The sequence below is a fragment of the Hemiscyllium ocellatum genome, chromosome 46 (genome assembly GCF_020745735.1).
Source record: "Hemiscyllium ocellatum isolate sHemOce1 chromosome 46, sHemOce1.pat.X.cur, whole genome shotgun sequence".
Taxonomy (NCBI): Eukaryota; Metazoa; Chordata; class Chondrichthyes; order Orectolobiformes; family Hemiscylliidae; genus Hemiscyllium; species Hemiscyllium ocellatum.
The window spans coordinates 28,306,791-28,378,879 of NC_083446.1; positions in this window are offsets into that span (position 1 = coordinate 28,306,791).

Below are 72,089 nucleotides of genomic sequence, written 5' to 3' on the forward strand. Positions count from 1 at the left end.
GTCAGTAGTGTGGGAGTGCCCGCAATGTCAGAGGGTCACGACTGAGGGATGCTGCACTGTAGAAATGTCAGTACAGAGAGGGTGCCGCAGAGTCAGAGGGTCAGTACTGAGGGAATGCTGTTGCATTAGAGGCTCACGTCTGAGGGAGTGCTGCAGTGTGAAAGGATCAGTGCTGTTGCATTAGAGGCTCACTTCTGAGCGAGTGCTGTACTATCGGAGGTTCAGGACAGAGTGATCACTGCATTGTCACATTGCTGAGAGAGTGCTACACTGTCAGAAGGTCAGTACTGAGGGTGTGCTACACTGTTAGAGGGTCAGTACTGAGGCAGTTCCACACTGTCAGAGGGTCAGTACTGAGGAAATGTTCATTTAGAGTGTCAGTACTAAGTTATCTCCAGGCTGTCAGAGGGTCGGTGCTGAGGGTTGACCGCACTGTTGGTCAGTCAGTATTGAGGGTCTGCTGCATTTCCAGAATATCTGTACTGATGAGCGCTACACTGTCAAAGGTTTAGTACTGAGAGTGGGCTGCACTTGCAGGCGGAAAGTACCAAGGGAGTGCGGCACTGTCAGAGGATCAGTACTGAGAGATCACCGCACTGTCGGAATGTTAATACTGAGGGCCTGCTGCATTTCCAGAGGATCTGTACTGAGAGAGTGCGGCACTGTCAGGGGTGCAGGACCAAGTAAGTGCTGCACTATCAGTGTGTCAGGTCTGAAGGAGTGCTACACTGTCAGAGTGTCAGAACAGAGGGAGTGCACCAATGTCAGTGGAACAGTATGGTGGGAGTGCAGCGTTGTCTGAGGGTCAGGATTGAGGAAGGACTGCAATGTCAGAGGGTCAGTACAGGGGGAGTGTTGCACTGTCAGAGGGTCTGTTTGAGGGAGGGATGCACTGTCAGAGTGTCAGGACGTAGAAAGCACTGCGATGTCAGAGGATCAGTACTAAGGAAGTGTTGCACTGTCAGAGAGTCACTACTGAGAGAGTGGGAATGCCGCACTGTCGGAGGATCAGTACTGTGGAAACTCAGCACTGTCAGAGGGTCACTACTGAGAGAGTGCTGCGCTGTCAGGGGGTTGGTAATGAGGGATTGCCGCAATGTCAGAGGGTCAATATGGGGGCAGTGCTGCGCTGTCAGAAGGTCAGTACTGAGGGAGCACTGCATTGTCACAATGTCAGTACTGATGGAGTGCCACACTATCAGAGGTTCATTACTGAGGGAGCGCTACACTGTCAGCGCATCAGCTTGAGGGACAACTGCATTGTAAGAGAGTCAGATATGAATGAGTGCCACACTATCAGATGCGCGGAATGGCCTAATTTCTGCTCCCATGCCATGTGGCCGAAGAGGAATAGCTGAAATTGTTCAGTGCATTTCTGCCTCCGCGTCCTTCATACCCTGCTCAGCAATGATTCCCGCGTCCAGAATCCAGAGACTGTGTTCAAACAGACCATCATCATTTGGTTATTGAACCTGAAGAGGTAACACCCTCTTTTCCCAGGGATCAAGTTTTCGTTTCGCGTGACTGACCTGACAGCTGAAAGGGATATTTTCATGCTGCAGGGCTGAGGTTTATTCCTCAGCTTCCGTGTGTTCATCCCAAATGAATTCCACTGCCCCACACTCAGCAGAGTCGTTTGTTCCTTACTTCTGAGCTTCCCAATGCTAATCCACATCCAGAATGACATCCGACACACCTCCAAATCGTATGGCAGTCTACATGCCTGGGAGAGAGGAGAGCCAAGAGAGGAAATAAAAATCTGAAAGGAGCTTACAGTGACATTAAGGGTGAATTGATAATGAGAGAAAGAGTAGGTTGTGGAACACAGTGAGAATTTGTGCCTGGATCCAGAGGCTACAGTGAATGGATGCATTTTGTCAGTGCTCATTGGGACAGGGTTGATATGAAATCGTGGGGATGCTCTGTGATACAATTAAATGAATTGGCATATATAGACTGAGATGGTTCTGAGCGGTCTGGCCTTCTTACAACACAATAAATCTCCAAAGACGTTGGAAATGTATCACAGTTTACCGAATGACGTGATAGAGGAAGAATCAGGCACACTTGCAAACATTTTCAAATCCCCTCTGGCCACAGGAGAGGAATCATCAGACTGAACATTTGGTACTGTTTTTCAAGAAGGAGCATGAGATATACCAGATAACTACAGGCCAGTCAGGTTAATAACGTGGGTGGGGCATCTGTTGGAAGCAATTTTGGGATATAGAATTAATCAGCATTTAAAGAGACTGGAGTTCATGAAGAACAGTCAGAATGGTTCTGTTAAGGGGAGGTCAGGTCTGACCAATGGGATTGCACTTTTAAGGAGGTGACCAGGTGTGTAAATAAAAGCAATACTTTCTTGGCATCTGCTTGGACATCAGTAAGACTTTTATCATGACCCACACTGGAAACTGATAGTGAACATAAAAACTCAAGATCCACGGAATTTGGCGAAGAATGTTGAGTGGCAGGAAGCAGACAATGATGGCCCAATTAGAGAATTTCTGTCCGTTCATGTCTCACTGTTGGGGTCTTGCTGATGTGGTCGATGGAATAGATTTAGATTTGGATGGTGGATGGTTAATCATTCGTTTCATGAAAGATATGAAGATTGGTGGGGTGATAAATACTGAAGATGATAGCCTTAGGTTACAGAAGGATGTAGATGGCCTTGTCAGGTGGACCAATCAGTGGCAACGGGTGAGGTGCCCGAAGACTGGAGGGTGATGAATGATGAGCCATTATTGAAGTAAGGCTGCAAGGAACAGCCATTGAACTATGGAGCTGTAAGCCTGATGCAATGGTGGGTAAGCTGTTGGAGGGCATTCTAAGAGACATTGTGGGATATAGGTAAAGTAATGTTTCTTCTGCAATTATAATTGCTTCTGCAAAGTAAATTATCTCACACCAGTATGTAATTTTTTCAGCCAAGAGCTGAGTCAACAAGAATGGACACTATGTGGAGGAAATGCACAACTGTTTTTTTTGTATTAGCTAAAAATGTATGCGAGGAAGAAACGGGACTGCAAAACAATGGTAGAAATACAGGCGACGAGATAAGTTGCTGTGAAGAGACGCAGTTAGGCTAGATACGCCTGTACAAACAATAGGTATAAACATCTGTGTCCCACTTTTACAGAAACACAGGAACAAACCCCAATTAAAAGAGTCTAAGTGATAAGATGCTGTGAGGGGCAGCACAGATGGAGGGAGTAGATAATGGTAAGGCAGGGATATGCCTAACAATGACCTACATAGTTTCCCCGAGTGGATCTGTGATGGTACTGTGGAGGAAAACTATTGAGACCCACCCTGCCTCCGGTTTGGAGAGGGATATATGCAATTGTACAATTGGCAATTCCTTTTACCCTGGCATTTTAGAAGGAAAAGATAGTGGGGAAAAAGGGAAGGTATAAGAGATCACTGTTCGATGAAAAGATTTATCTCGATTCGGTAGGAGTCACTGGGGGAGGAGGTAACTGATGAATTAAAGGCTCGTAACCAGATTGCAGCAGACTTTGAGTCAGATTTTTTTTGGTGGGTAACAATTAATAAAAATATAGATTGGATAAATTGTGTTTTCTTTAATCAACAGCGATTTATAAATTATACAAGTGATGCGGTTAAAGGAATATCAGTTCAGCTTAAAGCGACACGTACGATGGCATGGGAGAACAGAATGGCCCTTGATATGATTTTAGCAGAAGGAAGGGGGTGGTGGTTTCCATTCTTACTTCCCTGATAGTAGTAGTCGGGGTATTGGTGGTCATTGGCTGTTGTATTATACCCATGTATACGAGGGCTCACCCAAAGACTGATTGAGACAGCTTTAATGAAACAGATGCCCCTAAAAGGGAATCAGGCAAAGGAACTTTATCGACTAAATAATGAGGGGATGAGTGAGACCAAGATGGATGAAATCTCCGGTATGATGCTAGCGAATTTCTGGGGCGATGCTTAACAGAAAAATTCAGAAGATAACAATGGTAATTAAAGATAAAGGGGAAATTGTGGGGCGTAGGTAAAGTAGTGTTACTTCTGCCATTACAATTACTGATACAAAGTAAATGAACTGACACCAGTGTTCAACCAAGAGTTGAGTCATCAAGAATGGAAACTATGTGGAGGAAATGCATAATTGTTTGTATTAGCTAAAGTCTATGCAAGAAAGAAACGGGACTGCAAAGCAATAGTAGATATTACAGGCGAATAGATAAGATGCTATGAGGAGGGGCAGTTACGCTAGATACGCCTGTACAAGTAAGTAGGTGTAAACATCTGTTTACAACTTTTACAGACACACAGGAACAAACTCCAATTAATAGGGTCGTAGCGATCTGTATGAGAGGGGCAGCACAGATGGACAGAGTATGTAATGGTAAGGAGAGGATATGCCTAACAATGACCCACAGCAGGATGAGGTCAAATGGTCTTGTGAGGCCCGAAATAAGCATTTTGTCACACACAAAGCCGGATAAGGTAAGAGATAAATACGAGTAATGGGTACCGGTCTTAGGGAAGTGGAAGATATAAACAGGGGAGGAGCAATAAAATTTTTAAAAATCTAGAAACCAAATTACATAAATATCGAGTATTCGTTGAATTCGGTGTGTGAGTCCCTTGCATTGCAGACAGACAGTGGACATCACACCCTCTTGCAAGATTAAAATAAGTGACACTACTGTTTCAGATCTTGTCTCGGACTGAAATTATTGAAGTGTGTGAGCTTAGTTTCTCACAGCTCTTACACAGTTTACGTTTTGCTAACTCGGCTGCACTTCTGTTTCTCGGAAATACCTCAGTGTTTGACCAAGTCCATTTCAATTTCCTTATGTCCCTGGTTAAAACCAATTCTAATCTGTTTGCTAATTCCAAAATAATATCCTTTCTCTGTCTTTTTAACATTCCTTGGCAAAGTAGGGAAGCATCTTCAAACCTCAGAACCTCTTTAGCAATGTTAAGAGCCATTTCCCTCTCTTTTAGTTTAACCAAGCACAAGTAATAAAAATGAAACAAATTACTTCAGCTACGTTTTATTTAAAGATTTACGACACTAATCACCAAGTGCTTAAAGCTGCTGAGAGCGTTGGTACTCCAATCCTCTTCAAACCTGTCCAAATCCCAGACGAGCCTTCATTCTGTTAAAATGCAGAGGTCGAACCACTCCTAAATAAAGCTAAACACACAGGAATGTTCGCCTCACCTTGTCATCTGTTCGAAGAGGGATTAAAATGGAACACCTAATTGCCACCATTTAAAGAAAAGTAGCAATTTTCTAAACGAACAAAACTATTAAGAAACTGAACATTGCTTCCCTTAACTGAGCACAACCCCATTGACATGCTGTTCCAGTAACACACAATAAATACTACATTAATTTAGTCACATGTCTACATAGTCTCTACCTGCTCTGCTGTATTCAATCTCTTACCAACTGATTTCACTGGGTCGTCTTATTCCTTTTTACTAAGGGAAAGTGAGAACTGCAGATGCTGGAGATTTGAGCCAAGAGTGTTGTGCTGATGAAGGGCTTTTGCCTGAAATGTTGAATCTGCTGCTTCTCGGATGCTATCCGAGCTGCTGTGCTTTTCCAGCACCACACGTTCGACTTGTTTCTTTTTACTTCGAATATGTTTTACAGCAAAATGCATCTTTTTGATAGACTGCTTTCTAATTTCTTTGAGCGCAAGATTTTAAATCAGCAGTGAGCTCTTCGACTCTACAGCAATTGCTCTGCTGTTCGGTGGCAGTTGCTCTAAACAGTTTTCAAAATGCCCACACATTTTTATACCCACAACATCGTTCCCTGTCACTGGTCTGAAGTCAACAACACAATGAATTCAAACTCGATTAGGTTTTAGTATCCCGGGCATAGCTTAAACGAATTGGTTAAATTTGAATTGTTGTCAAAACAGCAACCAAAATTCAAGTATCCATTTAACTGCTAATTGTTGCATGTATCCATTTTGTAAGAGCTCATCTCCCAGCACTTTCATTTGGGCAGCTGAGCCTGGATTTTGAGTTTACTTCAATATTCAGAAAACAATGTTCATTTTAAATTGAATATACGTGCTTTGGCTTCGTAACAAATACCATTTAATAACACAAATCATTAACGAAGATTAATATTCGAAGTGCATATTGAATTGTCATTCTTAAATTATTTGCAATTAGCTAAAGCTCATACATTTCAGTGAGAAATTAAATTTGTTAATTATATTTTAATTCATAACAACGCTAAATCTATTTGATTGTTGAATTGTTGGCTCACTGTGAATATGTAATCATTTAGAAGGAAACAACTTTCGAAATGTTAGTGTGAGAATGTATTGATTTGAATTATGTCGTTGAATATTTAATAGTGATTGTACAAGAATGAGACAAATATTCTGTATTCAATATAATATAACATGTAGTTTTCGTTTATTTTTGTATCATAAAGTGTTGTGATGAGTTTATATTTTAGTTCCAAACATATAGTAAGAATGTAGTTGCTCTCAGATATAATTCACTCATTGTTCTGTGAAATAGTCAGAGTTCACATGGTATTGTTGTCACCAATTTACAAAACACAGGAGATATTTATTAATGTTCATATCAGGAAACTCATCACTTGCAATCACGACCTATATGATAAATAGATTTCAAAGTATCTGAATTCAGGCATAGTGCTACTGGAACTCACAGCTGCCTGTAAAACTGAGTGACACACTGGCCTGCTCCTAAGCCTCTCCAGAGACCTTAAAACCTTGGCCAGTGTAGTTATTCAAACATACTTTGACAAAAATCACTTTCAGCCCACCCTGGGCAGGTAAACACTAAACAATAGCCTATCGCCGGACTTAGTGTAGACACAAATGCTGTCCAAATTAGGTACCGATTACTAACCAACAAAAGGTCTTAGAAATGCATCTTCAGTCTCAGCCTGCTCCAGGGAGCGGATGTATGGGCATGTCTTGCCAGAACACACCGCACAAGCCACTTGACAGCATCTGCCCTGTCTCCTAGATTCCAGATACCCTGCACCACATCCAGGATGAAGAAATTCATAATTTGACTGTCTCCTATAGCACACTGTGTCTCACATTGAACACTATAAAGCCATAACCAACATATGTCACCTTCACAAATCATTAGTGACAAAATAAAATCGAACTTCTGTGTAGATATTCAGAGATTAATACAAGGGTCACACAACCTGCTTTTGATTGGCTTTCGATCGAGAGCAGTCTTGCAGATTGCATCTGAGGGAAACAGCAGCAAATGCCAAGCCGAGAACCACTTTAATAACTGAACAGTGTGGATTTTGTCGGATGTAAATCACCGCACACACATTGTACTGACACTCAGTTGAATGTAACAATGGGCACCATAAGTGCAAGTCTCGACCCAACGCCCCTCCCCAGATTCCTCATTTCACTTCCTCCCCCATTCCCCAATTAATGAGAACCCACTACCTTGCAGAAATAGTCTGTGCTTCATCTCAGGTGGTCCACTCCATAATGCCCTGTTCAACCCACTTACGGACTGCTTTCCATTTCAGGGCTACATGTGGAGCTGGCTTCCTGAGCCAGTGTGATTCCCAAAACGCTGGGGATCATGGAAGGGAAAACATAGGAAGGCACTAACCATTTTTCCGTGAGAAACTCCACATGATGAGAGGCAGGTTTCATCTACCAGCAGGAGAGTGATTATTGTTCACAAAGCGTCGGCAAAAGCCAGTAACCTGCAGACTCCAGCAGCATCGTTGGGAACACATGCACTTGTGAAGAGACTTAATCAACGCTGCCCATTTCTGAGATCTGCCCCTCTGCACACTGAGTGGAGAATTAATCACATGGTATGTGGAGGTGATCGCTCAGTTCGGGAAAGTGGCATTTGATGCATCAATTTTAAAAAATGATGATTCAACAAATATTGTTTCTTAGTGTCTTAGATTTACAGTTTTGGGTCGTAGATTGGGAAGCCTGATAACAAACAGTGAAAGATTATAGAACTCCGAAGTACAGAGGAGGTATAGACTTTTCTTTGTGTTATATTCCAGGATGGATGTTCTTTATCTTAGTGCTAGGATTATTACGTCAGACAGATGTGCTAAGGGAATAGATTGACATGGGAAATTGCGACTTTTTTGCCATCAGAGATGTGGTTGAAGGAGGTCAGATTGGCAACTCTATATTCTGTAGCATTGGAACTATAAGCAGGCGAAGCTGTACATTTATTAATTAAGGAATTAATTACTGCTGTTAAGAGGGACAATATCTTGCATGGGCCTTCAACTGAGGCTTCGAGGATTGCGATTAGAATAAAAGATGACATATAATTGCTCGGATCATATTAAAGATTCGCCAGTTAGAAGGAAATACATGAGCCAATGTGTACCAAATCGCTGTATTGTGTAAAAACAATAAGAGGGTAATTATATTTATGCGTTTCAATATGCAACATATCAGTCTTCAGTTTAGAGAGTGACTTATTGGAAGAGTGGACACATCCCCAGATATGAATGAGCTGTATATTAACTGATATGGGAACAGAAGGAGGAAATTACAGGTTCTGACGCTCTTTTATTACTGTGCTTTTGCCACAGAGGATGTGCGATAGAACTGGGTGCAATCAAATGTAGGTTCAACAAGGTGTGCTCGAAACAAACGAGATAATTAAAACCACCAAGTCTCATATCAGTGAGAGGGAAACAACTATAAAAGCTTCAGAAAGCTATTGAGCCTGGATCATTAAGTCTCTTCAAGGGAGAGAGACATATTTTTTAAACAAAGTTTGCGAGGAAAGTGGCGTTGAGGATTATCAGAACAAACATCATTGAACTGAAAGGCAGAGCACACTTGGTGAGCTGCTGGGCCTACTGTTGTTGCTATGCCTTATGGTATTCGGTCTGCTACTTTCCCTGTGTTCGCAGGAACAACAACCTCTCTCTGAGACACAGTTCAGAATTCAGCTGACGAATTCAAGGAATTTATAAATGCTACACATATAGCTAGAAATATGTTTGAAGCAGGAATCCAATCTTTATTTTATAGCTTCCAATGTAACACTCGGCAACACAAATCTAGTTTGCCATGGACCTCTTTGATAGAATGTTCCTTGGAAGAAACCAATTGAACCTTGCTTGCCATCTCTCTGTGGCAGTAATATATTTCCTATGATAAAGAATCAAAATTGCAAATAGTCCTTCATGTTCAATCTGGCCAAGCTCCTAGTCTTCTGAAGCAAGACGACACCCCTCCTGTGCTGAAATCCTCTAACAATAAAGGTTCCCATTCCACTGACATTCCAAGTAGTTTGCTGCGCCTGTATATTAGACGTCGGCAGTGTATAGACAAGGACACCTAGGTTTTATTTAAGACTGTACTTTCCAACATTTTCAGATGTAAGAATTATACTGCACATCAATTTCACCAAAAAAGAAGATAACTTTCTGTTTCCACATGAAGATATTTGCACTGATCTTGCCCATGTGGACGCCGATTCAAACTTCATAAATCTTTACATCTTCCTGACTGCACGCATTCCCACACAAGAATTACGTTTAAGTCCTACATTCTGTTTACTGTCTTTTCACTAATAATTAACCACTAATAATACCAAATTGGATTTGAAATGCAAGAATTGTGAGGATGCAGGAGGTCCACTGTGCATTCACAGGCTCTTCAAATGCACATCATTACCTCCAGCCAATATCCTGCCTTTCCTCTGTATCCTCCATGACTCAAACTGAACACAATCTTTTATTTCCTTCTGTGAAAAGCGATATAACTGTCTTTGTTGGAGAATAATTTCCTCTGAGTAAATATTCTCAACCGAAGAAAGGGCAATGAATGAAGTAAATCACCTCGGCATTCAAGCCGACCCTCACCAGCCGTCGATTGAGTTGACATGTTTCAGTTTATCCTGAAACATTCGTCTTGTTCCCGGTTTTGTTTGGTATTGTTTCGTTCTTTGATTACACCTTAATACCTGAGAAAGTGGCGTTGAGGATTATCAGAACAAACATCATTGAACTGAAAGGCAGAGCACACTTGGTGAGCTGCTGGGCCTACTGTTGTTGCTATGCCTTATGGTATTCGGTCTGCTACTTTCCCTGTGTTCGCAGGAACAACAACCTCTCTCTGAGACACAGTTCAGAATTCAGCTGACGAATTCAAGGAATTTATAAATGCTACACATATAGCTAGAAATATGTTTGAAGCAGGAATCCAATCTTTATTTTATAGCTTCCAATGTAACACTCGGCAACACAAATCTAGTTTGCCATGGACCTCTTTGATAGAATGTTCCTTGGAAGAAACCAATTGAACCTTGCTTGCCATCTCTCTGTGGCAGTAATATATTTCCTATGATAAAGAATCAAAATTGCAAATAGTCCTTCATGTTCAATCTGGCCAAGCTCCTAGTCTTCTGAAGCAAGACGACACCCCTCCTGTGCTGAAATCCTCTAACAATAAAGGTTCCCATTCCACTGACATTCCAAGTAGTTTGCTGCGCCTGTATATTAGACGTCGGCAGTGTATAGACAAGGACACCTAGGTTTTATTTAAGACTGTACTTTCCAACATTTTCAGATGTAAGAATTATACTGCACATCAATTTCACCAAAAAAGAAGATAACTTTCTGTTTCCACATGAAGATATTTGCACTGATCTTGCCCATGTGGACGCCGATTCAAACTTCATAAATCTTTACATCTTCCTGACTGCACGCATTCCCACACAAGAATTACGTTTAAGTCCTACATTCTGTTTACTGTCTTTTCACTAATAATTAACCACTAATAATACCAAATTGGATTTGAAATGCAAGAATTGTGAGGATGCAGGAGGTCCACTGTGCATTCACAGGCTCTTCAAATGCACATCATTACCTCCAGCCAATATCCTGCCTTTCCTCTGTATCCTCCATGACTCAAACTGAACACAATCTTTTATTTCCTTCTGTGAAAAGCGATATAACTGTCTTTGTTGGAGAATAATTTCCTCTGAGTAAATATTCTCAACCGAAGAAAGGGCAATGAATGAAGTAAATCACCTCGGCATTCAAGCCGACCCTCACCAGCCGTCGATTGAGTTGACATGTTTCAGTTTATCCTGAAACATTCGTCTTGTTCCCGGTTTTGTTTGGTATTGTTTCGTTCTTTGATTACACCTTAATACCTGAGAAAGTGGCGTTGAGGATTATCAGAACAAACATCATTGAACTGAAAGGCAGAGCACACTTGGTGAGCTGCTGGGCCTACTGTTGTTGCTATGCCTTATGGTATTCGGTCTGCTACTTTCCCTGTGTTCGCAGGAACAACAACCTCTCTCTGAGACACAGTTCAGAATTCAGCTGACGAATTCAAGGAATTTATAAATGCTACACATATAGCTAGAAATATGTTTGAAGCAGGAATCCAATCTTTATTTTATAGCTTCCAATGTAACACTCGGCAACACAAATCTAGTTTGCCATGGACCTCTTTGATAGAATGTTCCTTGGAAGAAACCAATTGAACCTTGCTTGCCATCTCTCTGTGGCAGTAATATATTTCCTATGATAAAGAATCAAAATTGCAAATAGTCCTTCATGTTCAATCTGGCCAAGCTCCTAGTCTTCTGAAGCAAGACGACACCCCTCCTGTGCTGAAATCCTCTAACAATAAAGGTTCCCATTCCACTGACATTCCAAGTAGTTTGCTGCGCCTGTATATTAGACGTCGGCAGTGTATAGACAAGGACACCTAGGTTTTATTTAAGACTGTACTTTCCAACATTTTCAGATGTAAGAATTATACTGCACATCAATTTCACCAAAAAAGAAGATAACTTTCTGTTTCCACATGAAGATATTTGCACTGATCTTGCCCATGTGGACGCCGATTCAAACTTCATAAATCTTTACATCTTCCTGACTGCACGCATTCCCACACAAGAATTACGTTTAAGTCCTACATTCTGTTTACTGTCTTTTCACTAATAATTAACCACTAATAATACCAAATTGGATTTGAAATGCAAGAATTGTGAGGATGCAGGAGGTCCACTGTGCATTCACAGGCTCTTCAAATGCACATCATTACCTCCAGCCAATATCCTGCCTTTCCTCTGTATCCTCCATGACTCAAACTGAACACAATCTTTTATTTCCTTCTGTGAAAAGCGATATAACTGTCTTTGTTGGAGAATAATTTCCTCTGAGTAAATATTCTCAACCGAAGAAAGGGCAATGAATGAAGTAAATCACCTCGGCATTCAAGCCGACCCTCACCAGCCGTCGATTGAGTTGACATGTTTCAGTTTATCCTGAAACATTCGTCTTGTTCCCGGTTTTGGTTGGTATTGTTTCGTTCTTTGATTACACCTTAATACCTGAGAAAGAAACCCTTTTGTAAAGGAAAGCTTGTGACAGATGTGGGCCAAAGACAGGTAAACAGAGTTATGTAACAAATGTGGAACAGGCGCAAAGGGTTCAACAACCTTCTGTTCCTATGGTCTTGTGTTCCATGTTACAATGGCATGGTGACCGTGCAGCCAATTACAAATTCATTTCAACAGATAAATGATTAATTAAATCACATGGAGTCACTGATTGTAACATAATGTATTGGTATTGCTAAAAAAAATGTATGAACATACCTGGAAATGTTATGCTGTCCATGTATAAGGAAGTGTACATTTGCTGTCCACCTTGGTTGCTATCACGTCCACAACATTCACTGCCTCCACCATCAACTTTTAATGGAAGCAGTGTATCCAACAAGATACATCGTAAATATTTACCAAAGTTCATTCGACAGCACCTTCCAAGCCATGACCATCTGCATTGACAAGGGAAACAAATCCATGGAAACAGCACCGCCTGCAAGTTACACATTAAGTCAACGACTGTCCTGAGACTGAAATACATCTCTATTCCATGCGTTTCACTTGATGGATATCCTGGCTTTCTTTCCCTCACATTATTGTGAGTGTCCCTGCAACAAACTGACTGAAAATGCTCAAATAGGCAGCGCACCACCACCACCTTGTCCAGAACAACAGTACATGGGTAGTAAATGATGGCCCAGACAGCAATGGCTGATACATATCACTGAAAAATGCATTAATGTTTCACAACTTGCAATTTGGGTTTCACTTTCGGAATAAAATTGGTCTATATTCTTTAGTTTCAGGAAATGGGTACGTGATTTGATTGAAATATAAACGATTTTGAATTGCAACGGCTTGATTGGGCAGATGCTGAAAAACTATTTTTGTGGGTCAGCGAGTCCAAACCATGATAACAGGGTCTCGGGATAAAGGACAATTTACTTGGGTCTGAGAGGATGTGAAATCATTTCAATCAAAGAATATAAGAGTGTTTAGCATTCACCATCTTAAGAATTGTGGATGCACTGTGAATGAAAACAGTGAACCAATGAAAACAGAAGGCTGTAGGTGCTGGAAGAGTTTACAGCAATAGGGAGGACTGGAGTAGCTTGAGGTGTTTATAGCGATAGGGAGGTATGTTATTCCGAGAGTGGGTTCCAGTCCTGTGGACCGACGTAAGTGCTGGAGGAATCCTCAGTGACAGAAAGAAGTGAAGATGCTGGAGATCAGTTGGGGTGGAGGGGTGGAAATGTTACAGAGATAGGGAGGTGTGTAGTGACTGGAGGAGATTCCAGAGATGGGGGCGTTGTTATGGCTGGACGAGATTCCAGAGATAGGGAGAGTTGTAGGGGGCTGGAGGATGTTACAAAGCTTGGGAAATGTATAGGGTCCAGTCTTGGTTACAGAGATTGGAAGGTCCATAGGGTCGGTAGGAGCGTGCAGGTGGACAGGTGTGTTTTGGATAGAGTGACGTTTTTGCCATCAGAGATGTGGCTGAAGGAAATCAGAATTGACAACTTAATATTCTGCAGTACAGGACCTATAGGCTGAATATGATTTGGTTTGATTAATTAAGGAGTCAATAACTGCGGTAAAGAGGGATGATACATTGTACAGTCATTGCAGCGCAGGCAGTGGAATGTTCCTCCTGCAGGATGTTTGAGGTAGGGGTGACCACCGATACACCTGCCGACTTCATCTGCAGGAAATGCAGTCAGATTCTGCTCCTCACCGAACGAGTTAGGGAACTGGAACTGGAGTTGGATGAACTGAGGATTATTCGAGAGGCTGAGAGGGTGATTGATAAAAGCTGCAGGGACATAGTTACGCTGGAGAGCAGAGGTAGCTGGGCAACAGTTAGAGGTGGGAAGGGGAAGAAGCAGGCAGTGCAGGGTTCCCCTGTGGTCGTTCCCCTAAACAATAAGTATACAGCTTTGGAAACTGTTGGAGGGGACAGCCTTGCAGGTGTAAGCTGCAGTGACGGGGTCTGTGGCGTGAGGTCTGGCTCTAAGACTCAGAAGGGAAAGGGGGAGAGGAGGAGAGCGCTAGTTATAGGAGACTCTCTAGTTAGAGGGATGGACAGGCGGTTCTGTGGATATGGGCGAGACTCTCGGATGGTTTGTTGCCTCCCGGGTGCCAGGGTCAACGACGTCTCGGACCGTGTCTACAGAATCCTTAAGGGGGAGGGTGTGCAGCCAGAAGTCGTGGTACACATTGGCACAAACAACATAGGTAGGAAGAGGGGTGGGGAGGTCATTCAAGAGCTCAGGGAGTTAGGCTGGAAGCTAAAAGCTAGGACAGATAGAGTCGTCATCTCTGGGTTGTTGACGGTGCCACGTGACAGTGAGGCAAGGAATAGGGAGAGAGTGCAGTTGAACACGTGGCTGCAAGGATGGTGTAGGAGGGAGGGCTTCAGTTATTTGGACAATTGGACTGCATTCTGGGGAAGGTGGGACCTGTACAAACAGGACGGGTTGCACCTGAACCAGAAGGGCACCAATATCCTGGGGGGTAGGTTTGCTAGCACTCGTCGGGGTGGTTTAAACTAATTTGGCATGGGGATGGGATCCGGACTTGTAGTCCAGCAAGTAAGCTAGCTGTTTGTCAGGATGTCCAAGAATGTAGGGAGTCTGTTGAGAAGGGAGCACTGACAGGGAATACTTGCGGACGCAGAGATGGGCTCAAGTGCGTATACTTCAACGCAAGGAGTATCAGAAATAAGGTGGGTGAACTTAAGGCGTGGATCGATAGCTGGGACTACGATGTTGTGGCCATCACGGAAACGTGGATAGATGAGGGACAGGAATGGTTGTTGGAGGTTCCTGGTTACAGATGTTTCAGTAAGATTAGGGAGGCTGGTAAAAAAAGAGGGGGGGTGGCATTGCTAATTAGAAATGGTATAACGGCTGCAGAAAGGAAGTTTGAGGGGGATCTGCCTTTAGAGGTATTATGGGCTGAAGTCAGAAATAGGAAAGGTGCAGTCACCTTGTTGGGTGTTTACTATAGGCCCCCCAATAGCAGCAGAGATGTGGAGAAACAGATTGGGAAACAGATTTTGGAAAGGTGCAGAAGCCACAGGGTCGTAGTCATGGGTGACTTCAACTACCCAAATATTGATTGGAAGCTCTTTAGATCAAGTAGATTTGATGGGGCGGTGTTTGTGCAGTGTGTCCAGGAAGCTTTTCGAACTCAGTATGTTGATTGTCCAACCAGAGGGGAGGCCATATTGGATTTGGTACTCGGTAATGAACCGGGACAAGTGATGGGCTTGTTAGTGGGTGTACATTTTGGTGATGGTGATCACAATTCCGTGACTTTCAACTTGGTTATGGAGAGAGATAGGTGCGCACAACAGGGTAGATTTTACAATTGGGGGAAGGGAAATTACGCTGCTGTAAGACAGGATTTGAGGAGCATAAGTTGGGAGCATAGGCTGTCAGGGAAGAATGTGGTGGAAATGTAGAACTTTTTCAAGGAACAGATACGACGTGTCCTTGATATGTATGTACCTATCAGGCAGGAAAGAAATGGTCGTGTGGGGGAGCCTTAGTTGACGAGGGAGGTTGAATGTCTAGTAAAGTGGAAGAAGGAGGCTTACATAAATTTGAGCAAACAGGGTTCAGACAGAGCAGTGGAGGGAAACAGGATAGCCAGAAGGGACCTGAAGAAAGGGATGAGGAGAGCTAAGAGAGGGCATGAAAAATCCTTGGCAGATAGGATCAAGGATAACCCCTAGGCATTTTATGCGTATGTGAGAAACATGAGAATGACGAGAACGAGGGTAGGTCCGATCAAGGTCAGTAGTGGGAGATTGTGTATTGAGTCGGAAGAGATAGGAGACGTCTTGAATGAGTACTTATCTTCAGTATTTACGAACGAGAGGGACCGTATTGTTGAAGAGGAGAGTGTGAAACGGACTGGTAAGCTAGAAGAGATACTTGTGAGGAAGGAAGATGTGTTGGACATTTTGAACAACTTGAGGATAGACAAGTCCCCCGGGCCTGACGGGATATATCCTAGGATTATGTGGGAAGCAAGAGAGGAAATTGCAGTACCTTTGGCAATGATCTTTTCGTCTTCATTGTCAACGGGTGTGGTACCAGGGGACTGGAGAGTAGCGAATGTTGTGCCCCTGTTCAAAAAAGGGAATAGGGAAAACCCCGGGAATTACAGAGCAGTTAGTCTTACTTCTGTGGTAGGCAAAGTAATGGAAAGCGTACTGAGGGATAGGATTTATGAGTATCTGGAAAGACACTGCTTTATTAGGGACAGCCAGCACGGATTTGTGAAGGGTAGGTCTTGCCTTACCAGTCTTATTGAATTCTTTGAGGAGGTGACCAAGCATGTGGATGAGGGTAGAGCAGTAGATGTAGTGTACATGGATTTTAGTAAGGCATTTGATAAGGTTCCCCATGGTGGGCTTATGCGGAAAGTCAGGAGGCATGGGATAGAGGGAAATTTGGCCAATTGGATAGAAAACTGGCTAACCGGTCGAAGTCAGAGAGTGGTGGTAGATGGTAAATATTCAGCCTGGAGCCCAGTTACAAGTCGAGTTCCGCAGGGATCAGTTCTGGGTCCTCTGCTGTTTGTAATTTTTATTAATGACTTGGATGAGGGAGTCGAAGGGTGGGTCAGTACATTTGCAGATGATACAAAGATTGGTGGAGTTGTGGACAGTGAGGAGGGCTGTTGTCGGCTGCAAAGGGACTTAGATATGATGCAGAGCTGGGCTGAGGAGTGGCAGATGGAGTTCAACCCTGCCAAGTATGAGGTTGTCCATTTTGGAAGAGCAAATACGAATGTGGAATACAGGGTTAACGGTAGGTTTCTTAGTCAGGTGGAGGAACAGAGGGATCTTGGGGTCTATGTACATAGATCTTTGCAAGTTGCCACTCAGGTGGATAGAGCTTGTAAGAAGGCCTATGGTGTATTAGCGTTCATTAGCAGAGGGATTGAATTCAAGAGTCGTGAAGTGATGTTGCAGCTGTACAGGACTTTGGTTAGGCCACATTTGTAGTACTGTGTGCAGTTCTGGTCGCCTCACTTTAAGAAAGATGTGGAAGCTTAGGAGAGGGTGCAGAGAAGATTTACCAGGATGTTGCCTGGAATGGAGAATAGGTCGTACGAGGATATTTTGAGAGTTCTCGGCCTTTTCTCGTTGGAACGGGGAAGGATGAGGGGTGACTTGATAGAGGTTTATAAGATGATCAGAGGAATAGACAGAGTAGACAGTCAGAAACTTTTTCCCCGGGTACAACAGAGTGTTACAAGGGAACATAAGTTTAAGGTGAAGGGTGGAAGGTATAGGGGAGATGTCAGGGGTGGGTTCTTTACCCAGAGAGTGGTGGGGGCATGGAATGCGCTGCCCGTGGGAGTGGTAGAGTCAGAATCATTGGCGACCTTTAAGCGGCAATTGGATAGGTACATGGATGGGTGCTTAATCTAGGATAGATGTTCGGCACAACATAGTAGGCCGAAGGGCCTGTTCTGTGCTGCATTGTTCTATGTTCTATGTTCTATACAGTGGAAGGGCCTTCCAATGAGGCGTCGTGGATGGAGACTGGAGTAAAAGGATGGCAGATACATTGCTAGGGTCATATTAAGACGCCCAGTTAGAAGAAAATACAGGAGCTATTGTGTAACCAATCACTGTCGTGTATAAAACAATACGAGGATATTTCTATTTATGCTTTTCAATATCCAACATTTATTTGGGTAGTCATGTGCTTTTAAGAGGGAACAAATATTTTGAAATTTATGGCTGAGAGCTTCTCATATCGACATGTCGAAGATACAACAAGGGATAATGCTTTGCTGGGCCTTATTTTGGAGAATGAAGCCAGTCATATATTCGAGCCAGGATTGGGAGAGCATGTTAGGACCAATGATCATAACATCATTTATTTTAAGTTCCTTAAGGAAAAGGCAAAAACTAAGACTTCAAAATCTAACGTTTTTGCATTGGGGGAGACAGTGTTTATTAGAAAACAGGATCTGGACAAAGTAGTCTGGGGAAATTTACTTCTGAGTAAAGCTGCCGTCGAATAGCGTGGAATAGGGAGGAGTGTCCATGCTCAAAATGGAGTTAATGAGAGTATGGGCCCAATATGTTATAATCCAAGTTCAAGTTTAGGAAAACAAATCCAGAGACACTACGACGTCTGCAAATATTCAGAGCTGAATAACAAAGTAACGAGTAGCGTAAAGCAGCTATAAAGTGAGCAGATCAATTGACTTCCTATAAGAACGTAGATAGTGCAGCGCTGAAGTTAGGGAAGTCAGAAGAAGGGAACAAAGGAGGTGTGATAAAATATTAACGGGTAAGATTAGTAAGAAGCCCAAGATATTCTATCCACATATCTTGGGAAGAGGATAACAAGGGAAAGAACGGGGAATATAGGGGATCAAGGAGGCAGACTGTGCACACAGCCAGAAAATACGTGAAACAGGTATTTCATATCAGTCTTCACTTGGGCAAAGGAGTTCCTGGATTCAGGGAGAGTGACTGTGTGACCTTTTAACAGATTGATAGCGACCTGGAGGAAGAGCTGAAAGTTTTGGCAGAGTACAGACTGGGCAAATCCCGAGATCTGTATCAGCTGCATCTTAAATTGATGTGAAAGGAGAGGGAGAAAATAACAGGCTCTGAGCTTTATTTATTTATTTTGCTTTTGACTAAAGTAGAGGTGCGATGGAGAGGTAGGTATCTAATTTCGTTTCAACAAACTGCGCTAGAAATAAACAACGGAAGTCAAGACGACCAAGTCTCAATTCAATGAAGGGAACAATTGCAGAAGATTTTGAAAATATCTGCAAGGCTGAGAGATATATTTTCATTTAGTCAGTGAATCATAGGTGACAGAGAAAATTCGGGAAAGTGGAGTTGAGAACTATCAGAACAAACATCATTGAACTGAAAGGCAGAACATACTTGGAGAACTGCTGGGCATGTTGCTGTCCTTATGCCTTTTGGAATCCAGTCTGCTACTATTCCTGTGTTTGTGAGAACAACAACCTGTCTCTCATTGGAGTGAGACACAGTCCAGAATACATCTGAATTTATAAATGGTACACGAATAGCCAGAAATTAGTTAGAAGCAGGAATCTAATCAGTATTCTGTAACTTCCAGTGAAAATAATTTTCATTCCTTGAAACACTGGGGAACACAGGCCATGTTTCTCTAGGACCTCTTTGATAGCATTGCCCTTGGTCTAAGCCTATTGAACCTCCATTTTCCTCTCTCTATGGGAATAAAATATTAACTGAGAGAAAGAACCAAAACTGCACAGAGTCCTCCAGGTGCAGTCTGGCCAAGCTTCAATCCAACTGACGAAAGACGTCTCTCCTCTTGTGCTTCCATCCTCTGACAATAAAGTTTCTTATTCCACTGTCTTTCCAAATAGCCTGCTGACCTGTAAGTTAGACGTCAGCAGCGTATAAACAACGACACTTTGGGTTTTATTTATATTTGTTCTTTTCAACATTTTACAATTTATGAAATATAATGTCTATTAATTTCTCCAATAAAGTGGATAACTTTACGCTTCTGCACCATATGTCATTTGCAATGACGTTGCCCATGTGGAGGGTCGAAAACTTCCATAAATAGAACATAGAACATAGAACATAGAACATAGAAAGATACAGCGCAGTATAGGCCCTTCGGCCCTCGATGTTGCGCCGACCGAATCCTACCTAACCTACACTAGCCCAATAACTTCCAAATGCCTATCCAATGCCCGCTTAAATGACCATAAAGAAGGAGAATTCACCACTGCTACTGGCAGGGCATTCCATGAACTCACAACCCGCTGTGCAAAGAATCTACCCCTAACATCTGTCCTATACCTACCACCCTTTAATTTAAAGCTGTGTCCCCTAGTAACACCTGACTCCATTAGCGGTAAAAGGTTCTCAGTGTCGACCCTATCTAAACCCCTAATCATCTTATACACCTCTATCAAATCTCCCCTAAATCTTCTCTTCTCCAATGAGAACAGCCCCAAGTGCCTCAGCCTTTCCTCATAAGATTTTCCTACCATTCCAGGCAACATCCTGGTAAACCTCCTCTGCACTCGTTCCAATGCCTCCACATCCTTCCTATAGTATGGCGACCAAAACTGCACACAATACTCCAGATGAGGCCGCACCAGAGTCTTATACAGTTGCAACATGGCCTCAGGACTCCGGAACTCAATTCCTCTACCAATAAAGCCCAGTACACCATATGCCTTCCTCACAGCACTATTTACCTGGGTGGCAACTTTCAGAGATCTGTGTACATGGACACCAAGATCCCTCTGCTCATCCACACTACCAAGTAGCCTACCATTAGCCCAGTAATCCATCATCTTATTACTCCTACCAAAGTGAATGACTTCACACTTAGCTACATTGAATTCCATTTGCCACCTTTCTGCCCAGCTCTGCAACTTATCTATATCCCGCTGTAACCTACCACTTCCTTCCTCACTATCCACAACTCCACCGACTTTTGTGTCATCCGCAAACTTGCTTACCCAGCTTTCAAGCCCTTCCTCTAGATCATTTACAAAGATAACAAAAAGCAATGGTCCCAAAACAGATCCTTGTGGTACACCGCTAGTAACTGCACTCCAAGATGAACTTAGTCCATCAACTACTACCCTCTGTCTCCTTCCAGCCAGCCAATTCCTAATCCAAACCTCTAATGTATCCTCAATGCCATACCTCCGTAGTTTTAGCATTAGCCTACCATGGGGAACCTTATCGAACGCCTTACTAAAATCCATATACACAACTTCTACTGCTTTACCCTCGTCCACTTCCTTAGTCACCTTCTCAAAGAACTCAATAAGGTTTGTGAGGCACGACCTGCCCTTCACAAAACCATGCTGGCTATCCTTGATCACGTTATTCCTATCCAGATGTTCATAAATCTTATCCCTTACCATTCTCTCTAAGACTTTGCCCACCACTGAAGTCAGACTCACTGGCCTATAGTTACTAGGGCTATCCCTACTCCCTTTCTTGAACAAGGGGACCACATTCGCTATCCTCCAGTCCTCTGGTACTATTCCCGTTGACAATGACGACATAAAAATCCAGGCCAATGGCTCTGCTATCTCCTCCCTAGCTTCCCATAGGATCCTAGGGTAAATGCCATCAGGCCCAGGAGACTTATCTATTTTCATCCTCTCCAATATTCCCAGAACCTCTTCCCTGCATATTTCCAGGCCATCCATTCTAATCATTTGTGACTCCATATTCACGTCAGCAACAGTGTCCTGTTCCTGAGTGAATACTGATGAAAAGTATTGATTTAGTGTCTCTCCAATCTCCTCCGCCTCCACACACAACTTCCCACTACTATCCTTGACTGGACCGATACCTACCCTAGTCATCCTTTTATTCCTGACATACCTATAGAAAGCCTTTGGGTTTTCCCTAATCCTACCAGCTAAAGACTTTTCATGTCCCCTTCTCGCTTCTCTTAGCTCTCTCTTTAGATTCTTCCTGGCTACCTTATAACTCTATCCCCCCAACTGAACCTTCACGCCTCATCTTTACATATGCCGCCTTCTTCCCTTTCACAAGGGATTCCAATTCCTTACTAAACCACGGCTGCCTCACAAGGCCCTTTACACCATGCCTGACTGGTACATACTTATCGAGGACACTTAGTAGCTGCTCCTTGAACAATCCCCACATCTCATTAGTGTTCTTCTCTTGAAGCCTGTTTTTCCAATCCACACATCCTAAGTCATGCCTCACTGCATCATAATTTCCCTGCCCCCAGCTATAACTCTTGCCCTGCGGCGCACACTTATCCCTCTCCATCACTAAAGTAAAAGTCACCGAGTTGTGGTCACTGTCCCCGAAGTGCTCACCTACCTCCAAGTCTAACACCTCGCCTGGTTCATTACCTAGAACCAAATCCAGTATAGCCTCACCTCTTGTTGGCCTGTCTACATATTGTGTCAGGAAACCCTCCTGCACACATTAGTGGGTGGCACGGTGGCACAGTGGTTAGCACTGCTGCCTCACAGCGCCTGTAGACCCGGGTTCAATTCCCGACTCAGGCGACTGACTGTGTGGAGTTTGCACGTTCTCCCCGTGTCTGCGTGGGTTTCCTCCGGGTGCTCCGGTTTCCTCCCACAGTCACAAAGATGTGCGGGTCAGGTGAATTGGCCATGCTAAATTGCCCGTAGTGTTAGGTAAGGGGTAAATGTAGGGGTATGGGTGGGTTGCGCTTCGGCGGGTCGGTGCGGACTTGTTGGGCCGAAGGGCCTGTTTCCACACTGTAAGTCTAATCTAATGAACTCGAGCTATAGCTCTCCCAGTCAATATCTGGGAAGTTAAAGTCCCCCATAACAACCACCCTGCTACCTTCACTCTTTTCCTGAATCATCCTCGCAATATTATCCTCTACTTCTCTAGGACTATTAGGAGGCCTGTAGAAAACACCTAACAGGGTGACCTCACCTTTCCTATTTCTAACCTCAGCCCAAACTACCTCAGATGGCAAGTCCTCTTCCATCGTCCAATCCACTGCTGTAATACTATCTTTGACAAGTAATGCCACACCTCCCCCTTTTTTACCCCCATGTCTGATCCTACTAAAACATTTAAACCCTGGAACCTGCAACAGCCATTCTTGTCCCTGTTCTACCCACGTCTCTGTAATGGCCACAACATCGAAGTCCCAGGTACCAACCCACGCTGCAAGTTCACCTACCTTATTCCTTATACTTCTGGCATTGAAGTATACACACTTCAATCCACCCTTCTGTTTACAGGCACCCTCCTTCGAGATCGCTGCATTATTCATAACCTCCCTACACTCAAGGTCCTGTACCCTAAAGCTACAGTCAAGGTTCCCATGCCCCGGCGGAGTTAGTTTAAACCCTCCCAAAGAGCACGAGCAAACCTCCCCCCAAGGATACTGGTGCCCCTCAGGTTCAGGTGTAGACCATCCTTTTTATAGAGGTCCCACCTTCCCCAGAAAGAACCCCAGTTGTCCAGAAAACGGAATCCCTCCCTCCTGCACCATCCCTGTAGCCACGCATTCAACTGCTCTCTCTCCCTATTCCTCGACTCTCTATCACGTGGCACGGGTAACAAACCAGAGACTACAACTCTGTTTGTTCTAACTCTGAGCTTCCAACCTAGCTCCCTGAAAGCCTGTCTGACATCCTCACCCCTCTTCCTACCTATATCGTTGGTGCCAACGTGGACCACGATCTGGGGCTGCTCCAGATATTTGCATCTTCCTCATTGCACACATCCCCCCTCAAAAATTAACTGTAAAATCTTCACCCTGTTTCCTGTCTTTTCATGAATAGTTAATCCATCCGAGTACATTCATAATTATAGTTGTGCTCGAGTGAAGGAGGCCCATAGTATCCTCACTGGCCCTTCAAATGAGTGTTATTACCTCCACCAAATTTCCCACTTTTACTATGCAACATCCTTGACGCATGCCAAACACAATCTATATCTTTTATTTCTTACTTTGAAAAGCTGAAGAACTGCCTTTGTTGTAGAAACTATTCGCAATGGAAGCAAAGGCAATGAGTGAAGGACATTACCCATCTTTCAAATTGTCCCTCAACAGCCTCCTGCAGTCAACATGAGTTGACACGATTCAGGTTATCCACTCAACACTCATCTTGCTACCGGTTTTCGTTGGTATTGTTTCGTTCTTTGTTTACACCTGAACAACTGAGATAGAAACCCTTTTGCGAAGGAAGGATCATGACAGATTTGGGTCAAAGACAGGTAAAAGGAGTCATGTAACAAATCAGTTATAGTCTCCTTAAATTGTGGAACAGGTGCAAAGGGTTCAACAACCCCATCCTGTCCTGCTCATATTGTGTTCCACGTGGCAATGGCACGGCGATCATGCAGTCCATTACAAGCTCATTTCAGCAGCTCATTGTTCAATTAAATCACATGGAGTCACTGATTGTAACAAATTGAAGTCGTATTGCCAAAAGGTAGCTAAGACCACATCTAGAACAGCTATACTGCCCGTGTAAGGGAAATGGTACATGTGCACTCCAGCTCGATTGCCACAACATCCACAACATTCAACCCTCAATGGAAGCAGTGTGTTCCAGCTACAAGATGCATTGCAGACATTTATTGAAGTCCATTCGACAACACCTTTCAAGCCTTGATCATCTGAACTAGCAAGGGCAACAGATCTACGGAAACACTAACCCTGCAAGTTGCACATAAAGTCAATGACCATCTTGACTGGGAAATATATCTCAGTCTCGCGGGTGTCACTTGATGAATATCCTGCCTTTCATTCCCTAACATTATTGTGGGTGACCCTGCTGCATGGGCAGCACACAGCCACCTTGTCCAAACAACAGTGTATGGGCAATAAATGATGGCCCACCCAGCAATGTCTGATACATATCAATGAATAATCACAAATGTTTCACTCTTTGCCATCTGAGTGTCCCTTGCTGCATTGGTGAATAGATTTAATCGATATTCTTGAGTCTCGGGAAACGGAGAAGTTGATTTGTTTGAGGTGCAAATCCTTCTGAGTGGAAAGAGTTTGATTGGGCCGATGCTGAAAAATTATTTCTGTGGGTCTGGGATTCCAAAATATGATGAAAGGATCTCAGGATAAGGAGCAACTTACCTGGGACTAAAATAACGTGAAATTATATTCCACCATGGGTCTCAGAGTATTTAGTATTCGCCATTTCAAAGATTGCGGATGCATGTCAATGTATACATTGAAAAGCTCACAGAGATATGGAGGAGCTTCAGGTTAGATAAAATTACGGTGATATGGAGCTATAGGTTCAGGAGGGTGTTTCAGATGTGCGGAAGCTGCAATATAAAAGAAAGATTACTGACATACGGACGGGTGTATGTGCCAGAAGAATTTACAAATTAGAGAAGGCTGTAGGGGCTTCAAGTGTTTCCAAAGGCAGGGAGGAATGGAGGAGCTTGTGAAGTTTATAGCAAGAGGGTATATGTAATTGCTAGAGTGGGTCCAGAGATATGGAAGGAAATACATGATGAAGTAAGACACAATGATAGGAAGGACTGAAGACACTGCAGGAGTTTACGGAGATCAGTAGGGGTGGAAGGCTGGAAAATATATGTGTTGGTGGAGGTTATGCAGATAAGAATAGGTTTAGATGTTGGAGGATATCAGTGATATAGGGAGGTATGGAGAGGCTGGAGGAGGTGACAGAGGGCAGAGAGACCATCGATGATATATGAAATTCATAGAGGTGAGGAGGGGTAGGGCGGTTGGAGGAGTTTACATAGATAGAGGAGGATGAAGTGAGTGGAGGAGGTACAGAGATAAAGAGGGCTGTAGTAACTGGGTGTGGTTACTGAAATGGGGAAGATGTAAGTGTTTATAGAACATGGAACAATGCAGCGCAGAACATGCCCTTTTGCCCTCGATGTTGCACTGACCTTTGTACTTATCTAAGCCAATCCCCTGACACTACCCCATCATCATCCATGTGCTTATCCAAGAATTGAATAAAGCCTGCTAACGTGGCTGAGTTTGGTGCATTGGCAGGCAAGGCATTCCATGCTCGTCCAACTCTCTGAGTAAAGAACCTGTTCCTGACATCAGTCTTAAACCTGTCACCCCACAATTTGTAGTTATGCCCCTTCGCACAAGCTGATGTCATCATCTGAGGAAAAGGGCTTTAACTGTCTACTCTATCTCATCTTCTGATCATCTTGTTTGTGTCTATGAAATCCCCTCTTAGCCTTTTGCTGTCCAATGGGAACAGACCCAAGTTTCTCAGCCTTTCCTCATAAGACCTTCCCTCCAGACCAGGCAACATCCTGGTAAATCTGCACTGCACCTTTTTCAATGCTTTCATAGCCTTCCTGTCATGGGGCGAACAGAGCTGCACACCATATTACAAGTGTGGCCACACTAGCATTTTGCATACTAGCAGCATGACATTACGGCTTCAGAAGTCAATATCTCTACCAATAATACCTAACACACTGTATGACTTCCGAAGAGCACTATCAACCTGGTTTATAACTTTCAGGGATCTATGTACATGGAAACCAAGATCCATCTGCACATCCACATTACCAAGAATATTTCCATTGGCCAAGTATTCTGCCTTCCTGGTATTCTTCTGAAAATGAATCACCTCATATTTAGCTGCATTGGAACTCCATTTGCCACATTTCAGCCCAATTCTGCTGTTTGACCAAGTGCCCCTTCAACCCGCAAAATATTTCCGCACTGTTCACTACCCCTCCGACTTTAGTGTCATCTGTAGACTTACTAACCTATCCACCTATGCCTGCATCTAAGTCGTTTATAAAAAAGACAAACAGTCGTGGTCCCAAAATAGATCCTTGAGGCGCACCATGGTAACCGGACTCCGTGCTGATTACTTTCCATTAACCACCACTCGCTGCCTTTTAGAGAAAGCCAGTTTCAATCCAAACTGCTAAATCACCCTCAATCCCATGCCTCTGTATTTTCTACAACAGCCTACCATGTGGAAACTTATCAAAGGTTTTACTGAAGTCCATGTACACCACGTTAACTGCCTTACCCTCTTGCACATGCTTGGTCACCTTCTCAATCACCTTAATGAGGTTTGAGAGTCATGACCATGTTGACTATTTGCAATCAAATTGTTGCTTGCTCGATGATTATAAATCCTATCTCTTATAATCCTTTCCAAATATTTTCTACATACACATAAGGCTCACTGGTCTCTAATGGCCTGGGTCATCTGTAATGCCCTTCTTGACCAACGGCAAACATTTGCAATCCTCCAGTCCTCTGGTACTAAACTTGTAGACAATGAAGACTCAAATATCAAAGCCAAAGGCTCCAAAAACTCTTCCCTAACGCCCCAGAGAATGCTCGAATAAATCTCATCAGTTTCAGGGGACGTTTTCATTTTCATTCTTTCTCGATTTGATAACACTTCTTACTTACCAAGGTCGATATTTGCTGGTCAAGTATCTCGCATCTCATTCTTCTCTATAATATTCTCCTTTCCCACAGCGAAAACCAATGAGAAATGTTCGTTTAGCACCTCTCTCATCTCTACAGAATCCATACTCAACTTCCCAATCCGCTTTGACTGGCTCTATTCCTACCCTAGTCATTATTTTCTTCCTAACTTACCTATACAAAACTTTAGGATTCTCCTTTATTCGACGTGCTAAAGACTACTCATGTCCTCTCTTTGCTCTTCTTAATTCTTTCTTTAAATCCTTCCTAGATAATCTGTAATTCTCCATCGTCTCGTCTTCACATAAGCCTCCTTCTTCTTCTTAACAACAGATGTAATTTATGTAGTAAACCACGGTTCCTTTACATTATCACTTCCACTCTGCCTGATAGGGGCATGCTATTCAAGGACATGTGATGTCTGTTCTTTCAACCAGCTTCACAGTTCGATTATCCCCATTCCCTGTATTTTGCTACCCCGTTATATGCATCATAAGTCCTGCCTAATCATGTTGCAATTGCCCTTCCCTCATTGATAACTCTTGGTCTGTGGCATATACCTATCGCATTCCATCACTAAACTAAACGCGTTGATGGAGGTTATATACATAATAAAAGAAAGAGATACGAGAGAATGCCAGAAGTATGGCATGGTATGGAGATTTTGGAGGAGGTTACAGAAATTATGAGAGTCTATTGGTTGGATGAGGTTTAAAAAGGTCGGGAGTGGGGCGTGAAGGAGTTGAAAAGTATTAGAGAGATGGAGATTGGTGTTGGATTTGAAGGAGGTTAGAGAGATAGGGGTGTGCGTCGGCTTTGGAGGTGATTAGAGAGATAGGGAGGGATCTGGGTTTAGAGTAGGTTGGAGCAATAGGGAGGGGTGAAGGAGGTGGAGAGTATTGGAGAGGTAGGGGGTATATAATGTTTGGAGTAGGTCAGAGAGATAGGAAGGGTATAGGGTTTGGACTAGTTTAGAGACGTAAGGAGGGATGTCGGCTTTGGAGAAGGTTAGAGAGACAGGGATGGGTGTAGGATTTGGAGGATATCAGAGCGATAGGCAGGGATGCATGGTTTGGAGGATGCTACGGAGTTGGGAGGGACCTCTCATTTGCGGAGGTAAGAGAGCTAGGGAGTGGAATAGTGTTTGGACGAGTTTAGAGAGAAAAGGAAGGATTTAGGTTTGGAGAAGATTGCAGAGATAGGAATGGTTATGGTGGCTGGAGTAGATGAGAGAGATAGGGAGGAGTGTTGGGTTTGGAGGAAGTTACAGAAGTAAGCAGGTGTGGAATTTGGAGGAGTTTAGAGATGGGGATACAGAAGGAGGTTACAGAAATAGGAGGGGTATGGGATGGAATAGGCTAGAGACACTGGGAGGGTTGTAAGGTTTGAAGGTGTTTAGTGAGATAGTGAGGGGTTTAGGATTTGGAAGACGTTACAGATATGGGAAGGGGTATAGAGTTTGGAGGAGTTTAAAGAGATAGGAAGGAGGAAAATTCTGCAGATACTTACAGTGATAGATTGGTTAATGAATGGACAGACCAGGGACAGAGAGTAATTGAAGGAGTGTGACCTTGGAGTGTCCAATCAGGAGAGCCAAAGTGTCAGTGTCACACACAGGAGAAGTCCATCTGTTGACAGTAATAAAAATAAAAGTCACCGTAGACCCTGCAAACTCCTCTTTCCGAATGCATTGCAGCTTATGCCAGAATTGAGAGGGATGTCCACCAGACTGCTAAAGCAACAAAGTGACATAACAAAACCTCATGCGGTCAGATCAAACACTGACACAGAAACCTCCTGCTGATTCCCCTCCCTCAGCCTCACGGTGTCAGATCAAACACTGACACGGAAAACTCCTGCTGACTCCGCTCCCTGAGCTTTACGGTGTCACATCAAACACTGACATTGAAACATCCTGCTGAGAACCCTCCTCAGCCTCACGGTGTCAGATCAAACACTGACACAGAAACCTCCTACTGACTCCGCTCCCCGAGCTTCACGGTGTCAGATCAAACACTGACATGGAAACATCCTGCTGACTCTCCTGTCTGAGCTGATGGATCAGTGTCCCTCTACATTGAACAATAAATGGAAGAAACACAGAGTGTGACAGAACTGGAGAACGTACTGTGTAGGCCATTTCAAAACCAACTCCAAGAGAGCCTCAGCAGGAGCATTGCTGATCGAGTGGGTCGGTTCCAAAAGAACATAACTGCTTCTCTGCGCCTGCACTCGATCGGCGGGAACGTCTGACAGGGAGAAACATCCTTGACCTCATCCTCACCAACCTACCTGCTACAGACACATTGTTCGATGACCGTATTTGGAATGGTGACTACCGCACACAGTATTTCTGGAGACCTGTGTGCGTGTGACACCATCACTATGCTAACTAAGGCATATTTCCAATAGATTTTAGAATTTTGCACTGGTCTGTGTGAGGTGGTTCGGGAGTGGGATCAAGCAGCACTTCCTCAGCACTAACCTGCTCGCTAAATCTCTGTTTGGGCTCTCATCCCTTGAGCTCATTGAAGCAGAATTGCACTCCAGTATAATTTTTACTATCTCTGCCTGACTTATGCTCCACTTTATCCTGACAATCAAGCCAGGGATACAGCCTTGCTCAATGGAATACAGAATGGGCTGCCTATACTAGCATCAAATGCACCTCTGAATGAGATGAAGTTACTAAATTGGTCCACTTACTCACCACATAGTATAAATAGTAAATGATACATAGATCTAACCAATGAATCAGACCTATTCTCTGCAATCCGGGTGAGTGGCGATGGAGAATCACACAACTCACTGGAAGAGGGGAATCCACAAATATCACCTTCCTCAATGATTGAAGAGCCCAGCACAATAATAGAAAAGCTAAGGCTGAAACTTTCAATACAATGTTCAGATAGAAATATCGATGGGATGATCTATTTTAGTCTCCTCCAGATGACAGTCTTCAGCTAATCCGATTGTGTGGTATTTACAATCAGCTGGAAGGATTAGAGAATGCAAAGTCTGTGGGCCCTGATAACATTCCATTCAGGCTGTTTCTGCTAGGATACAGCACTGGCATCGACCTGACAATGTGTGAACTTGTCAGGGTACGTCCTGTATACACAGAGACAAAACATCAGACAATGAACGACTGCCCCATTGCTCTCATCCGTGTCATTAATAAAGGGATGGCAGATGTCACCTAGAGGGATCAAGCAGCATTTCCTCAGCACTAACCTGCTCGCTAAAGCTCAGTTTGGGCTGTCATCCCTTGAGCTCATTGAAGGCTTGGTTTAACGATGTACAACAAGAGAACACAGCTGAATTCTAGAGGTGAGGTGACAGTTACTGCACTTTTAACATGATCATAACTGCATTTGACCAAATGTCGTATTCAGGATTAATGGCAAACAGGGATCGTCTGCACTGGCAGAAGTTACACCTGGTACAAAGGACGGTGGCTGGAGAGCAACCATCTCAGCTCCGCCGCAGTTCCCCAGTGGCGGGGTTTCTGGGTTAGCCTGTAGATCTGAAATGGAAAGGAAAGGCACCATACTCCTACAACATTATAGGGCTGATCTCTCATTAGGCAGAGACAGTTGGTGCTAGTTTAATTGGACAGTCATCGTGCCTCAAGTAAGGGAAAGATTGAGTAGGACAGTCCTTTCGTCACCGCAGTCAATGTAGGAATTTAACCGACACTCTTAGCATTAATCTGCATTACTAACCTGCCGTCCAAGTGATTGAGCTAACCAAGTCCTCACGCAGCTTCCTGTGGTAGATATTGTAATATTATTCCCTTCAGGTATGTTGCTAAACATCTGTGGAGCAGGTGGAACGAGAAGAAAGCTTCCCAGCTTAGAGAGACGGACAGCATCAGTGAGCTGTAAGAGTGTTCTCTGCCCTAGGCCCAATAATTTGCAGCTGCTTCATAAATGACTGTAAAATCACAACTAGGGATGTATGCCAATGGTTGGACAGTGTTTAACACCATTCGTGATTTACTCAGATACTGAAGCAGTCCTTATCCAAATGTACCAGGACCTGGAAATATGCAGGTGTGTGCTTAACAGTGCCAATACCATTTCCATTACACATGTGGCAGACAGCAATTACTTCTAACAAAGGAAAATTTAACCACATTCTCTAACGTTCAATGCCACCACCATAACCGAACACAGGCCAAGCAATATGGCGGGGATTACCGTTAACCTGAACTGGACTGACCATATAATTTCATTACCCATTCCTGTGAAGAGCTTATGCTAAAACATTGACTTCTCCTGTACCTCAGATGTTGCCTGATCTGTTTTGCTTTTTCACCGCCACCTTTTGACGCATATAAATTCATTGGCTACGAGAATGTGTCAGGGGCTAGAAATTCTGCAGTAATTATTCCCTTCAATATTTCTGAAAACCTGTCCGCTATTGCGAAGACACATGTTGAATGTGTGTGTGATTAAATACTTCCATTTGCCTGTGTGAGTGCAGCTTCACCCCTCATCCACTGACGCTCAGTAGCAGCAATACCTGCCATCTACTCGGTGCTCTGCAGAAATTTACCAAGGCTCCTTACAACGTACCTCTGAACCCCCGACCATCAAGAAGGACAAGGGAAGCAGACACACGCGAGCCCCACAATGTTCCCGTTCGGTTCCAAGCTATCTACCATCCTGATTGGGAAGTATATTGCTGTTCCTTCAGTGTCACAGTTTCAAGTTCCCTATCTGTCAATAAATGCCGTCTCAATGACATTTTATGACTAAATTAACATAAAAAAATTTTCTAGACCTGTTCAATGCTGGACAACGTGTTTTGGGTTTTGTGAGCTCAGACTTGTTGGTCCAGGCAGTACCTTGCTTGTTGTGAACAGCTGAAGGGATATGCTGTTTGAAACAATCTGTCCGTCTCTCAGAGGCTTGGCCTACATACCAAGCATCACAGACACTGACATTTTCATTCCACATTACTGAGCTCTGAGACAAACAGAAGCAACTGAAAACGTACTCATATCTGACTGGAACATTAGATTAGATTAGTTGCAGTGTGGAAACAGGCCCTTCGGCCCAACAAGTCCACACCGACCTGCCGAGGCGCAACCCACCCATTCCCCTACATTTACCCCTTTACCTAACACTACGGACAATTTAGCATGGCCAATCCACCTGACCTGCACATCTTTGTACTGTGGGAGGAAACCGGAGCACCCGGAGGAAACCCAGGCAGACACGGGGAGAATGTGCAAACTCCACACAGACAGTCGCCTGTTTAAACACGTTTAAACATGTTTAAACATACAGTGGCATTGTTGCCACGAATATTATTATGAGTGAATATTTGCAGGGAGAAAGAGGGGACTGCACATGCTAGAGACCAGAGTCAACAAGTGTGGTTCTGAAAAAAAAACTCAGACGTTCAGGCAGCATCTGATGAGCGGGAGAATCGACTATTAGTTAACAGTATTAATAAAAAGGAAAATAAGTGTATATTTTCAAAGTCCTTGTACTTAATAATAGTTTGGTCTTGGGTGTGGCAATGAGACTCATCATTTCAATGCTCCTTACTGTGAGTTTTACACTGTTTTCACCATATTGTTGTTATAAGAGTGAACGGGATAAGTGGTTGGATTTTGTGTTTATTGGATAATCAAAAAGTTGGTATAAAGAAAGGATATCGGACCTTCAATAAAGAGACTTTACTTAATGGCTGTTAGCGGTTAGAACAATGCTGCAAACATTTAAACAGAGATTTCCAGCTCAAGAAACACACAAGTTTGTTGGGCTGGGATCACGCTGGTCATCAATGGAGCTGCACAATTCTGTTTGGATACTGACATTGTGGGGCTAACATACACTGGATATGGTTTATGAGGGATTGAATGCACGATGCCATGTACTGCCGGAACCCTTCACCCAGGATTGGGTCCAAGGTTCAGAATTACAGAGTTTAGGTGGCCAGATGAAGGGGTCAGGCCCGAAACGTCGAATTTCCTGTTCCTTGGATGCTGCCTGACCTGCTGTGCTTTAACCAGCAACACATTTTCAGCTCTGATCTCCAGCATCTGCAGACCTGACCTTTTACTCGAAGGGTTTAGGTGGCACACAAGAAGAGAGATACTTGCAAGATATGGCTGTTTACAGGTCGTTGTTATAAATATTGAACTGCGTCTCTACCAGCGCCACGTGCTAGTCCATTGACCAGGCTGCCCCACACACATCTCCCCGTTGTTCAGGTATGTCTCTAACTAGTCTATTGTGAGGGATTGTGTGAGTAACTGCCCAGCTCCAGTTTGGAAGCTCTCTGGACAGATTTTGGAGATGGTCGGTGTGTTGGAGGGCGTGGTGAGGCCCAATAACACTGTGTCTGAATTCAGGCTTTTCCTCAAAGTCATTTTCAACAGCTTTGCAGCCTGTGAGATGGTGTGTTCACTGATCTGAACATGAATCGGCTGTTTACGACAGTTACTGAATTGTGGAACAGTTAGATGTGCGCTCTGGTAATTCAATTATTGTTCACTTCAATTATTTTCAACTGAAAACCAATTATGTTTGGTTCATTTTAAAATAAGTAAGAAATAAAGTGATATTACCTCTTCATTACAGAAAATGTGAAAGAAACCTGTTGTATATTTCCCATAGACTAATCAAACAACAGTCAGATATTGTCTGTTATTCAGGATTCTGTGAACAGGACTATGACCCAGGTAACATCACCACCCTCTCTGGTGGTTTTGTCCCACTGATAGAACACAGCCAGGCAGAGGCGGACAGCTCCTTGTTATATAGTCAATATAGGGTAGCACGGTGGCTCAGCGGTTAGCACTGCTGCCTTATAGCACCAGGGTCCCAGGTTTGATTCCAGCCTCGGGTAACTGCCTGTTTGGAGTGTGCACATTCTCTGTGTGTCTGCGTGGGTTTCCTCCCACAGTCCAAAGATGTGCAGCTCAAGGGAATTACTGTCCGACATACCGCCCAATGTACTGTAACCAGCAGACCCTAAAATACTTCACACTGTACAGTAACCATCACCCCCTGACATACCTCCCACTGTACAGTAACCATCACGGCCTGACGTACCTACCACTGTACAGTAACCATCACTGCCCGACATACATTCCACAGTACAGTAACCGTCACACACCGACATACATCCCACAGTACAGTAACCAACATGGCTCGACGTAGCTGCCATTGTACAGTAACCATCATGGCCCAACATGCCTTCCACTGTACAGTAACCATCATGTCCCAACATACCTCCCATGTTACAGTGACCATCACGGCCCTGACATACCTCCCACTGTCCAGTTACCGTCATGGACCGAGATAACCCCCACTGTGCAGTAACCATCACGGCCCGAAATAGCTGCCACTGTACAATAGACAATAGAAAATAGACAATAGGAGCAGGAGTAGGCCATTCCACCATTCGAGCCTGCACTGCCATTCAATATGATCAAGGCTGACCATTCCTAATCAGTATTCGCTTCCTTCCTTATCTCCATAACCCTTGTTTCCACTATCTTTGAGAGCTCTATCCAACTCGTTCTTAAATGAATCCAGAGACTGGGCCTCCTCTGCCCTCTGGGGCAGAGCATTCCACACAGCCACCACTCTCTGCGTGAAGAAGTTTCTCCTCATCTCTCTCCTAAATGGTCTATCCCGTATTTTTAAGCAGTGTCCTCTGGTTCGGCATTCACCCATCAGTGGAAACATGTTTCCTGCTGCCAGAGTGTTCAATCCTTTCATAATCTTATCTGTCTCAATCAGATCCTCTCTCAGTCTTCTAAACTCAAGGGTATACAAGCCCAGGCGCTTCAGTCTTTCAGTGTAAGGTAATCCCTCCATTCCAGGAATTGACCTCGTGAACCTACGCTGCACTCCCTCAATAGCCAGAATATCTTTCCTCAAATTTGGAGACCAGAACTGCACACAATACTCCAGGTGTGGTCTCACCAGGGCCCGGTACAACTGCAGAAGCACCTCTTTGCTTCTATACTCAATTCCTCTTGTTATGCAGGCCAGCATGCTATAAGACTTCTTCACTACCTGTTGTACCTGCATGCTTGCCTTCATTGACTGGTGTACAAGAACACCCAGATCTCTCTGTACTGCCACTTTACATAAATTAATTCCATTGAGGTAGTAATCTGCCTTCCTGTTCTTGCCACCAAAGTGGATAACCATACATTTATCCACATTAAACTGCATCTGCCATATTACTACAGTAACCGTCGCAGCCAGACATACTCCTAATGTACAGTAACCATCACAGCCCGACATACCTCGCACAGTACAGCAACCATCACGGCTCGACATCCCTCCTCACTCTATAGTAACCGCCATGACCCAATATACCTCTCACTGAAAAGTAACCATCATGGCCCGACATACCTCCCACTGTACAGTAACCATTACTGCCCGACATACATCGCACTGTCCTGCAACCAGCACACCCTAAAATACTTCACACTGTACAGTAGCCATCACACCCTGATATACCTCCCACTGTACAGTAACCTCCCGGTCCAACATACCTCCCACTGTACAGTAACCATCACAGCCCGACATACCTCCCACTGTACAGTAACTGCCCGGCCCAACATACCTCCCACTGTACAGTAACCATCACGGCCCAACATGCCCTCCACTGTACAGTAACCGCCCGGCCCAACATACCTCCCACTGTATAGTAACTATCACAACCCGACACACCTCCCACTGTACGGTAACTGCCCGGCCCAACATGCCTCCCACTGTACAACAACCATCACAGCCCGACATATCTCCCATTGTACAGTCACCATCACACCCCGACATACCTCCCATTGTACAGTCACCATCAGATGCCGACATATCTCCCATTGTACAGTAACCATCACACCCCGACATACCTCCCACTGTACAGTCACCATCAGATGCCGACATACCTCCCACAGTACAATAACCAAAATGGCCCGACATAGCTGCCATTGTACATTAACCATCACGGTCCGACATACCTCCCATTGTACAGTAACCATCACACCCTGACATACCTCCCACTGTATAGTAACCGCCATGACCCAACATACCTCCCACTGTAAAGTACCCATCACGGCCCGACATACCTCCCACTGTACAGTAACCGTCAATGCCTGACATACGTCCCACAGTACAGCAACCATCACACCACGACGTACCAGTCATAGAACAGTAACTATCACGGCCCGACATAGCTGCCACTGTACAGTAACCATCACGGCCCGACATACCTCCCACTATGCAGTAACCATCACGGACCGAAATAGCTGCCACTGTACAGTGACCGTCACAGCCCGACATACCTCTCACTGTACAGTAACCAGCACGGCCCAACATACCCCCTACTGTGCAGTAGCTGTCACGGCCCGACATACCTCCCTCTGTACAGTATCTATCACGGCCCGAAAAACTTCCCACTGTACAGTAACCGTCATGGCACGACATACCTCCCACTACACAGTAACCGTCATGGCCCAACAATACACCCCACTGTACAGTAACCATCATGGCCCGACATACCTCCCACTCTACAGTAACTATCACGGCCCAACATCCGTCCCACTGTACAGTAAACATCACGGCCCGACAAACCTCCCACTGTACAGTAACCATCACGGCCCAACATACCTCTCACTTTACAGTAACCGTCATGGCCTAACATACCTCCCAATGTACAGTCGGCATCAAGAGCTCAGTGCTTAGCACTGCTTCCTCACAGCACCAACCTCCAAGGTTCAATTCAGGCCTTGGGTGACTGCCTGTGTGGAGTTTGCATATTCACCCCGTGTCTGCGTGGGTTTCCTCCGGGTGCTCCAGTTTCCTCCCACAGTCCAAAGATCTGCAAGTCTGATGAATTGGCCATATTAAATTGCCCATAGTGTTAGGTGCATTGTTCAGAGTTAAATATAGGGCAGGGGAATAGGTCTGGGTGGGTTACTCTTCTGAGGGCTGGTGATGACTGGTTGGGCTGAATGGCCTGTTTCCACACTGTAGGAATTTAATCTAACTTCCAAGGTTCAAGTCAGGAATATGATGCAATAATCACTTGTCTGAATGTGTGCAGCTCCAACAGTACTCTAGTATGGACTTCCCAGCAACAGGCAATACAGTTGTGTGTGGAAGATCCTGTCTCACAAATTTGATTGATTATTTTGAGGAAGTGACAAAATTGATTGATGAGGGCATGGGGCTGGATGTTGACCATTTGGTCCTTAGCAAGGGCTTTAATGTGGTTCTTTATGGCAGGCTCATACAGAAGGTGAAGTGAAATGGGATCAGCGGTCAGTTAGTAAGATGGATAGAGAACTGTTTGGTCACACTGGTATTTCATGGTCACACTGCAGCCCCGTCTCCTTAATGACAGCTACATCTGACCTGGTTCACACTATTTAAAGCTACCTTTTCACTGGCTTTGTTGAAAAGTTCCCTCCTTCATTCTTGCACCCTTGAAGGCTGCTCGCTGTCAACTAATGTTTCTCACTTCCAATTATTACATACCATTCTCTACCATCATCCTGAACTTTACAATAAAATGATCGCTGCGCCCCAAAGCGTTCCACTACTGACACTGGATCCACTTGCCCCATCTTTCTCACCAGGACCATGTCCACCAGTACATGCTGTCTTGGGCTGGACATATTCCTGCAGTGAGCTCTCCTTCATGTAATCCAGGGACACTGGTCCGTCATAACACTGCACCACCAGTAACCCAGTCAATATCTGGATAAATTAAGGTTCTCAGTATAACTCATCTGTAGTATTGTCATCGCTCTTAATGACACTGCATATTTATTCTCTCCACCATTTATTTGGTTGCTGGCGACAGACTGTACTTCACAGTTTAACTGTATACGTTTTGTTCTGTAGCTCCAACCAAATAATTATGGCCTTGGACGGGTCCTCTTTCTCTTGGACTCCTTAACTAACGCTTATCTAAACCAATACTTCTACCTTCATCCCTTCCCTTCCCTCCTGTTATCATGGATTCATTTATCCCCAGCAATATTTAACACCCAGTCCTGACATCCTTGAGCCAGCTCTCGGTGATCAGTACATCAGATTTCCACACACCAATATGCATCTGGAACTCACTACACTCCGAGTATTTTTTTCCGTGCAGAGAACCTCAAATTAAGGGTTTCTTATTTGCTCTACCTTCCACTGTTAAACCTGTTGTTGTAAATTAGTACCAACTGCATCTCCCAATATTTTGAGAATCCTGGTATTCTCCTCTACTATACCTTTTTGGATCCAAAACACATGCCAAGTTATTTTCAATCCCTCCCAAACACCTCGCAACAAATTCAGTCCCAGCTCTGTCACGTTAGCCCATCCAGCTTGCACAGTTGCTGCCTTCCCGAGCAACAGTCCCAATGTCCCAGGAATCTGAAGCCCTTCCTGCTGCACCATCGTTCCAGTCACACTCTCATCTACCTAAAACTCCGAGTTCTGTTCTCACTTGCATACGGCACTGGGAGTATTCCAGGGATTGCCACATCTGAGGTCCTGCTTGCTAAACATCCACCTCGCTCTCTAAATTCTGATTCCCAGACCACTTCAGCCTTCATACCCAGGTCATTCCTACCAACATGGACATGACCTTTGAATGCTCACTGTTCCCCAGACGAATGCCCTGCAGAAACCGTGACATTCGTAACCCCACTATCTTGGAAATACAGACACGCTGACACCTTCTTCAGTTTTCTGACTCCCCTGTGCGTATTGGCCCTCCTGTACAGTCAGGCTGCCTGTGGTGGCACTAACATGGCTCTGACTGCCCTTCCCTGATCAGCTAGCATCTTCTTTAGCTTCCAAACTTGGAAACTGAATTGGGAGGGAGAAATCAGGCTATTCCTGGATTCCCTGACTGTTTCTCCTCGATTGGGTAGTCCCCCATTCCCTTCCTTATTCCAGGCCGTCGTGTCTAAAGGGTGATCCTCTCTCTGTATCTGAATATCACAAATGTCCCACAGTGTCTCCAGTTGCTGTCTGAGCTCCAGAACGCAGTGTTCATCTGGAACACTAGAGAGCCTGCGAATTCTCAATGTCACAGAACACATTTTCCATTTGACAAACATATGCTACCATGTCCTCAATTGCAAGTTACCTCGTCTTACTTAATTATTTACTGAGTATAACATTAACAAGAGGGAAATAACATTAGGGGTAAGCCCATTATCCAACTGTGACTTACTGAGATTGCTTTATCATATTGGCTCAGTTATTCATTTATTACTCTTATTTTTGAGTTCAGTCCTGCATTCAAAAGTGGAAAAACTACATTTGCTGGCATATAGCAATTTACACGCAGTCGCCAATAACAGTTTATTATCAGCCATTAAACTTACAGCTTTTTCTGTGATGGATCTTGCACTTCTTTCAAACCAAGTGCAGGCAAGGCCCAGCACACAGAAAGTTATCTCTGTGACTCCCAGGTATATGTAATCCTCCAGCTCCCACTCCACTCTGCTCCTTCACAGGGTCACCGTCTCTGTGACTTCCAGGTATATGTAATCCTCCAGCTCCCACTCCACTCTGCTCCCTCACAGGGTCACCGTCTCTGTGACTCCCAGGTATATGTAATTCTCCAGCTTCCACTCCACTCTGCTCCCTCACAGGGTCACCGTCTCTGTGACTCCCAGGTATATGTAATTCTCCAGCTTCCACTCCACTCTGATCCTTCACAGGGTCACTGTCTCTGTGACTCCCAGATACGTGTAATCCTCCAGGTCCCACTTCACTCTGCTCCCTCATATGGTCACTCCCTCTGTGACTAGGTGCTGATTTCGAGCCTTCTGCTCTGCTGTTTCTCCAACTCCAAGTCCCAGTCGGCCTCGATACTCGCTACTGATTTTTATTCTCACGATCTGTGCTGCTCTCTCTCGTGTTCTCTCCCTTTGTCAATCCCAGGAATAGTAGGCCTCAAGCCTCAGTTGAGATTTATAAATTCCCATTCCACACTGTTCTCTTACAGGATCGCTGTTGTGCCTGGAAGACAGCGGAAAAGAGGAGGATTAGACAGAGCAGAGGGTGTTACAGTGATTGAGCGAGCTATATGGGATGGAACAGGTTATCTGGGGAGCTAGGCAGATCTGCAGCAACTGAAGAAGTTTACTGGAAGATACAGCGAGAGTTGCAGGCACTGAAGAAGGCAAAGGAAATAGAGAGATAGTGGCTTGTTCATGAGGGAGCTTTGTAGGGCTTTTTCTGAGCTGCTTACAGAGATGTGTAGACTTCAACAAATGTAAATTGCAGCCAGCAAGTGTTGTATGGTAGTGGAGACTGTTGGATGCTGCAGTTAGAAGACTTGCAGTAACTGGGGGGAATAGAAACATTTGGAGCACTGGTAGTGTTCAAGGTCCCCCAGGACGTGAGGAGGCGCAGAGAATGGGAGCATTCCAAATAGTGGGATTGTAGGCGCTGGATATCCGGATATAAATAAGGATGATGAAAAGTGCCAATTTCGCACATGCAACTATTATAATTATAGAGATTTAAGGAAGGGAACTTGTGCTGTCATTGATTACAGTTATATGGAGAGTTACAGAAACTGAAGGGGTTACAAATTTAAAAATGGAGGGATTTTAGGTGATCGGAAGTTTAACCAAGAATGAAAAAACTTTAGAGCTCTCTAACACAGATGGGAATGGACGTGTTGAGATATTGTGAGGAACTCTAAGAGTTATAAATCGGGGAGGATGTCAGACATAAAAGGGAGAGCTGCATTGTCTATATGCAGTTACAGACATGAGGAGTGTTGTGCTGGAGGGTACACAGATTACAACAGTTCCAACGGATGATGCAGGGGCTCAGGAAGGCAGCTCCCCATCATCTTCTCGGGGACAAATCCAAGTCAACAATTTATGCTGGCTCAGCCAACAAAGTTCATGTTCATGAATGAATGAGGGAATAAAAGATCGACAAGTAGCACTGAGGTCACTCAGGAAGGCTCTTTCAAAAACACTTCACAAACCCGAAACCACGATAACCTGGAAGGACAGGAGCTCTGGGTGCACGGAAGCACCAGCATTTCCAAGGTGCCCTCCAAGTCACGCTCCATCCCCCCAGCGCTGTGTCTGTCCCTACACCCAAACGACTGCAATGGGTCAGGAAGACAGCTCACCACCACCTTCTCCAGGGAATTACAGATGGGAAGGTAATGGTGAAACTCTGCTGTTTAAAGCCGGACAGAAAAATAAATCAAGCAGTGGGTGTGAAATGAAATTTGCATTTCAGAACAACATGCTTTGCATGAATGGAGGATTTGTCTGATTGGCACAAGGCAGAGGGTGTGAAGAAACGGGTCTGTTTCACGATGGTAACTGGTGATGAGGGGAGCTCTGCAGGTGTCCGTGTTGGGACTACCCTGTGCACGTAATACATTAACAGTCTGGACAAAGGATGTAAAGGGGTACGAGGAATAGGTTTCCAAGAAAGATCCCAGGGATGAAAGTCGTGCCATATGAGGATCAGTTGAAGACTCTGGTTCTACGCTTGATGATATTTCAGAGGCGGTGGTAGAATCTCATTCAATCTTACAGATTACTGAGGAGACTGGATGGAGTGGATGTGGGCAAGATGTTTCCACGAGCAAGAGAGACTAGGGGCCAAGGGCACAGCTTCAGAGTGAAGGGACCACCCTTTAGAATGGACAGGTGGAGGAATGTATTCAGCCGCAGGGTGATGGATCTGTGGAACTCACTGCCTCATGGGGCTGTGGATGATAAGTGATTCAATGTATCTAACTCAGAGATAGCGAGGTTCTTGATGAGTAAGGAGATCAAGGGTTACAGGAAGCAAGTGAGAGCATGGAGTTGAGAAACATTTCAGCCAAATCGATGGACCGAATGGCCTCATTCTACTCCTATACGTGATGGTTTTATGGGCGGTGCTTATTCCATAGGTTTCTCAGTCTGCAGTTAGCATTTCTGGCACATCGTTTACCATACATTCCAGCACTTTCCTGATTATTGCTTTAACCTCTTGGTTTCAGACCAACTGCAGAAAGCTAGACCACGGAGAAACTTGGGAAGCATTCTGAAAAATTCTCAGAAAGGCGGGATACAGGGCCAGCAGGACAAAGAGAAGGCAATTGGAATGCTGGCATTGATTCCAAATAAATGGAGAATAAAAATAGGGAAGGCTTGTCACAACTATAGAGGACTCCAATCAGCCCACATTGAGAATACTGTGAACAGGTTTGGTCCTCTATCTGGAGGGAAAATTTCCTTGCATTGGAGGCAGCCCAGAGATGGTTCACCAGGCTGATCTTCAAAATGGAGGGATATTGATGAGAAGAGGTGGAGAAGGTTGTACTTGCAGTCGTTAAATTTGAGAAAATGAGGCAAATTTATTAATGCACCGAAGATTCTTTTGCTCTTACAGATTCGGTACTGAGACAGCGTTTTCCTGAGCAAGGATCTGTAACCGGAGATAAAATGGAATACAGACACCAGAGAAGCCTACAGAGAAAAGCCGGGCTGGAGAGACGGGAGGATGTTACAGAGTTCGGGTGGTTAGAGATCACTGTTAGTGGTTACAGATCAGATTTGTTGTCGGACTGCAAGATATCAAGGAGAGTTACAGGGTTGTCAGTCCTGAAGGTGTTACAGAGATCTGGAGAAATATAGGGACTAGAGATTACATAGATAGGGGTGGTCGTTGGAGCTCCAGGAGAAACAGAGACTGGGAGAGTTGTCGGGACTGGAGATTGCACAGATATTGGTGGTAGTTAGACCTCCAGGAGATACAGAGATTGGGAGGGTATTAGGCATTGGTGATTACACAGATTGGGGTAATTGTTGAAGCTACAGGAGCTTATAGAGAAAGGGAGGATTAGGCAGACTGGAGATTATAAACATTGTGGTTGTAATTGTCGCTTCAGGAGTTAATAGAGACTGGGAGGACTGTTAGTGCCAGGAATTACACTGACATGGACAATAGTTGGCGCTTTAAGAGTGAGTGAGATAGGAAGTGTTGAAGGGGTGGATCAGTTCACACACCCAGGAAGAAGTGTATGGATTGGAGGAGCTAGAGATACTGAGGGTTGGATGGCTGCAGGAGTTCAGAGAGCTAGTGTGGACTGTGAAGGCAGGTTTGCAGCATTCCCATCAGTTACACAGAGATGTGGAGTGGAGGAGGTTATAGAAATAAACAGGTTTGCAGATACTGGAAAATATTACAATAACAGCGAGCTGTCGTATTGAGGAGGTGACAGCGACAGGATGCGTTGAGGAGCTGACGGCTGCTACAGGTGTTAAACATGCTGCAAGTGATCAATAACCTTACATCGATCAGGGGATTGGAAGCTCTGGAGATAAAGAATGACAATTGCAGTAACTGAAGAATATCAAAGAGATGGGGAGTAACATATGAGTCAATGGAATTATAACACGAGATGAGCTGTATTCAATGGAGTCAGTAAAGACACAGGGAGATCTGAAGGTACTACAGGTGATCAAATTACAGTGAGACTTCTCAGTGTAGGATTGGGGTAGTTTACGCAGACAGGGAGTATTTTATGGAATGCTGCTATTTACAGAGATTATGAAGTTGTATGGAATTGAGGAGCGGAAAAATGGAAGGCTGTAGTTAATGAAAACATTTGCTGATGTCAGATGCCGAAATTCTGGAAATTATATGGACCAGAAAGCTGGACAATCTGTCAGACCTTACAGAGACAGGAACAACAATAGAGACTGGAGACACGAACACAGACAGGGAGCATTGCACTCACTGTTTTACGTGTGGTTGTAGGGAAGTGTAATATTTACACAGATAGGGGTGTAAGAGCTGGAGAAGGTTATGGAGATGATTAGACTGGTGGGGAGACTGGAGGAGCTAACATTGACAAGGCTGCTGATAGCGATGGGAGAATGTTACTCAGATAGTAAGTCTTGTAGAAACTGATCGGGAGAGTCACAAGCATTGGAGGTGGTTTTACAGATCGGGGGTGTTGCAGGGACCTGAGAGGATTACACAGATCGTGAGAATTGTAGGATGTCCACATTTTCAGAGTGTTTCAGGACTGGAAAAGGTTACACAGTTATGGAGGAATTTTGGAGTTGTGGAGTTCGCAGAGACTTAGAAGTTTAAAGGGATTGGGGCTGTTCATGGAGAGAGGGATATATTTAGGGACAGTAATATGGAACGCAGAGGGAGAGTTTAGATTAGATTCCCTACAGCATGGGAACAGATACTTCGGCCCAACAAGTCCACAACAACTCTCCAAAGAGTAACCCATCCAGACCCACTTCTCTCTGACGAATGCACCTAACCGTATGGGCAATATATCACGGTCAGTTCACCTGTCCTGCACATCTTTGGACTGTGGGAGGAAATTAGAGCACCCGGTAGAAACCCACGCAGAAATAGGGAGAATGTGCAAACTCCACACACACAGTCACCAAATGCTGGAATCGAGCCTGTGTCCCTCGGGCTGTGAGGAACCACTGCTCACCACTGAGCCACCGTGCTGCCCCAAATTGCAGAATTACACAAAGAGAGGTTGTTTGAGGTGCTTGGAGGGCTGTCAGGGGTGGAGGTGCAAACAGAGATGTGGAGTGCTGTTGCGGCTTGAAAAGGGTCTGGAGGTGTTAATACAGATAAGGAGGGCGGTAGGGATGCGAGAAGGTTACTGAGGTTGTGTGGTGTTGTAGGTAAGGAGGCAGGTGTGTTATAGAGCCTGCAGACGGTTACAAACATATCATGTTTTCTTGGGGATTGAGGAAAGTGCACAGGTGGGTACTTTGGTCCAGGCTGCAGGATTTTACAGAAAAGGGGGGCACTGTAAGCATTGCACAAGACTGCAGAAATAGGGATTATCGTACGGAGTGCAGGATGAGATTATTAAACTTGGGCATGTTATCGACACTGGAGCAAATTACACATAGGGAGAGTTGTCAGCATTGGAGTAGGTTTCAAATATATAGCCAGAATATGGGAGGGGTGGAGGTTACAGAAACAGGAAATTTTCTGGGAATTACAAGCATTCAAGACACTGGCTCAAATGAGTTGGACCGAAAGACATGTCTCCTTGCTGTATGACTCTATCACATGACAAGAGACAGTGTGATAGGAGGAATATAGAAGAGAACAATCCCAGGTTTCAATGCCATCTCATTGGGGGAGGCTTGCTTTCTCCTCTGTTGTACTGATCCTAAGACAGCACAGGCCTGGATCGATAACTATCAACTTCCTATATTGACATAGGAAGGCTTAGTGCAGCAGAGATGAAAGTAAACAAGAGGGTGGGGATTGAGCCTGGAACCATCATGCTCTGTGTTCATTCTTCAACACTATCTGTGTCATGTCTTCCGGACCAAAGTTCGATCCCTTAAATACACTCTGCTCTGTTCACTGTGAGTGATCTTACCTATCTGCGGGATTTACCGAAGGCTCCAGATCTAACTCTCCATCTCTCTGGCTGACCAACTGTCTTGAATGTGGTGAGGAACGAAACAGGAATTGGGAATTCTGCTGAGTCAGGACCTTCCTGAGTACCTACAGGAGACAGAGAGGTAAATAGAATGGGAACTTAGACGGATGCAGATCGCGTTATACATGAAGAATGGCACTGAGTTCCACAGAGATCTGAAAAATCCAAGTCTCCATCCCTGGCTTGTGTTGCCTCATCTCTCTCGAGTGGAAAATTCTGTTGTCTCAGGATCTGGAGTAGCTGCAAAAGTAGCAGTCACCGGCAGCAATTAGACCGTCACAGTGACAGATACCACATGGAGAGAGACTGTACGATAGCACCAGAGAGCAGGAAGGTATCAGGATCAAACCACGGTCAGGAAGAAGGGGTTTGATTCATGATGTACTGGGATCAATACTCAGGGATGAGTGAGCAAACAGTGGGTCAGGCAATGGCCTAGTGTTACTCTCACTTGACTGTTCATCCAGAATTTAATGACGGTGTCAGGGATAACCATTGACTGTTTCAACCCTTTAAGAAAGGAAATCTGTTGTAGACTGCCAGTCTGGCCTACATATGAATCCAGACCCAGAGCAATGGGATTGACTCTGAAACGCCCTCTGTTATTGTCTGGAAAGCTACTCAGCTCTAGGGCTGGTCAAGGTGGACATGCGATGCTGCCAGCCAGGGACAGCAACATCCCATGAGTTCATTAAAAACAACCCTGCTGGGAGCAGTGTCCTGGCCAATTATGTCGGTAGGTTTATGGACAGGAATTTAAACTGACAGAGAGGTTGCAGGGAGGGGGTTAAGGTGAAAGGAGCTTTCCAAATCCAAAGAGAAAAGGTGAAGCCTTGGGGCAGCATGGGAATGTGACTGAAGACAAGGAGAAAGGAACGCATGGGACAGAATTTGACGAAAACCGTACGTCAGTGAATAGGTTGGTGACAGGACATTGTGGGAAAGAATAAATTTTCATGTTGTTTTGATTTGGAATGGAAAAAGTATCTACAATAAGGTAATAGAGTTGTGACACAGAGATAAATGAGATCTAGTCATCAGACAGACGTGATTACATGGTGAACATAAATATTTAATTGTTAACAATCTTGTAGGATCTTAGGCAGAATGGAAAAGCAAGATGGGAACCCTGACAGTAATGGATAACAAAGGTATTATAGAGAAAACATTTGGCCTCAGATTATGCAGCTGAATCAACCTGAATGCAAATTCTGGATGCTGTGTCAAAACCACAAGCACGAGAGCAGTTTTTATGCTGCTCGGCAGTATTTCATTGCTCATTGCTGCATTAAACAGGAATTCATTAGAATTTGTAGCAAAGGTGGTGAGATAATTTTGGAAGACTTCAATCTTTTTATAATCTGGAACAGACACATTGGCAAGAGTGATATTATCCGAGATCTTCCATTAATGTTTCTTTGAATAACACGTTGTGCAAATGACTAGGAATGTAACTATCTCAGTTCGGCCGTTGGGTGATGAAGCTGAGTGAATGAGTAATATCACACCAAGATCCTCCAAGACATTATTCAGGAATTCAAAGCGATTATGACATTTTAAATTGACCATAAAGCACATCCGAGCATTAGTAACAAAGCCAATTACATGATCTTGAGAGAGAATTGACCAAAGTAAACAGAGGAAACAGACTGAAATGCCAGGCTGTAAATGAACAGTGGAAAAGACTTAGAGCCAGAGAGTCCTAGAGACGTGCAGCACATAAACGGACCCTTCGTTCCAACTCGTCCACACTGCCCAGATATCTCGTCCCACTGGCCAGCACTTGGCCCATATCCCACTAAAACCTTTTTATTCATATACCAATCCAGATGCCTTTTGAATATTGCAATTTTACCAGCCTCCACCGCTTCCTCTGACAGAATATTCCATACATACACCACACTCTACGTGAAAAAGTTATCCCTTAGATCCCTTTTAAATCTTTCCCCTCTCACTCTAAACCTGTGCCCAATAGCTCTGGTCTCCACTACCCCAGGGAAAAGACCTTGCCTGTTTATCCTATCCATGCCCCTCATGATTTTATAAACCTCAAGAATGTTACTCCTTAGCCTCTGATGCTCCAGGGAAAACAGTCCCGTCATTTTAGCCTCTTCCGATAGCACAAAACATCCTTGCAAACCTTTTCTTTACACTTTCAAGTTTCACAACATCTTTCCAACAGGAAAAAGACCAGAATTGCAAGCAATATTCCAAAAGTGTCCTAACCAGTGTCCTGTACAGCTGCTACATGACGTCCCAACTCCTATACTCAATACTCTGACCAATAAAGGAAAGCATGCCAAACACCTTCTTCACTATCCTCTGACCTGTGACTCTACGTTCAAGGAGCTGTGAATCCCAAAATGTATTTGTTCAGCAACACTCCCTAGAACCTCACCATTACGTGTAGATGTCCTGCTCAGATGTGCTTTCGCAAAATCACATTTATCTAAATTAAACTCCATCTGTTAATCCTCAGCCCATTCGCCCATCTGATCAAGATCCCATTGTAATCTGAGGCAACCTTCTTTGCTGTCCACAAATTTCAAATAATTGGTGTCAACTGCAAATTTATTAACTGTACCTTCTATGTTCACGTCCACATCATTTATCTCATGACGAAAAGTAGCAGCAACAGCACCGAATATCGGCCTCCAGTATGAAAAACAACTCTCCAAACCACCTTCTGTCTTCTACCTTTGAGCCAGTTCTGTATCCAAACGGCTAGGTCTCCTATATTTTATGAGACCTAACCTTGCTAACTGATCTTCCAGGAGGAACGTTTTCGAACACCTCGCTGAAGTCCATATAGATCACATCCTAATCAATCCTAATTTTTATTTCTTCAAAAAATACAATCATTTTCTTGAGACATGATTTCCCCCACACAAAGCCATGCCGAATACCCCGAGTCACTCCTTGACTTTCTAAATACTTGTAAATCCTATCTCGCAGGATTCCCTTCAACAATTTACCCACTACTGATGTCAGGCTCACTGGTCTATAGTTTGCTAACTTTCCTTCACCACCTTACTTAAATAGTGGCAACACGTTAGCCAACCTCCAGTCTTATAGCACCTCACCTGTGATGTTCGATGATACAAATTTCTCAGCAAGTGGCCCATCAATCACTTCCCGAGCTTCCCACGGATTCTCAGGTACACCTGATGACATCCTGCTGATTTATGCGCTTTATATGCATTGCAAGACATCCAGCAACTCCTCCTCTTTAATATGGACGCTTTTCAAGACGACATCATTTCCTTCCCCACATTTTATATCTTCCATTCCCTTCGCCACAGTAAACACAGTAAAAATTCTCGTTTAGTATCACCCTCATCTCCTCTGGCTGCACACAGAGGCTGCCTTGCTGATCTTTGAGGGGCACTATTTTCTCCCTAATTACAATCTTGTCCTTTATGTATTTATAAAAACTATTTGGATTCTCCTTAACACTATTTGTCAAAGCTATTTCATGTCCCCTTCTTAGCCACCTGATTTCCCTCTTAAGTATTCTCCTCCTGCCTTTATAGTCTGAGGATTCACTTGATTTCTCGTGTGTATACATGACAAATGTTTGCTTCTTTTTCTTAACCAAAACCTTAGTTCTCTCGTCATCCCGCGTACCCTACACCCACCAGCATTTCCTTCCACCCTAACATGAGTACTATATACTGTCCCTGGAAAGCCGTTATCTCATTTTTGAAGGCTTCACAATCTCCAATGCTTAATGTGTCATTCTCTCAAAATGGAATCACCCCAATTCCTGCAACTCACGAAACTGTCACTTGAAAATAATTTTTAAAAATAACATTCTAAACGAAGGCTTTTATGAGGTGAGCTCTAGTTAGTCCTGTAGATCTGGAGGTTACCAAATGCACGGAGAGTGCTTTCTACTCGAGTAACAGCAGGTCAGTGTCAGGCACACGGACAGAATTGACAAATCGATTCACATCTGAACTCACATTTCTCAGCCTGGGAACTTGAAGCTGTGCACAGCCAATTCTGTTAAACCTCTGCAAAATTAGGTCATCAAGATAAGGCCAATAGTCTAATCAAAAACAAATGAGTCATTCAGACTGAAATATCCTTCAGATTCCACAACGCAGTATGGGTCCCATCCTACAGATTACATGAATCCAGCTCCCTCTAAACCCCTGCAGGATCCTATATTTGTACCATCCTCCAGGTTCTGCAGCCCTTCCTACCTCCGTAACATGACCCGGACTTCACAACTCTTCCTTCCTCTGCAATGTTACCCAGAAGGGCACTTGAGGATGGTGGGGGTTACAGAACTAGGGAGGGATATCAGGATTGGAGGATTTTGCAGTTAGTAATATTGAAGTGGCTGAAATTGGATTTGATAGTTTTGAGGGTTAACGTCAATAAAGGAGGTTACAGAGCAAAGGAGGATTGTAGGGACTGGAAGACTTTCCAGTTTATGAGTTTTGTGAGGACTGGAGGAAAGCACCAAAACAAGCAGGGATTAAGATTGAAGGATTCTGCAGAAAAATCCCTACTGGGTTGAAGGCAGGATTTTCGAAGTGTGGAGAAACAGAAGAACCTTGGGGTCCACGTCCATAGGTCATTCAAAAATGCCAGCCAAGATGACAGCTGTGGGAAGAATTCGTGTGATTTGTTAGCTTCCATAAGCAAGGGGATCGAGTTCAAGACCAGTGAGGTTATGCTGCAGCTCCATACATCCCTGTTTAGTCCACTCTTGGAATATTGTGTTATGTTCTGGTCGACTCATTATAGGAAAGATGTGGAAGCTTTGGAGCGGGTGTAGAGACTTATCAGAATGTTTTCTAGATTGGAGGGTAGGTCTAAGGAAGAAATGTTGGAAAAGCCAGGGCTTTTCTCATTGGAATGAAAAAGGATGACAGCTGACTTAATAGAGGTGTATGAGCTGATGAGAGAAGCACGAGATGATGAGACGCATACACAGAGTGGATGGCCCTATAATTTTCCCATTGTGAAAATGGCTATAACGAAGGGTGGCATAATTTTAAGGTAGTTGGAGGAAGGTTTATGGGAGATGTCAGAGGTCGGTACGTTACATAGAGAGTGATGGGCATGTGGAATGCACGATCAGCGTTGGTGGTGGAGACAGCAACATTAGGCACATTTAATTAACTTTTGGATATGCACATGGATCACAGTAAAATGATTTTCTCAAAAGGAGACCTGTGACCTGTAGTGTTCCACGGGGATCCGTGCTGGGTCCACTATTGTTTGTGATATACATAATTGTTTTGGAGGAAGTTATCAGTTGCCTATTTATCATGTTTGCAAATGACACTAAGATTGGTAAAGTAGCAAATAGTGATGAGAACAATAAGAAAATACAGCAGTTTATAGATCGATGGAAAGATGGGCAGAGAAATGGCAGATGGGGATTTTAATCTAGGCAAACGTGAGGTGATACATTTCAGAATATCCAATTCAATAGCAAACTAAATGGAAAAGTCCTGGAGAAAATTGACGTACAGAGAGATCTGGGTATTCAGGTCCATTGTTGCTTGAAGGTAGCAAAGCAGGTCAGTAAAGTGGTTAAGGCGGCATACAGCATGCTATCCTTCATTGGACGGGCTAGAGAGTAAAAGAGTTGGCAGGTCATGCTAAACTTGTATTGGATTTTGGTTCGGTCACATTTGGAATGTTACATATAGTTCTGATCACCACATGACCAAAAGGATGTGGATGCTTTGGAGAGGGTGCAGGGGAAGTTCAATCAGATGTTGTCTGGTATAGGAGGAGCTAGCTATAAAGGGAGGTTGAATCGATTCGGATTAATTTTATTGGAAAGACAAAGGTTGACTGGGGACCTGATTGATGTCTACAAATTCATGAGATGTATTGATATGGTGGATAGGAAGAAGCTTTTTTCCCCAGGGTGCGGAACGCAGTTACTCGGGGTCACAAGCTTAAAGTGAGAGGGGAAAGGTTTAGGGCAGATAAACGTGGAACGGTCTCTATGAAGAGGGTGGTGGGGGCCTGGAACGCGTTGCCAGCGGAGGACGTATAGGAGGGAAAGACAACGTCATTTAAGATGTATCTAGACAGATGCATGAATGGGCAGGGAGCAAAAGGATACAGATCCTTAGAAAATAGGCAGCAGATTTAGACAGAGGACCTGGATCAGAGCAGGCTTGGAGGGCCGAAGGGCCTGTTCCTGTGCTGCAATATTCTTTGTTCATTTCTTCTTTGAATGGTCTGCAGGTTAGTTTGATCTTAGTGCAGGATAAAAGAAGGGCATATTATCAAGGCCCAACGGGCCTGTACTGTGCTGTTCTGTTCTGTGTTCTAAATAGGGAGAGTCACAATGGCAGGAAGGTGTTTCGGGAGTCTGGAGAGGATAGGATCTCATACAATGAATGGATACATTTTGGAAGGTTTGCTCGGGGTGCCAAGGCAACAGAAACACCAATGGCCTGATCTGGAACAGACGACCCAGACTGGGAGGGTTGTGGGGACTGGAGGTGTTTCACAGGGAGGGAGGGCATAGATCTACAGGCTGTTACAGAAATGTGCAGAGATGTCGGGCCTGCAGGAGTTCATGGAGATGCGGAGGTTGGGAGGAATGGAACACTTCACACAGATAAGGATGTTGGTAGGATGGAGTGGTTTACAAAGACAGGAGTGTTGTGGGTGAATGGAGAATTTTAGAGAGAAAGTGAGTTGTATGGACTGGAGGACCAAACAGGGATATGGAAGGTAGTCAAGGATGATGTTTATAGTTACAGGAAGGTTTAGACTCTGCAGTTTAGTTAGATACCGAGGGTGTGGAGTCTGACAGATTTTCCAGAAGGGAAGTAATTTTGGTTGGAGTCTGTTTCACAGAGAAGGGAGCAGTAGTAACCGCCTCCAGAATGGTATAAACGGGAAGGGTTGTCAGGGAGGGTTACGTTTACACAGATAGAGGTGTATGTGCTGGAGAAGGTTATGGAGATGAGTAGTAGTTGGAGAGACTAGAGGAGATTACATTAACAGTGGGGTTCTAGTGTTGGGAGGATGTTACACAGATAGTGAATCTTATAGGAACTTAAAGTCACATGAATTGGGTTGAGTTCTACAGGTTGGGAGTGCTGCAGGGACCTGAGAGGCCTTTTGGTCTTCACAGATTGATCGTGTCTTTAGGACTGTAAGAGGTTACATAGATACAGAAACATTAATGACAATGCGTGCCTTCCTCTTTTTCTTGAACAGAGTGATGACACCTCTCATCGGCCAGGGATTCCTAAACCTGCTAGTTTTTCCCTTCTCCCTAACAGGCACATACTGGATTCTTGAGATCACACTTTTAAAAGCCTCCCATTTGCCACTCATTCCTTTTCATTCAAGCAGACTGACTCAATCGATTTGAGTTATGGTTTGGACGTGCTGTTGTTGGACTGGGGTGAGCAAAGTTAATAATCAACACCAGGTTATAATTCAGCAGGTTTATTTGCAAGCACTAGCTTTTGAAGCACTGCTTCTTCATCAGGTGGATGTGGAGCACAATTCTAAGACACCGAATTTACAGCAACAGGAATGCAATGTCATGGAATGAAATATTAAACAAGCTCGGATTAAGTATTTCATGTTTTGGAATGATCACCAGCGCTTCCAAATCTAACGCTATCAAATACAGTGTGACCTCGATTATCCAAATATCAATTAACACAATATCAAGTTACCTCGAGTTCCCGATAGAAACATTACATCAAAGAGCTGTTTCAATGCTAATCGTGCTTTCTTTTGTGTACACTGATTACAACCGATCTCAGCTGACTGAAATGCTGCCGAGAACAGTCCCAGACATCGAGCCCAGATATCATCTCCAAATGACTCATCTCCCACACTCTCACCCTCTCCCAACAGTTCCCCTGGAGTTCTATATAGGAGTGAATCCTAAACCTCCCTTCCCCAGTTATTCTCTCGAACATTGTCCTGTTCAGGACAGAGGTGGAATTTTTGAGATGTTGCAGTAAAATTTGTGTGTGGCTGTCTGAGCGTATGTTTGCATGTGCGTGTGCACTATTTGGAGACTTATTCCACCAAAGGCAGTAGATATCTCACTGTTTGTGTCCACTCCAGCTGCTCAGAAGGAGGAGGGGATGACGGGGGCAGGGGGGCGTGGGCGTGGACATGGATTGCACGTTGGGTGTGGTGGGCGGGGGCGGTGTTGGACAGGTTTGGGGATGGGTTGAGCATGCTGTCTGACGTGTTTGGGAAGTGGGGTCAGGCGGCGAGTGGAGGGAGTTGTCATACGGTTTGGGGGCCAGGGGTCGCTGTTGGGTGGTTTTGGGGTAGGTAGGGGGGCGACGTAGAGGGGCAGGTGGAGACAGTGTTGGTTGGATTTGGAGGTGAGCGGGGTTTGTTTTTGGCGTCTGGCAGGGCGTGGGGGCTCGCTCATGGCTTGCTGCTGCCTCGTCACCTGAACATGGAGCAGACTGGAATGAAAACACAGAGCCCCAGACGAAAGGCATTGAATCTATTAACCGAATAATCAATTATCCGAACGAAATAGTGCCCGCTAATCTCGTTCAGATAATCGAGGTTCCTCTGTAAACCATCTAGACTATAGGCTGGTGTTGAGTGATTTTTACCTTCACCCAATCAACCCCTGCTCGATCCTGATGAATGGCCCCAATATTGGCCCAGTTTCAGTTTTAAGATCTAAATCTGTCCACCTGTCTGATCTGGTTGTGGTCACTGACGCAATGTGCTTTCCGAATGATACTTCAGTCACTTGCCTGACCTCAGTCTCTGAGAAGAGGTCTCGTGTTGCATCCGTCTGTGTAACGTAGAACCATCTATGTCTTGATTTAGGAAACTTTCTTGGGTACATTTGACAACTTCCACGCAGTATAGGCCTTTTACACTCTGGGTGACCGAGTAAATCCAGGGGAAGCTAAAATCTCCAACCAATATTACTCTATTATTTCTATAGGTACCTGCAAACTCACTACACTTTTGCTCCTCTTGTGCCTGCTGGCTATTTGAAATGTATCCGATGCTGCTATGGGAGTTAAGGGAGGAGATTGCTGGGGCCCTGCTGGATATATTTAATACTTTGCTGGCCACAGAGAGGTGCGGAATGACTGGAGGATCGCTAATGTGGTTCCTTTGTTCAAGAAGGGCATCAGGAAATTACAGATCAGATAGTCTGACTGCAGTGGGAGGGAAATTGGGAACAATTCTGAGGGACAGGTTGAATCAATAACTGGAAAGATAGGGATCGATTAGTGATAGTCAGCATGGATTTGGAAGAGGAAGATGATGTCTGATGAAATCAGCTGAGATTTCTTTGAAATTCCGATTGAAGATATTTGTGAGGGACTTGCAGATGTTGTGGTTTACATGAGATTCATTAAGGCCTTTGACAAGGTCCCACATGGAAGGCTGGCCCAAAAGGGTAGAGCCCATGGGATCCAAGGCAAGTTGGCAAATTGGATCCAAAATTGGTGGAGGGTTGATTTTGTGATTGAAAGCCTTTGCCCATCGGGTGTACCACAGGGAACTGTGCAGGAACCATCGCTGTTTATGGTGTACATTAATGATTTGGATGTGAAAGCAGAAGGTATCATTAGTAGGTTTGCAGATGACATGAAAGGTGAGGGTGTTGTCCACAGTGAGGGGGATGGCCCCAGGCTGCAGTCTGAAGGTTGAAGCTGGAATAGCATTTAAAGAGAGTGATTTCAATCGACAAGCCAGGCAAGAGCATAGCAGGCAATAAGGTAAAACTGATCAATTAAGCTGCATTTACTTTGATGCAAAAGGCCGAACAGGTTATACAGATGACCACATGGCATAGATAGGAGCATGGGACTGGGACATCACAGGAATTACAGAAACGCAACTGAAGGAGGGGCAGGACAGGCAGCTCAATGTGCAGGGACAGATGATACAGGAAGGATAGAAGGGGAGGCAAGAGAGGAGGGGGATTGGAGTTTTTCGATCAGTGAAAACATCACTGCAGCACTGAGAGAGGATATTCCTGGGGATCGCCCAGTGAAGCTGTTTTAGTGGAACTGAGAAATTATACTGGATGATCAGTTTGATTTGACTGTACTACAGTCAGCAGCAAATATTTCGGAGATCTCAGATATCTGTTAGAGTGACAGGGTTGTAATGGGATCAGTGATTTTAACTTTCTAAACCCAGACAGGTATTGCCAGAGTGTTCAGAGCGTGGGTGGAAGAAATTGGTCCAGTGTGTTCAAGAAAACTGTCTCAGTCAGTATGTGAGTGTTCCGACTGGAGCAAGGGATGAAACCTGACCTACCTTCGGAAAACAAGGGAGAGAAAGGGGCTGAAGGGTTTGTGGAAGAGTACTTTGGCAAAGTCACCACAATTCTATTAGTTTGAATATAGCGATGGAAAAGGATAGGCCTGGTCCGCAAGTTAAAGATCAAAACTGGCCGAGCCCCTGTCCAGAAGGTATTAGGCAAGACTGTCCAAAAGTTGAGTCGTGGAGGCTATTTGAAAGTAAAGGAACGTTGGCCAAGTGCGGTTCTTACAAAAGAGAAATAAAGTAAGATTTCAGGGGCAGCATATTCCTGTTACTGTGAAGGACAATGCTGACACAAGTGGGAAACACCGGATTACTTGGGATATTGAGGTCCTGGTCAAGACAAAAGGGGTCACATGTCCTATATAGCCATATGGATTAAGTCAATCCCTTGAAGAACATTGCGGGTGTCGTAATACTCTTAAGAGGGAAATCATGAGAGCCTCAAGGGGAACTCACAGAACTTTGGCAAATAAGTCTCAAGAAAATCCAAAGAGATTCTCCAAGTATATTAACAACAGAACATTAACTCGAGACAGAAAGTGACCCCTCAAAGATCAATGAAGCCATCCGTGTGTGAACCCACGCGAAACGGCAAGTTCCGAAACAAAAATTTCACGTCAGAACTTACTGTGACAAAAAACACTGTGGAAGCAGGGAAATGAACAGTGATGTATTCAAAAGAGTCCACATTGGAGAAGAGGAGGTGCTGAAAGTTTTAAAATTCATTAAAATTAAACATCTCTCTGGGAACTAAGTAAGTACATCCCAGGACATTTGGGTAAGTTAGCGAAGAAACTTAAAAAGATGTTTCTATCATTGACAGCCACGGATGGTGAGCTGGGAGCCTGGAGGGTGGCTAATGTTGTGCCAGTGTTTAGGAAAGGCTGCAAGGGAAAGCCAGGGACATAAACACCGATTAGCTTGATGTCAGTGGTGCCAATGTTGTTGGAAGCGATTCCGCGGTACAGGAGTTACATGCATTTGGAAAGGCAATGATTGATTAGAGAAGGCAGCACAGCTTTGTGAGTACAAAGGAGTGTCTCTCAAACTTGATAGAGTTTGTTGAAGAGGTTTCCAAGGAGATGGATGAAGACAGAACAGTAGACATTGTCTATCCTGACTTCAGCAAGGCCTGAGACAGGGTTAAGCGTGGTGCACTGGTTAGAAAGGTTAGATCATATGGGATCAAGGAGAGCAAGCCAAAAAAACACAAAATGCGCTTGACAGTAGGAGACAGAGGATGGTGGGAGAGGGTTGTTGTGCAGACTGGGGGCCTCTGACCAGCGGTGTGCCATGAGGATCGGTGCAGGATCCACACATGTGTATTATTGGCATGAAAGAGAATCTATGAATTATTGTTTGTGTGTTTGTGGCGAGTAAAATACGTGTAGTAGTCGGCAGTGAATACAGTTATCAAAGGTGATCTTAACCAACTGAGCCCGTGGGTGAAGAAATGAAAGATGGAGTTGAATTCAGGTGTTGGATTTTGTTAAGATAAACCAGGGAGGACTAACACAGTTAATGGCAGAGCTCTGTGCAGAGTTGTCTAACGGACAGAGACCAAGGGGTGCAGTTACATTGTTCCTTGGATGTGGCTTCACACGTGGACAGGGTGGGGAAAGCAGCATTAGGCAGATTGCGCTCCTGGGTCAGAGCATTGTGTACCTGAGTTGGTACATCGTGATATGGCTGTGCAAGACTTTGCTGCGTCTCCAGTTGGAACACTGTGTAGAATTCTGATCCTCCTGCTTCAGGAAGCATTTTCCGAAACTGCAAATGGAACAAATATTGACAAAGATGTCAATGGTACTGGATGGTTTAATAGAAACAGAGAGGATGGAGAAGCTGGAAAGCAATACAGGGCGATGAGATAGCTTTTGCAGATAAGTTTAAGGAGAATCCAAAGAGATTCTACAGCACAGAAGTACAAAAAAGGCCACCAGAGAGACAATAGAGCCCCTCAAAGATCAAGAAGGCCATCCATGCCTGGAACCACAGAAGATGGGCCAGACCTGAAATGAATATTTTATGTCAGAACATACTGTGGATAAAGGTGTTTGAGCATTGGAAGAATTTAAAGAGACAGAGGAGGCTGGATTAGATTCTGGTGGTAGGGAAAGATATGGATGTATGGACAGGCAGGCAGACTGACAGGCACAGACAGGGGGTGTTCCAGGGAAAAGAGTATAGTATATACTAACAGAGATATGGAAAGTTTTAGTGACTGAACACGTTCATAGATGTAAGAAGGCTTCTAGGTTCTGGAGGCTACATTGTTAGGAAGGCAATGGAGAATGCTGGGTTGCTGGTTTGGTGACAGTTGCAGAGAGGGGGAGGGTTGCATAGACTGAGAGAAGTTCCTGTGGTCAGGAGGGTTAGTTGGGGAGTGGGTAATTTAAAGACATTTAGTCCTAAGAATTGGAGAAGGATAAGGAGGTTATACATGGGTGTAGATACAGGATGAGCTGGCATTGAAAGTGTGTGTTTTAGGAACTGGAGAGACACAAAGATTGGGATCAGGTGGTTAGACCAGGAAATCGCTATTGGCATCAAAGAACTACCCAACCAGGGAAGAATAAAGGCGCTCCATAGTTTGGGGGTGGTATCAGGAAGAGGTTGCACAGAGTGGGCGGGCTTCAGGGGCTGCAGAAGTTTCTGGAGATAGTGGAGGGTATGGAGCAGTTTACAGAGACATGAAAATTTTTAGGTACGGAATGAGATGCACAGGCTTTAGTTAATGCAAGAATGGGAAGCTTAGTAGGACGAGAGGACCGAAGAAATGTACGGACAGTAGTGGTGGCTGCATATGTTAACGGATTATAGAGACATTCGCAGATTAAAGAGAGGGTGGGCTTCAGATTCTGACAGCTATTGCAGTAACTTGAGTAACCTTGGCAAATGCTAGTTTGTAGTTACAGAAGGTGCTGAAGGGACAGGAAGCGGCCAAAGATGTAGGGAGCGTTGTGGAGGCAATTGATGTTTAGAGATAGGGAGGGTTGCAGAGTTTGCAGTGGATCATACAGACAGGGAGGGTTCTCAGAGTAGGGGAAAGTAACAGAAATAGAGAAAGTGCAGTGACTGAAGAGGGTTCAGCAATCAGGCAGTTTCAAGATGCAGGACAATGTTATAATGACAGTGACAGTTGTTGGAATGTGGAGAGCATACGAAAATAAGGAGGGCTTTCAACACTATAGGATAGCATGTTACAGAGTTGGAAAGAGTTTCACAACTAAAAGGAGTTAGAAAGATCAGGAGGATTTCAGGTTATTGGAGCAGCTTTGACTGTAGAGTTTATGCAGAGAATGGGAGAGACGTGGTGACTGGAAGAGGTGACATAGAAAGGGATGGCTTTAAGAAGAAGGAGGACTTTTCAGAGAAATGGTGGGATGTAGGGATGGGACATGGTGAGAGTCACCGTGAGAATTACAGCAGATCATGAAGGTAACAGAAATAAATAGTGTACTCATAAGGGGAGGACGTTAAAGGTATAAAGACTTGTGGTGACTGAAGGATATTACATGCAGAGGGAGTGTATTAGGGACCAGCTGACCTTACAGAGATAGAGTATGTTTTAGACTGGAAGAGTTTATCGCCATCATTCGGATTGTAGAGACTAAATTCCATGCTAGGGACGATAGAAGTGGATGGTATCCACAGCCATGCAGGATGTTAAAAGATGGAGAAGGTTCCTAAGTCAGGAGATCCTTGGGAGATTACACAGATGATGAGATTCTCAGCTAGGATCCTGACATAGTTACAAAGGCAGGGAGGTATTTCAGGTCTGGAAGGGATTACACAGATCGGACAGCTCAATGGACTGAATAATTTTTCATGGATAAGGAAGAGTTGGAGGAGCTGAAGCAGATTGCACACATAGGGACTGATGCAGAGGTTAAAGACAATTATGTTGACATGGAGGGCAGCATTGGTAGGAGGAGCTGACAGGGATAGACAGGACGGTCGGGGCTTACAATGCTGATGGAATTTACTATCCACTGGAGAAATTTAGGGATTAGGGTGCTCGTCACTGGAGAACCTGAAAGAGACAGAGAGCATTGTGCGGACTGGAGGAGCGTCCAAACATAGGAAGGATTATCGGGACTGGAGGAAATTACAGAAATCACTAATACATCTTGGGCCTGGAGTAATGCCTGCTATCACCAGTGCTGTCTCGGTGAGTACCAGTACAGCCGAGGAGAAAGTACTATCTTCACAAGATGGTGGAAATGGAGACTAGAATGTTATTATTTATTTGCCCAGCTCTGGATCGGTGTCCTGTCTTCTCGGTCTTAATACAGAAGGTCACTTTACTCCTTCCTGTTCTGTTTCCTTTGAGTGAGCTTACAGTCTGCCAGATTTACTGAAGGTTGCAAACCTCCCTCTCCATCTTGCACTGGCTGACCAAACTCTTCAATGAGGTGATGGATGAGACAGGAGTTAGGAACATCCTGATTACCTGCCTGAGACACAGCAAAAGACAGAATGGGAAATTGGAGTGATCCATTGAGGATAACTCATGCACAAGAGCATTGCGTCCAGCAGAGATCTAGAAAATTGCAGTCTCCATCCTTGGCCTCTGTTGCCTCGTCTCTCTGGAATGGAGAATTCTGTTGTCTCAGGATCTGGAGGTGCTGCAAGAATGAGAGACGCTGATAGAAGCAAGAATTACATCCTCACAGTGAGGGCTATCACATGGAGAGAGACTGAGTAATATCACCAGAGTGCAGGAAGGTTTCAGAATCACACAATAATGTCAAAAGACGTGGGTCTGATGCAGTGGGCACTGCTACCAGTACTCAGGGAGGAGTCAGATATTTTATTGGGATGGTACAGTGGTGGCACCAGTGTCCAGGTCAATCGTATCACCAGGATTATGCAAAGTGCTTTAAACTGACACAGACCAGGAGGGACAGGGTTCCGATGAAAGGAAATTCCCAATTCTATAGAGAAAAGTTGAAATATTGAAACCTGGGGATGTAGCTGAAGACAAACAGAAAGAAACAGGAAGCAACTGAGTTTAAGTAAAATTGTACATCAGGAGATAGTTTGCTGACAGGAAATTGTGGCTGAAAAGTAATTTACTGTTTCTTAATCTGAATGCTCGAAGCATTTTCCATAATTGGTATGTACGTTTGGCTTGTGATTTTTGTCTAATTGCCATCAGGGATACGTGGGCACAGGGTGGGGCATTAATATTCCAGCCTACACAACGTTGTGGAAAGTCAGGAGGAATGGGAAATTAGGTGGGGAAATCTCAGTTAGAGATAACGGTGGAATTCCCAAGAAAATATGTGGCCTCAGATTATCAATCATTAAGAGACCAAGTTCTGGGTAATAAGAGTCAGAACACAGAAGTGGAAGAGCAGTGTTAAATCCCCTTTACAGCATTATATTGTGAGACACTGCATTGACAGGGAATTATGGAATTTGTAACAAAGGCACTGGGATAATTGTGAGGAAATTCAATCTCCCTATTTCATCCTCTCATTGGCGGTGTGCCACAGATGAGGCTGACTCTCAGGGGACGTCTGTAGGTGGGTGTACAGACCGATGTGGCCTTCCACAGACTCTGATCTACTTGGGGCAGAAGGTGGGCCTGGGAAGGAAGTAGGTGGGGCGTTCGTGTGGCTCGACACCTTCCCAATGCTCCTCCTCCACTTTGGACGGTCTTGGCCCAGTAATCCCCAGGATTTACCAGATTTAAGTAATAGATGCTTGGAAGACAAAAAAAACTTAACTCTGAAGATGTCAGTGCTTCAGAAATAGGGAAGCATTTGTTAAAGGGATCACTTTGTGACGAATAGTAGGAGGAAAACTGTAGGAAGAGGAAACATTGTCAGGGTTTAATGAAAATGATAGGAACAGGGAGAGTTGAAGATTCTGAAGATAGTGATTGTGTTACAGAGAGGGAAAAGGGCCTGAACAATGTTACAAAGCCAGGACGAAGTGTTGCAGCTGGAGGTGGTTGCAGCGGTAAGTGATGGAAGTGTGTACTTTTATTTATTCATTCATGGGCTGACGATGTCACTGCCTGAACGAGCATAGATTACCCACTGCTACTTGACCAGAGGCAGCTCGGGGTCAGCCATATTGTTGTGGGTCTGGAGTCACAAGTCAGCCAGACTGAGTAAAAATGTCAGATGTCCTTCCCTCAAGGACATGAGTGAACTAGTGGAGATTTTCCACATAATCAACAATGTTTTTATGGTGGCTTCATTAATGTCCTGTATAGACACAAAATGACATTTCGACTCCTACTCTCAATGCTCTGCACAATGTACGTAACCAGTCTGTCTACCTGTGACACCACATTCAAAGAACTGTGTACCTACATCCCTACGTCTCTCTATTTGACAACACTACACGGGGCCTGAACATAACAAGTGCAGTCCTGGTTTGCCTGAGCAAAATGCAACATCATGCTTTTTCTCCACCTGCTCGTCCAAAACTCAATGGCCCGACAGTACTGTTGAACCAATTGTACTATTGGATAACTTTCTTCACTGTCCACTTAACCACCAATTTCAGTGTCACTCACACACTTGCTAACCATGACTCCTGTATTATTATCCGAATCGTTTATATAGACGATTCACAACAGTGACCTAGCACCGAACCCCGTGGCACACCATTGGTCGCAGGCCTGCAGTTTGAGCAGCATCCCTCGATGAACACGCTCTGTCTCCTACCGTCAATCTTTTTTTGTATTCAGTTGGTGAGCGGTCTCTGGTTATGTGTGATCTAAACTTACGAACCAGTCTGCTGGGCAGAACCTTTTCAAAGGCCTTGCTAAAGTCAACGGAGATATCTACGGTCTGGTCTTTATCTATTACTTGCCTACCTCCAAAAACACTCAGTCAGCATTTTCCACACACAAAACCATGCTGATTATCGCTAATCATTCCATGCTTTTCCAAATGCATGATGATCGTTTCTCTCAGAATCACCTCCAACAACTTACCCACCTCTGCCCACAGTCTCACTGGTCTGTAGTGGCTGTCACTGATACAAATGTCTCTGTGAGGGGGCTTGTAATTTCCTCCCTAGCTTCTCACAAGGCGCAGATATAGATCTGATCATGTCCCAAGGTTTTATAAACTTCTTTGCATTTTAAGACAGCCAGCACCTCTTGTTCTCCAATGTGAACTCTGTTCAAGACATCAATATGTATTTTCCCAAGTTCCCGAGAATCCATGTCTTTCTCCACAGTCAATCCTAACGCAAATTGTTTTATTCGGATCTTCCCCATCAACAGTGATTCCACATAGACAGTCTCATTGACCTTTCAGGGGCCCTATTCTTTCCCTTTTCATACGTTAGCCCTTATTGAAACTTGTCAAAATGCTTCTGAAATTTCAAACATCTCCCTGCCGCCATTAGCCTCCCCCATCCTTATATTTTCTGCCATTTATACTCCCTCTAAATATAGAATCCAAAAGAATTAAAAGTATTCCCCTTTAATAAAATTATGCGTCTCCCATTGTTTCTAAGCGTCCAGTCATCATTTATTGCCACATCCTTTATAATACTCTCCAGCAAGTTCCCAACTTACTGTCAGGCTAATGCTGTTTGATTTCAGACTGACTGCAGAAAGTGCTTTGGGAATCCTGGCGGATCAATCTGAAAAAAGGTAGCTTACAGGGTTATCAGGTAATAGAGAAGGTAAATCAAATGCTGTCATTTATTACAAATGGAATGGAGTCTAAAAATAGGGAGGTCTTGCTAAAACTATACAAGACACCAGTCAGCCCACACCGAGAAAATTATGAACAGCATGAGTCCCCGAAGGGAAGATATTCTTGCATTGAAGGCAGGCCAGAGAAGGGTCATGCGGCTGATCTTGGAAACAGGTGGATTTTCTAATGGGAAGAATGGAATGAATTGAGTTTGAAACACTGATATTTCAAAAAAATGGGAGAGAAATTGAACGAACATCTAGGATTCTGAGAGGCTCTGCCATGGCAGATGCAAGGAAGGTTAGAAAATACAGGTTTGTGAGATAGGGAGGATTGGAGTGAATGGAGGAGTTTCGAGAGATAGGGAGGGCTGGAGTGACTGGGGGAGGTTACACAGTTACTGAGGGGTAGAGTGACTGGGGAAGGTACATCTATAGGGAAGGGTGGAATGACTGCGGGTGTCTACAGAGATAGGGAGGTATGGAGTGACTGGGGGTGGTTACAGAGATACGGAGGGATGGAGTGACTGGGGGAGATAACAGACATATGGAGGGATGGAGTGACTGGGGGTGGTTACAGACATACGGAGGGGACTTGGGGGAAATGACAGAGATAGGGTGGTTTAGAGTGACAATGACGACTTACAGAGACAGGGGGGACTTTGGAGTCTGATCGAGATTTAACGAGATATGGACGGACATTTATCCTGTGGAGGCTGGAGGATGTGACTGAACAGGGATGTGTGAATGGGTTGGAGAAGGTTACTGCGACAGGAAGGATTATAGGGGGTGGTGTTCATTAGAGAAATATATATTGTCGTTTCTGGAGGTGGAAATCGGCAAATGTTTCGAATTATACAAGGAGATTACATGCACATGGAGGGCAGTAGGAAGAGGAAGAGGTTACTGAGTGTTGGACTGTTTTGTAGAGTTAGAAGAGATTTATTGTTATCGTGAGGGTTGCAGAGATGAAATCGTGTGATAGGGAGGGTAGTAGGGGCAGGATGGTGAACAGTGATAGGGAGGAGCTGGAACATGCGAGGTTTGTGGTGATGTCGTTTGCGATTAGATGAAGTTAGTAATACAGAGTGATGTAGACACTGGATGGTTCTTCAGACTGAAGGAGTTTACAGAAAGTGAAAGTTGTAGGGAATGGGCTTGGACACAGCCACAAAAAGTATGTCTCAGGTACACGGCTTCAGGAGGTTACAAAGATAGGAACGTTTGTTCAGATTAGAGGAGGTAGAGTTATAGAGCAATGTCGTGTTGGAGAAGGTCACAACAATAGAGGAGATTGCGGAGACTGAATGAGGTTGAAGGCACAGGGACGGTTAACGTGTCTTCAGAACACTAAACACAGGGAGAGTTGCAGGATTGGAGCTGGTTACACAGCCAGGAAAGGCTGGATGGTCTGGAGGTGTTTACACAGATAGGGAGGTCTGTTGGGTTAGTATGTTTTCAGAGGTCATGTAGTCGTTTAGGGCAGGAGACAGGAATGTTATAGGGATTGAATGTTACAGTGATATCATATGTTGTAGGGACTGGATGAAGGGAAACAGATGGGGGGTTTGCTAAAGGCTGGAGGATGTGACAGAGCCAGGGTGGGCTTTAGGTATTGTGCAAGATGACAGGAATATGGATTATTATAATGACTGAAGGAGGAGAGTGCTGATATTGGACATATCATTCAGACTGGAGCAGTTTACAAAGACAGATAGAGTAGTCAGCATTAGAGTAGGTTTTCAATATACAGTGGGATTTTAGATAAGGGAGGAGGTTACAGAGATAGGAACAGTTCTCAGAGTTGGAAGTAATCAAGGCACTGGCGCAGATGAGGTGTACCAACAGTTATGTTACCTTGCTGTATGACTCTATGATGTGACAACAGAGCACGTTGGAGAGGGAACAGAGAACAGAAAGATCCCAAGCCTCAATACAACCCTCTCGTCGGAGGCTTACTTTCCCCTGTGTTTGCCTGATGCTCACGAAGACAGCACAGGCCTGGATTGATAACTGTGACACTCCCTATACTGTCTCAGGAAGGTATAGCACAGCAGAGCTGAAAGTAATCCTCTCAGAACAGGATGGGCCTTGAGCCTGGGAGCTTTATGTTCTGTGCTCACCTTCAGCACTGTAACCATGACATGTCCTGTGTGTTGAAGATTCTCGCCCTTTTTATGCTCCCTGCTCTGTTCACTGTGAGAGTTCTTACCACGCTGCAGGATTTATTGAAGGCTCCAGATACCCCTGCCCTCTGGATGACCAACTGCCTTCACTGAGATGATGGACGAGACACCCATCATTATGTTGGGAAGTTCGTTGAGTCAGAAATTTGCCGAGTACCGACAAGAGACAGAGAAAGAGACGGAACGAGAAATTAAACTGATGCAGTGAGTGTTACACATGGAGAAAAGTACTGAGTGCCACAGAGATCTGGAAAATCCCAGTTTCTATCTTTGACCTGTGCTGCTAGGTCTCTCTGGAACGGAGAATTCTGTTCGCTCAGGATCTGGAGTAGCTGCATGAATGAGAAGCGCTGACAGATGCAGCAATTAGACCCACACAGTATGGGATACCATGTGGAGATATCCTCTGTGATATCACCAGAGTGCAAGAAGGTATCAGGATCAAGCAATGGCCATGATGAAAGGATTTTGATTCATAGTTCCCTGGGATCAGTACTCAGTTCTTATTTGGAATGGACAAAGTCTCTGCAATAAGGTACATGGACTTGTGACACAGATATAAATGGAATGTAGTTATCAGATAGATGTGGCTACAGGGTGAACTGAAGGTGAAACATAAATATTCGATTGTACACATACTTGAGGGGTCTCAGGGAGTGCAGGATCGGTAACCCTGAGAGTAGTCGGTAACAAAGGCATTACAGAGAAAGAATTTGGCCTTAGATTATGCAGCTGAACCAGCCAGAATGCGGATTCTGGGTAACATTTGCCAAAACAACACGCAGAACTGTTTTTAAGCTGCCGAACAGCATTTCATTGCTCAACATTGTGACAAATTCCAATGAGTTCCTGTGTAATGCAAAGGCACTGAGAAAATTTTGGGAGACTTCAGTCTTTGTGTAATCTGGGACAGTTACATTGGCAAAATTGGTATTTTCCAAACTCCTCTTTGAATGTTTGTGTCAGTGTCTCTTTGAAGAACACATTGTACAAATGGCCGGGATGTGACTGTCTCAGATCGACCGTTGGGTGATGACGCTGAGAGAAGGAGTAATGTCACATTGAGATATCCTCTGGGAAATTGTAGTGTAGTGGAATCAAGCGAGATGATGGATTTTTAAAGTGACCATAAAGCACACGCTACAATCACAACCAAAGCCATTTACATGTGTTTGAGAGGAGAACTGACCAAGATAAACAGGGGAAACAGTGAAGGGAATGGCTGGAAATGGACAGTGCAAAACATTTACAATCATAGAGATGTACAGCACAGAAACAGACCCTTCAGTCCAACTCGTCCACCCCATCCACATATCGTAATATAATCTCATCTCATTTGCCAGCACTTGGTCCAAATCCCTCTCAACCCTTCGTGTTCGTATACCCATCCAGATGTCGTTTAAAAGCAGTAATTGTACCAACCTCTACCACTTCATCTGGCAGCTCATTCCGTACACGCAACACCCTCCACATGAAAAAGTTGTTCCTTATGTTACTCTTATATCTTCCCCGTCTCACCCTCAACCTAAGCTATCCGGTTCTGGAATCCGCTACCTCAGGGAAAAGACCTGGTCTGTTATACCTATCGTTGCCTCTCACGATTTTATAAACCTCTATATGGTCACCTCTCAGCCTCAGATATACCAGGGAAAAGAGCCACAGCCCATTCAATTTTTCCCTGTCGCTCAAATTCTCTAATCCTGGTAACATCTCTGTAAATCTTGTCTGAACTCTTTGAATTTACACAACATTCTTCCGACAGGCAATTGCATGTAACACTCCAAAAGTGACTTATCCAATATCCTGTACAGGCAGCACATGACCTCCCAACTCCTCTACTCAACGCTCTGATCAATAAACACAAGCATACCAAGCACCTTCTTCACTATCCTATCGACCTGCGATTCTACTTTCAAGGACCAATGAACAAGGACTCTTTGTTCAGCAACGCTCTCTAGGACTTTAACATCTGAACCCACACCTCCCAGCCTGTGAATCCGAAGCAAGCACAGACATTCTGGCAAATATCTCCATGAAAAAGACAGCGAGATTAGTCATACCGTCTAATCAAAAACAGTCATTCAAATGTAAACATCCTTCAGTCTCCACAACCCATTCCCAGTTCCTCTTGCAGGTTCTATGAATCCCGATCCCTCTAATCTCCTGCAGGATATATGTCCCTTCCTACATTTGTACCATCCTCCAGGTTCTCCAGCCTTTCCTACCCCTGTAACATGGCCTGGACTTTATAACCCTTCTTTGCTCTACAGTGTTCCCCAGAAGGGCAGTAGAGGGTGGTGGGAATTACAAATGTACAGTGAGGGATATCAGGATGTGAGAAGCTTGCAGATATTAGGAATACTACAGTAGCAAAAAAGAGGCTTCAGTACTTGTGAGGTTTCTTACAAATAAAAGAGGTTTCAGAGAGGAGGATTGTTGGGACTTGAAGAGGTTTCACAGTTTACGGTGTTGTCGGGACTGGAAGGATGTTACCAAGATCGGGAGGGTTTAAGATTGAAGGATTCCACAGACAACCTTCACAGGGATAACAACAGGATTCTTTACAGTGTGGAGGAACAGAAGAATCTTGAGTTCAATGAGCAGAGACACCTCAAAACTGCCACTCAAGTTTATTGCCTTGTTCAGAAGGCATATGGCGTACTGACTTTTATTAACGGGGGATTGAAGTTAAGAGCGAGGTTATGCTGCTGCTCTATCGAGCCCAGGTTAGACGCTCGGAATATTGTGTTCAGTTCGGGTTGCGACATTATCAGAAAGATGTGGAACTTTTAGTGAGGGTGCAGAGGAGATTTATCAGGATGCTGCCTGGACTGAAGGGTATGTCTTCTGAAGAAAGATTGTGCGAGATCCGGCTTTTCACATTCGAATGACAAAGGATGAGAGGTGATTTATTGGAAGTGGACGAGATGACAAGAGGCATAGAGAGAGTGGATAGCCAGAGACTTTTCTCATTGCAAAAATGGCTGTAATGAGGGGAATAAATTGAGGGTGATTGGAGGAAGGTTCATGGAGATGTCAGAGGTAGTTTTTTTTCAGAGAGGGTGTTGGATGAGTGGAATGGACTGCCAATGGTGGCAGTAGAGTCAGATGCATTAGAGACATTTAAGTAACTCTTGGATAGGCACCCGGACGATGGTAAAATGTAGGGTATGTTGGTTATTTTGATCTTCGAGGAGGATAAAAGGTCAACATTGAGGGCCGAAGGGCCTTTACTGTTCGGTACTGCTCTATGTTCTAAATAGGGAAGGTTACAGAACGTGGGGGAGATGATGGGATCTGAATGAAGATAAACAAATAGAAAGGTTTGATTGGATTGTCGGAGGAAACAGAGACTGCAATGATCTGATTTGGAGCAGATGACTCAGGCTGAGTGGGATGAGGGGACTGGAGGTGGTTTCGGAGGGAGGAAGGAACATAGAGCTACAGGGTGTTATAGGAATGTGGAGAGCTATAGGGTCTACAGGTGTTCATGGAAATGGGGAGGTGAGGAGGGATAGAGCGGTTTACAAAGATAGGGTGTTGGTACGATCGGGTATTTTACACAGACAGCAGCGTTCCAGGTGAATGAAGCATATTATGGGGATCAAGGCAGTTGTATGGACCAGAATAACAAATAGATATACGGAGGGTAGTTGTGACTGAAGATGTTTGTAGATATAGATTTTTGAGATCGTGCCTTTAAAAGCCTCCGAAGTTTCCTTCAAACAGGCTCACCAAATCGAAGGCTTACGGTCTGGAGATTATTTAGATATGAAGGGTGTGGAATTGGGCAGATATTTCAGGAGGCAAGCGCAGCAATTTTGGTTGGAGGCAGTTTCACAGATAAAGGAGCATTAGCAACCTCCTCCAGTTTGGTCAAAGTGGGAAGAAATCCCACTAGAATCTAGAAATCCTGACTGCAGCAGGGACCTAAGAGGATCGCAGGGACGCCACAGATTGATCGTGCTTTGTGGGCTGGAAGAAGACATGATAGATTAAACCCAATGTGTGCCGTCTTCATTTTCCAGACAAGAGCCTCAATATCCCTCATCAGCCGCGGACCTTTAAACCTGCCAGCTTTTCCCTTCACTCTAACACGGACATATTGGCCCTAGATTTTTGAGATCATGCCTTTTAAAGCCTCCGACGTTTCCTTCAAACAGACTTACCCAATCAATGGCAGTCATGATGTGGAGGAGCCGGTGTTTGACTGGTTGGACAAAGTTAAAAGTCACACAACACCAGCTTACGGTCCAGCAGGTTTATTTGGAAGCACGAGGTTTCGGAGCCCTGCTTCAACAGGTTGGTGTGGAGCACAGTCATAAGGCACGGAATTGATAGCAACAGCACAGCAGTGTCATGGAATGTAATATCAACAAACTTAATTTAAGCCTTTCATCTTTTAGAATGATCACCTGCGTTTCGAAAGCTACTGCTACGAAATAAACCTGTTGGACTATAACCTCATGTTGTGTGATTTTTAATTCACCCAATCGACCTCTGCTCGATCCTGCCGAATTGTCCCAAAACTGGCCCTGCTCCAGTTTAGCACGTTAATCTGTGGACCTGTCTGATCTTTTTCCAAAACTATGTTAAAACATAGACAGTTGTGGTCACTGGACCCAAAGTGCTCTCTGACTGACACTTTAGTCACTTGATAGACCACAACCCGCCTGAGTTGACTAAGGCCTTCTACATATTGATTTAGGAAACATTCTTGGCTACACTTGAGAAATTACCATTCATCCATGCCTTTTACTCTCTGGGCGGCTCTGTCATTGCAGAGGAAATTAAAATCTCAAATCAAAATTACTCTTTTAAATATTTATATGGATACCTGCAACCTCTCTACACATCTGCTACTCTTGTACCCGCTGGGTATTTGGGGGTCTAGAATACCATCCCAGCAGACTGAACATCCCGTTTTTGTTCCTAACCTCTAAACATATGACCCCATTTTATGACCCTTTAAGCGTATCCTCTCTAAGCATGTTGTCATGTTCTGAAAAGGGCAGGTCCCTCTCCTCACTTACTTGTCCTTCTGTCCCGCCTGCACCTACTGTATCCTGGAAGATGGAGCTGCTAGTCCTGCCTTTCTCTCAGCCATGGTTCTGTTATGGATATAATATCCCAGCCCCCAGAGTCAATCCATGCTCTGAACTCGTCTGCCTTACCAGTCAGGCCTCGTAAGTTGCCAGTCAGTCCACCACGCACACACCGCCGTCCAAACCATACCCTTTGTACAGGTCACCTATATCCCAGAGGAGATCGCAATTATACAAGAACTGAAAACAGTGAACCATCTACCAACTCCTTAGCCACAAGCCTATCAGGCCTACCTTTTTATTTCTATATACACTGGCACATGGCACTCGGGGTAATCTGGAAATCACTACTCCTGAGGTCCTGCTTTTTAACATTTTCCCTAATTCCCGTAAAACGTGTATTTATAAAAAGAAATTCCCTGGGAGCTAACCAAGTATATCCCAGGACATGGTAACAAGCCTGGGAAGAAATTGTGGGGCGCCTTAAAGAGATATTTCTATCACTGACAGCCACAGGCGATGAGCTGGGAGCCTGGAAGGGTGGCATCGAGGGAAAGACCATTGACGAAAGACCCATTAGCTTGATGGCAGTGGTAAGAATGTTGTTGGAAGCGATTCCGTGGGACAGGGGTTACATGCAATTGGAAAGGCAAGGATTGATTAGGGATAGTTGGCACAGTTTTCTGTAGACAGAAATCGTGTCTCTCAACCATGATTGGTTTTGTTGACGATGTGAATGAGAAGATAAATGAAGGCAGAGCAGTAAATGTTGCCTAAACTGATGTCAGCAAGGCCTTTGACGGGATTGAGTGTGGTACATGAGTTAGTAAGGTTAGATCACATGGGATCAGGCAGAGCTCGCCAAACTGACACAAAATTGCCTTGACTGTAGGAGACAGAGGGTGGTGGGACGTGATTGTCCTTCACCCTGGAAGCATATGACCAGTGATGGATTCACTTTTATGTATCAATTATGTGCAGGATATGCTTCAGAGTATAGAAGTCATTGTTAATTAGTTCATGGATAACAAAATTAGTGTTAAAGCGGGCAGAAAATACTATTATCAAAGGTTATCTTGATCAACTGAGCCAGTGGGTCAAGGGATGAAAGAAG